At 44.4% G+C, this 60,948-nt stretch overlaps 1 protein-coding gene across 5 annotated transcripts; it reads right to left on the bottom strand.

Annotated features, from left to right (window-relative positions):
• Positions 1-2,985: 2,985 nt before the first annotated feature.
• IL1RL1 (interleukin 1 receptor like 1) lies at positions 2,986-48,320 on the bottom strand. 5 transcript variants are annotated; one of them, XM_050922157.1, is made up of 13 exons: positions 48,222-48,313; positions 44,482-44,654; positions 43,042-43,112; positions 39,989-40,187; positions 39,487-39,661; positions 39,230-39,398; positions 34,061-34,132; positions 33,018-33,150; positions 32,495-32,652; positions 17,106-17,249; positions 13,928-14,086; positions 5,593-5,943; positions 2,986-4,662 (listed from the first exon to the last, which is right to left on the bottom strand). In XM_050922157.1, exons 2-12 carry the CDS (start codon positions 44,547-44,549, stop codon positions 5,597-5,599), a joined length of 1,695 nt encoding a protein of 564 aa, XP_050778114.1. In that variant the 5' UTR covers positions 44,550-44,654; positions 48,222-48,313; the 3' UTR covers positions 2,986-4,662; positions 5,593-5,596. The 5 variants fall into 5 exon arrangements, with proteins under 5 accessions (XP_050778114.1, XP_050778106.1, XP_050778123.1 ...); XM_050922149.1 differs by lacking the exon at positions 2,986-4,662 and having other exon boundaries at positions 4,806-5,943; XM_050922166.1 differs by lacking the exons at positions 2,986-4,662; positions 44,482-44,654 and having other exon boundaries at positions 4,806-5,943; positions 48,222-48,320.
• Between the last annotated feature and the right edge of the window lie 12,628 nt (positions 48,321-60,948).

Here is a 60,948-nt window from a genome sequence, read left to right as displayed (position 1 = left end):
TGCCTGCCACAGCCATTCCAGCCCACTGCCAATACTACAGTGCAAGACATGCATAATGATATGGGTTCTTTCCCCTTGCTTCACGTTTCCTTCCCAGGAGAGAGAGAACGTCATAGGTGCCAACTCCACGTGAGCTCTGGGGCTGGAGCACCTACGGAAAAAAACAGTGGGTGCTCAGCACCCACCAGCCACCCACCAATCAGCTGTTCAGTGGGCCCCATCAATCAGCTCCTCCCTCTTCCCTTCCCAGCACCTACTGTCCACCGCCAATTAGCTGTTCGGTGGCAGGCTGGAGGCAAGGGGGGGGGAAGGTGTGGGGCAGGAAGAGGCAGAGCAAGGGTGGGGCCTTGGGTGGAGTAGGGGTAGGGCCTAGGGTGGAGCACGAGTGAAGCACCTCCAGAGAAAGCTGAAATTTGGCACCTGTGGACAATAGCCCACACAACATGGTTTATGATGCCATTGTCAACCCTCGGACTGAAACCTAAACCCATTATCATTATGCCCACTAAACCACTCGGCCAGTAATAGTGAGAGAGCCTTCAGCATCCTAAGGATTCAGTGGAGGTGTCTCCATCTGTCTGGTGGCACACTGCAGTATAGGCCCAGATGAGTCAATGGAATATTCCTGGCATGCTGCATCTTGCATAATATAGTAGTGCAACACAGAATACCTGCAATGTAGAGGAATTGGGAAGTACCCCTTTAAATAGTTGGGGAGTTATGTAGTGGGCCTCCCTGTCTTCTATTGCAGAAGCTACTAAGTGCTTATGGTATGGAGCAACAATGTATATATGTGTTAAAAACATTTATTTGGAACACAACTGTGCCTATGTGGTTTTGTCGTAGACTTAATGTTGTGTAGAGAGGGAAGCCACATCCTCTATCTATAATGTGGGCAGAAAGGGGGTGTATTAGGGATGTTCTCTGCAAACCACTGCTTATTTTTGTGTTTTAGATTTTTGGGCTGGTGACAGCAATTGCAGCATGTTTGGAGCCCTGTGCCACGGTGCAGGGCCTGCTTGGAAAGATGGGCTGGGATGGGGTCACCCAACCCTGCTCTGACCTTGCATTTACAACTGGGTCATTACCATATAGGAGCAGGACTGTCAGAGCTAGATTGGTTCAATTGACCCAGAGTAGGCTGCTGGGAGGGAGATCAGGGTTACAGAGCTGTTTACAAAGGTGATTGTGTTCCGAAGGGAGGGAATAGACACATGAGGATGTTAGGATGGTGGGTAAGGACTGGTAAAAGAGAAGGGATCAGGTGCATTGGCCTGGCCTGAGAAACACAGGTACACGAGGGCTGAGGAAAGGCATAGATATAGGTTCTTGGTGGGTTACTGGGCTATGGCACATGGCAGGCCAGGATTGGCTTAGAGCCTGTCCATACAGCAAGTTAGCACATGGCATCCTGGGGTGTAAATCTACAGCGCTCCAAGGTGCCACACACTAACTGTCCACGTGGACCTTGCTGCTGAGCACTAAAAGCTCCCTAGCGTGCTTTGCACGTGCTGTTTCAAATCAGAATAGCTCAACACACACTAAGGAATTTTTAGTGTGCAGTATCTGGGTCCACAGGGACAGTTACTGCACAGCCTGCTCGAGTGCTGTAGATTTACAACCCAGCTTGCCATGCTCTAACTCTGCCTATTAACAAATCCTTAGTCTGCGGGAGACGCTGAGCGGTGGTGACAGGCTGGTTCATTGGTGGACTGTGTTGGGGGAAGAATGGGTCAAAGCAGGAGCATGTGCTTGATGCTGAATCTATGCATGGATGGGTGCCCCATCAGGAGAAACACACGACAATAGGTACAAGGTGGTTAGTAGCGTGACTGGGTCTGTGATACCATTCAGAACCTCAGTCTGGCTCTCCTACTTCTTATGCATAGCAGTAATGGCTTGTCACACCCCACACAGCTTATCACAGATCTTACCCTTGGCTGTATTAATACTCCTGATTTTGATCTCACAGTGAGTTCTCATTTACACTGGTGTCAGAGAAGAATCAAGTCCAATGTTCTGAGTACACAGAGAACATAACTGCCTTATAACAGAAAAGCAAACTGACTATAGGAAATATCCACGCTTCAGGACTGCAACATGATTGAAAAAATGTGCCACACACTGAGACAGCCACAGTCACCTGATTAAATGTTCTGTGAAAGTTATTTGCTTTAAATGAGTTTTCACACAATTTTTTTTTCTATTCAAGATTCTTTCTGTCTAAGCAGAAGGGCTAACTTTTAAAACTGGAACGTGAGAACTTAGTTGCAAAACAACTTCTGTCTTAAATAGCAACACATCTTAGACTCATGACCACAGGAAAAAACAGTACTTTGCCTTTAGCCTGTGATATTCGGTTAGTCTATCCTCCCATCTCTGCATCCAGTCATTTCTCAAGTAGGCATTAACTCATGTTAAAGGTCCGCTGCAATATTGCCAGCCCCAGGTGTTCTAAAACCAGGCCCCCAACTCATGACAGTGGCTTAATAATCATGAGATTTTAAACAAATAATAAATTATGGGGTTTTTTTATTTGCCTTCTGCTTTCTGACCCTTTAAGATTCATCTTTTTTGAGCTTTTCTCCATAACCAGGTGGGCTAGAAACTTACTTTTTAAAAATTAATAAATAAAAGCTGAGATTATCACATAAGAAAATGATTCCCCAAGGCCTAGGCTTTAAGAAAGCCAGCAAATATTATGCGGGTTGGTAACATTTTGTTTGAATGGGCCTATAACAAGAGTTAACTTTTTCAACATATGAATGGATCAGGGACATACTTCCCTTTGTATATTAACTCTGCTATAAAAAGTCTCTGGTCAGATGACTACATTATCTTCAAAATGAAAATTTTTCCAAGGCTGAGAAATAGAGACACTATTACCACACAAATGATATTTACCCCTGTTACACTTACCTTCAGCATAGAAAACAGTTCTTATGATGGTCAATTACTGCACAACAGAGTCCACAGTGATGTGAATTAAAGTAAGCTGTAATTTTATGGTACCAAATTTATAGTTTTTACATCATGACAAATATGTGGTATATAGAAAAATACACATCAGAAAATGTGCCTGATTTACCATTGCATTACTGCAGTTTTACTGACATAATTCAAGTGAAATCAGTGGCCAGAGCCATTGATATGCTCTGACTGCTTTGTGCCACTCAGCAATGCCAAGCATCGCAATCATACCAGGGAATCTGGCTCAGTGGAGTTACAACTGTATAGAGCTGGAGTACTGCAGTGGTAAATCAGGCCTTGGGTGTTTAACATGTTTGAACAAAGGGTTTATACACATTAAATACATGTAAGGGATATTCAGCGTAAGTTGTACACAGGTTATGAAACCACCTCAGTTCATGTTAGCAGGTATCCCCAGTGAAACTCTGGCTCCATTGAAATGAATGGGAATTTTACCATTGACCTCAACAGGGTCACTTCTCATTTCTCCATCTCTGCCTTCTGTTGTTGCTTCAGGTGGAGCACACCATTGTGAGATATATCATATCCAGAGATGAGAAGGCACAACTAGTTGCATCACATCCGTATAACTTCCACGCCTTGGAGGCAAACAACCTTTCTTTTGCAAGGGGTATTTTATTCTTTACTAGTGGACCTAGTACCTCAAAAGCTCTGTCTGCTCTCTCAGATCCTCAGGACATGTAAATCAGTGTAGCTCCATTGACTTCAATACACCATTCCAGTTTACACAAGCTGAGAAACTGGGCTGCTGTATTTACTTCTATTAAAAGTGTTTTAAGCTGACTGCAATCTAACACTGACCTCTGTTTAATAATTTCATTCACCCACGAGAGGGTGATCTGACTCCTCTTCATTACAAACAGAAAAACTGATCAGTTCTCAGAGAAGAACATTTCTATTCTATTCCAACACATCTTTCTGAATATTCTAATGAAACACATACTTTGGGATACATATATGACAGATATCTAGGGCAGGATTCTTTATTTGGAAATAGATATTAAAGGAAAGGGAAGGGTAAATTTGCCAGGGATCCAATCAAACAGGCACAAACTCAGAGGAAATCTGATCTGCAACCAGGCTGAATTTGTACATTTTCAGCTAAGACAAATTAATGTCAAACATATTGTCAAATATAGCTGTCAGGGGAAAAATATTCCACCAAGAAATTTCACCGAAATAGCTGAAAATTTAGACAATTTGTCAAACAAACAAACAAAACAAAAAAACCTGAAAACGCATGGTGAATTTTCAAATATCTCTACTTAAAAAAGCAAGTAAACTATTATTTATAAATTGAAACAAGTGTGCTGTCTTTGCAACATTCTGACCATTTAAGAAAATCTGTTCACACAAGGAAACCCTTCTTATCAATACAGAAAAAAAAAATCTGGATTTTCAGGCTCTTCTATGAGGAGCCTTATAACACACATGCTTTTTCAATCACTTGTAAGAATTTCTCTCTTATTTTCTGCATAGCTTGCTCTTTCCCATGTTCACATGCAAAGATACACATAAGAGGCCCCTATCTTCTTGCAAGAGCTGATAGAAGCCATTGCTTGATTTTCAATTAAGCAAACCCACAGATTCTTCTCTGAGTTTTACAAGATCTTACTGGATCAGAATCTGGAATTATTCTTGCAAACTCTCATGAACTAAGAGAAAAGATACCTGAAACAATCAAGCATACAAAATAGCCTATTTTACTTCAGAATCCAATATCAAGCACAGCCACAATATTTAACTATTCGCAATGAATTTTGTTGATTATTTTGAATATGTAGCAATTTTAATTAAAATCATCTTTCTGTAAATTTAGCTTTAAAATTTTAATTTTAAGAAAATGTTTACAGTGCAATGAAAGTACACTGGACTGATATTTTCATTTTTTTTGACATTACAGAGATAATAAATTCACTACCTATATAAAGAATGTATTTTTATTCACATTTCAAATTTTTTATTCCAAGCATTCAAAAATACATAAGCAGCAGCATCTAAAGCATTTCTTAATTATTACTAGTATGTTGTTATAATTTTATTTATAATGACATTTCATTGTGTTATAGGAGCCTCCCAAAACCAGAAGAGTCCCAGTCCCTGAGCTGAAGAGCTTAGAATCATAGAATTTCAGGGTTGGAAGGGACCTCAGGAGGTCATCTAGTCCAACTCCCTGCTCAAAGCAGGACCAATCCCCAGATGGATTTTGCCCCAGATCCCTAAATGGCCCCTCAAGGATTGACCTCACAACTCTGGGTTTTGTAGGCCAGTACTCAATACTGAGCTAACCCTCCCCCCTCTGATCCTGCTATCAGATACATGTCAACGTAGCACCACAAAGATAGTAGGAACCAGTATTAGATATGATATAGTGAGATGATAAGACAAAAAGGAGAATTTAGGGGATGAAGACTGGAGGGACCACCAGTTAGACAATATGATTACTTCACAAAAATGATGGAGTAAGGAAGAGGATTTTAGTTTGTTGCCATTCTTTTAAATTTTATGTAGAGTAAGAAGGATCTATATCCTGATATTTACAGAAAGCAAACCGGAGCAGACAATTCAAACAGACAAAGTAACAGTATTTAAGAAAACTACCTATTTACACTGCATAGTTGAGTTGCGAAGGCTTGTGTCTCAGTGGCATATGATACCTCACAAGTTTCCAGAATTTAGAGTTGGATGCATGTGGGCATTCTTTGTGCTTCTCTTTCCATTTTATGGTACCTTGCTGCTTGATGATGTACCTGAGGGATTCTTGCAAGCCCTCATAGTTCTCAATTGTCTCCATTTCAAGGAGGATCACCTTTATGTTGTTCTGAATGAGGGCATTGTATAAGGCAATCTGATGTTCATAACCAAATTCCTCACACTGAATTAGCTGTGGTGTTAGAATGATTATCAGTCTCCTGCTCTTCTGTATTCTCATTTCTAATGCATTGGCTGCATCTACAATGTGCAAAAAAAAAAATCACAAGATTGTGAGACATTTACAGACTCCTCTTTCTATATATATTTTCATTGAAAATAACCTCTGTCTCACTTTAATCTGAATTAGTCTCTCATTATGAATAGAAGCTGAAAAGCATACAGTATTCAAGGGTTTATTGCAAATGCTCTCTATTTGAAACCTTCATACACTGAGGATTCTTAACTACTGGTGCCCACTATTTAGAGAGCATTTCTAATTTTGGTGCTTTACACAGTTTTGAAAACCTAAGGTAAAATCCAATGGATAACTGAGAATTATATCAGAAGTTCTCAAACTGATCCCCATGGAGAACTGGCTGGCTATATACAGCTCTGAACTGCATAATCAGCTTCTCACATTTCTTTTCAGGAATGCAGACATATGGTACAGTCAGATTAATAGGCTCTCGCTCCTTTGCTACTCACTCCTGGGATTCTGGGAATGATACAAGGATGTTGTGGCACCGGATATGTGATCCATATCTTACCAGTCATTTCTATTCACAACTCTCCACAATCTATGGGAAATTCTCTTTAAAAATAGATGGAACAATATGATTACGAAGAAAGAAAAAAAAATTGGTAAATGATCCAGTACACACACAAATAGAGCCATAATTTCCTTCTAATCTGTGTGTGTAATTTCAGTAGAAGTTGTGTACAGAGTTCAAGAACATGGTGTGGGCTTTTATGACTATTATCAGAATTGGGTTGACAAAATGAACACAGACAAATCCATATGAGTGCAAGAAACATGCTATCTAGTGTGGCAAACTCAGGACACTTAGCTACCAAGCGTGGGGTAGTAATTAGTCCCAGAAGGCTTAACCATGGAGGAATAAGGTTCAGCTGGAACAGGGGTTACCAGGGAAGTAATTAGTTTCAGCTGGCCCCAATGGCTGGAGACCTTTTTAAACCCTCCCTGGCAGGGAAGCAGGGGGGGAGAAGAGAAGTAGAGTAGCTGCCAGCGAGTAGAGGCAGCTGAACTCTAAAAACTTTTCTTGCAAGACAGGTTGCACTCTCCCCAGAAGGAGAGGAAAACAGAACAAGGGCCTGACTGAGAAGGGATTAGCCAGACCCTGCGCGACTGTGAAGGGCTTTTGCTTTGCCCAAGTCTGTGTCTCCAAGGCTGAGGAGGACTGAGCTAGGAGAGGAGAGACAGGTACTTTGCCACACGTGGTGTCAGGAGTAGGATTGTACTAGTGAGTGTGGCTCGGTGGCAAGCCATCACAGGGCAAGATTTTAAAAAAAAAAAAAAGAGAAAAAAAATTTTTTTTTCCTTTGGGAAAAATGGAGGATGTGCTGAAGGCATTGATGCAGGCCACCGCGGCTCAGCAGGAGGCTACCTGAGTACAGGTGGCGGCCCAGAGAGAGTCCGTGCGGGTGCAACAGGAGACCAACCAGCTGCTGATGAGCCAAGCGGCCCAAGATTGAGCCACCCTGACCAAGGTAGTGAACCAGTTGAAGGCCCTGACTACGATGACGCACGCGGCCCAGGGGACCCGACCGCTACGGGCAAGCAACTACTTACAGAAGATGACAACGGATGATGATATAGAGGCGTATCTCCTCGCGTTCGAGAGGACGGCACTGCAGGAGGCCTGGCCCCAAGACCAGTGGGCAGGTCTGCTGGCTCCATTCCTGTGTGGGGAGGCCCAGAAAGCCTACTTCGACATGACTGCAGAAGCAGCTATGGATTACCCTCGGCTGAAGGCGGAAATCCTGGCGAGGGCAGGCGTGACGCCAGCCATAAGGACCCAGCGCTTCCACGAGTGGAAGTACCGGGAGGACAAACCACCGAGGTCCCAGCTATTTGATTTGATACACCTTGCGCGGAAGTGGCTCCGCCCCGAGGCCCGTGGGCCGGAGAAGGTGGTAGAAACCCTGGTATTGGACAGGTACATGAGAGGGTTGCTGCCAGACATACGGGGGTGGGTCCGCCAAAATGATCCCTCCTCTTATGACGATCTAGTTGCTCTCGTGGAGAAGCATTTGGCAGCCCAAGAACTTTCTCCGACCCCCGAGGGAGGAAGGCGCCAGTATCGGAGACCAGCCTCTGCACCGAGGCCCCGGTTTGCCCCAGCTCCAGGCCGGAAAATGGAGGGGAGGCAGGAGGCGGAAGAGCCGCCGGCAGTCCTGGAGAGACGAGAGGACTGGGGAAGAGGCTCAGGGGATAAATCCCAGCAGCCCAAAAAATAGGGGGCTGCCCCGAGGGGGGTACCGCTGTTATGCCTGTGGTGAATTAGGGCATATTGCTGCCCAGTGCCCTAATCTAGGAGAGCCCATGCAGTGTGAACTGGGAGATATAGGGGGACCATGCGAGCTAATAAGTCTAGTTGGGGTTGCGATGGTCCCCCATAGGTACACTAGGCCCGTTAAGCTGAATGGTATAGAGACGACAGCTTTAATAGACTCGGGGAGTGCAGTCACACTGGTCTCAGGGAAGCTGGTCAGGCCGGGCCAACTATCCCAGGCTAAGCGCTCGGGAATATCCTGTGTACATGGGGATATCAGCTATTACCCGACCGTCCCCGTACGCATAGAAGTTCTAGGGAACCCCGCTGAGTTGACAGTGGGAGTCGTCCCAAAACTCCCTTACCCTGTCCTTATCGGACGAGACTTCCCGGGGTTTGATGGCCTACTCCCCGGGGACGAGGGAGAAGGAAAGAAGGACTCTGGGATCCAAAGGGTGGCCCAGATCGGGGACCCTCTCCCCACCTTCCACGAGTTTAGCCAGGATGTGTTCTCCCCACCGGGGAAGTCCAGGAAGAATCGGAGGGAACGGAGGGCGGATAAAAGGAGGGGGACGAGGATCCTGACACGGTACCTGACGCCTACACTAGCAGGAGAAAGAAGGAACTCAACTGACAGTGGGACGGGGTCGGCCAACTACAACCCAATTGTTGGACCGGGTTCCCCAGGCTCTGTCCCTGAGGGGGAGACGGAGATAGACCCCCCCGAAATAGGGCCAATAGGGACCGCGCGCGGGACTTTTGGTCAGGATCAGGCCAATGATCCCATAGACCACAACATTTTTAAGGAAGTAGTCGAGGTAAATGGGGTCCCAGTGGAGGGGAGAACTAAGGGCCCAGGGCCATATTATATGATTAAAAAAGATCTTCTGTATAGAGTAGTCCACATCCAAGAGCAAGTCATCGAACAACTCTTGGTCCCCCGGAAGCATCAAAAAGCGGTAATGGATCTGGCCCACAGTCATCTATTTGGGGCCCACCTAGGGATGGATAAGACCCTTGATCGGATCCTACAGAGGTTTTTTTGGCCTGGTATTTATGCGGCCGTCCAGCGATATTGTTCCTCCTGTCCGGAGTGCCAAATACATGGGCCCAGACCATACTTAAGGGCCCCTCTGGTACCTCTGCCAATTATTGAGGTTCCATTCGAACTAATAGCTATGGACATAGTGGGGCCATTGGAGAAGTCGGCCCGGGGCCATCAATACATCCTGGTAGTACTAGATTACGCCACCCGATACCCCGAGGCCATCCCCCTACGGAATGCCATGTCCAAGACCATAGCCAAAGAGTTAGTCCAGATATTCTCCAGATTAGGGATACCTAAGGAGTTCCTGACGGACCAAGGGACCCCCTTTGTTTCTTAACTGATGACAGACTTGTGTACCATGCTCCACATACGGACCCTCAGAACGTCGGTCTACCACCCCCCAGACCGATGGCCTTGTTGAACGTTTTAATAGGACGTTGAAGAGCCTGTTACGGAAGGTGATTAGCAGTGACGGAAAAGACTGGGATGCCCTGCTACCTTATGTACTGTTTGCCATACGGGAAGTTCCTCGGGCTTCCACTGGATTCTCCCCCTTCGAGCTGTTATATGGTCGACACCCCAGGGGCATACTGGACCTGGCTAAAGAAGACTGGGAAGAGCAGCCGAACCCAGGGAGAAACATTGTGGAACATGTGCTGCAAATGAAAGACCGAATAGCCCAAGTCACCCCTCTTGTGCGCGAACACATGGAGAAGGCCCAAGGGACGCAATGGACGTACTACAATTTCTCAAGCACAGTCCCGGAAGTTCCAGGTGGGGGACCGGGTGATGGTGCTCATACGCACGGCGGATAGCAAGCTCCTGGCCAGATGGCAGGGGCCCTATGAGGTAATCGAAGCCTTAGGAGAAGTTGACTATAAGGTCCGGCAGCCAGGTCACCGGAAGCAGGAGCAGATCTACCATATAAATCTGCTGAAACCTTGGCGGGATAGAGAAGCTCTGGTAGCTGCGCTGGGGGCACCATCCCCTAAAGGCGATCAGCCCAACCTGGTAGGAATATCCCCAGAGCTGACCCCGGAACAACGATCCAAAGTGGTCAGCCTGATCAAACGCAACCAAGATGTGTTCTCAGAAAAGCCAGGCAGGACTACTGAGGTTCACCATCACATCTTCACAGAACCTGGAGTGAAGGTGCACGTTAAGCCATACCGGATCCCGGAGGCCAAGAGAGAAGAGATTACGAAAGAGGTCAGGAAGATGCTGGCCTTAGGAGTCATTGAAGAGTCTCATAGTCAATGGTCTAGTCCAGTGGTTTTAGTGCCAAAGCCAGACGGCAGTATGAGGTTCTGCAATGACTTCTGCAAGCTAAACGAGGTGTCCCGATTTGAAGCCTACCCTTTACCCAGGATAGACGAACTGATTGACAAACTGGGAAAAGCCCGTTTCATGTCTACCCTTGATCTTACTAAGGGCTATTGGCAGATCCCTCTGACTAAAGCCGACAAGGAGAAGACGGCCTTTGCAACCCCAGAAGGACTATATCAGTATACTGTTCTTCCTTTTTGGATTGCATGGGGCCCCCGCTACCTTCCAGCGGCTGATGGACAAACTGTTACGGTCCCATCGGGAGTACTCTGCTGCCTATCTTGATGACGTCATCATATATAGCCCCGACTGGGAGACGCACCTAAGAAAGGTAGAGGCAGTCCTGGATACCCTGAGAAAGGCCGGAGTGACGGCGAATCCCTCCAAATGTTCGATCGGATTAGCTGAGGCCAAATACCTTGGATATATTGTGGGGAGGGGTGTGGTGAGGCCCCAACTCAACAAGCTAGACGCCATACAGAAGTGGCCCCGACCACTCCGGAAAAAACAGGTCCGAGCATTCCTGGGACTCGTGGGGTACTATAGACGTTTCATTCCCCACTTCGCCACCGGGGCATGCCCACTCACGGACCTGACCAAGGCTCGGGGCCCAGATATAGTAAAATGGTCTGCTGAGGCCAAAACCGCTTTTGCAGATCTGCGAACGGCCCTCTGCACAGACCCCGTGCTGATAGCCCCAGACTGGAGGGAGGAGTTTATCCTGCAAACAGATGCCTCTGAAGTAGGGCTGGGGGCGGTGCTCTCACAAATGGTCGGAGATGACGAACACCCCGTCCTCTTCCTCAGTAGAAAGCTCCTGCCTAGGGAACGGAAGTATGCCATAGTGGAAAAGGAATGCTTGGCGGTAAAATGGGCCGTTGAAAGCCTCCGCTACTATCTACTGGGACGGAGGTTTACCCTGGTCACGGACCATGCCCCGTTGCAGTGGATGCACCAAAACAAGGACAAAAATGCAAGAGTAACGAGATGGTTCCTATCGCTTCAACCCTTCCACTTCACGGTACGACACAGGTCGGGAGCCCAACATGGCAATGCGGATGGCTTGTCGAGGGTGCACTGCTTTCCGACCCAAGTAGCCCAACCCCATAGTGTTGAGCAGGGGGGGAGAATATGTGGCAAACTCAGGACACTTAGCTACTGAGCGTGGGGTAGTAATTAGCCCCAGAAGGCTTAACCATGGAGGAATAAGGTTCAGCTGGAATAGGGGTTACCAGGGAGGTAATTAGTTTCAGCTGGCCCCAATGGCTGGAGACCTTTTTAAACCCTCCCTGGCAGGGAAGCAGGGGGGGAGAAGAGAAGTAGAGTAGCTGCCAGCGAGTAGAGGCAGCTGAACTCTAAAAACTTTTCTTGCAAGGCAGGTTGCACTCTCCCCAGAAGGAGAGGAAAACAGAACAAGAGCCTGACTGAGAAGGGATCAGCCAGACCCTGTGCGGCTGTGAAGGGCTTTTGCTTTGCCCAAGCCTGTGTCTCCAAGGCTGAGGAGGACTGAGCTAGGAGAGGAGAGACAGGTACTTTGCCACACTAGTCTGCAAACATATGCAAATCCTAAGGAGACATGCAATAGCTGTGTTTTTATTAACAAAATCACAGCTAAACTACTGTAGATCTGAGAGCTGAAATTTCATTTTGGAACATAGCATTGGTCAAACCAGATTTGACCATTGATTCACAAAGTCCAGGATCCTGCTATTATCAGAGATCAATATTTGACATTTCACAGGAAGACAATATTCCCCTATCATCAGCTGGGGTCATCCAAGTGTGCCCTCAGCTGGGCAAAAATGGACCTATTGGTCCAGTCACAACTATACGTCTCTTCAAGTTCTCCTCAATTACTGCACAGAAACCCTTTTTCTGCTAAATAATCCCACTGCTGGTTTATTTATTAGCATTAGAGATAACTCAATCCATCATCTTTAAAGCAGACTTTTGTCATCTCCTTCTTCTCCACACCTGGTTCTTCAGCCATTCAGTTACCTTTTCTGGGATGCAGTCCTCAGTTTCCTTCCCAACAGTCAACTGGAAATAATATTCTCCAATCACAGGAGAGGTGTACTCTTTCCCCCCTCTCCCATTTCTGTTCTTTTTCTGGCCTCTTCTTGGAGTTCATCTTTCCATACAGCCTTTTAAAAGAGGCTGTGGCACTCCCTATGCATTTGACCAATTATGCAACAGTATACGGTATTTGGATAAATAATTTCTTCTCCATCCCTACAGAAAATGCCTTGTAGAATGAGATTTTATTGCCCTTATTTTATCAATCATATCTATCTAAGATTACCAGCCAACAATTATCCAATCCTTGTTTTAAATCTAGTTGTGGCATTTGACTTTTCCTATGCAATTGTATTCCAGTGATAGAGGGTGCCAATGATGAAGGGACTGAAATCAACTGGAGTCTTACCTCAAAGTTTTCCAAAGGCTAGTGATTACATCAATCATTTATTACATGGCCAATGAGTATTTGATTAGTGATTTATAGCCAGATCCTGCTACCCTACTCATGCAAGTTATCTCTCAGGAAACATCAGTGTGCATACAATCATGAGAAAGAGCAGCAGGATTGAATCCTAAACTGTTACTCTGTGATTTTTCCCTTTTCTGTTTCTTGAAAAGCTGCTCACACTGGATTTAGCTGTGGCTTTGCCACAAGTCCTGCTTCTGAGGCACTGTCCCACAAGCAGACCATGAACCAAATTGTGCCTTTGGGTACGTCTACACTACCGCTGGTAGTATAATTTCTGGTTTGGCTAACAAACCCACATAAGCTTTGATTGAGCTAGAGTGCTAAAAATAGAAGTGTAGCTGCTGTGGCATGAGCACCAGGACAGGTTAGCCAACACAAGTACAATCCCATCCGAGATCCCAGGTATGCACTCCAGGCAGCTCATCCTGCCACCTGTTCAGCCATGGCTACACTGCTATTTTTAGCATGCTAGCTCAATCAGAACTAGTATGAATATGTCTGCCCAAACTGGAATTATACCTCTAGCTCCAATGTAGACACAGCTAAAAGAGTGAAAATCTAGTTCATGGTTCCCCATTTCTTCAGAAAGGTAGTAAATAATTTGTGCCTCTAATCTGCAGATTACTGTCCCTGGCACACTAGCCAGCAAAAGCTACATCCTCTGGCTTTGCCCATGTGCTCCTCACCTGTGCAGGGGGAGAGTAGCAGCTCCACAGAGGCTACTCTCACACACTGCTGCCCACAATGTGAGTAACCTACACAAGAGCATAAAGAGATTCCTTAGTCCCTAGCATGGGCTAATAGCTAGGATCACAAATCGCCCCCAAACCACAAGTCATTCACCGCAAAATAGCTTTTGATCCTTACCTTCCCCAGGCAACATGTCTCGCCCATAAATACACAGTTTATATCCGTGTTTATTTTCTAGAACATCTGGCAAAATCTGGTGAACAAAATATTCCACAAAATTAGCTTCATTAGTGCGATTTTTGGGATAGATAACATATGCATCGTATATCTTCCCATCTGCAAGTTGAAACAAGGGGAAAGCACATTGCTGTTAGTGTGGATGAAAAGTAGTTATTTCAAGAATTAGAAAAGAAAAATTAATCTTTTGAAATGGATTTAATTAGATCTTTCTGTAAAGCAGAAGCTTGTAAATCAACATATGGATGTCTGTAAACTAAAAAAAATGTGCAGCAATATCATTGATGTTTTACCATTATGAGTGTCATGATTTGGGCCCTAGTCCTGCAAACACTGAAGCACGTGTGGAAATTTACCGTGCAAAAGACTGTCTCCCTAAATTCAACAATCCAAGCTAGTCATATAATAAGAATTAAACAAACCAATACACGTCAGCTTGAATCCAATATAATTTTCAGCATTTGTTCCTTCGGTGGCATCATAAGCCAGTAACACAGTGTTTCTCAAACTAGGGTCACCACTTGCATAGGGAAAGCCCCTGGTGGGGCGGGCTGGTTTGTTTACCTGCCCCGTCCGCAGGTCCAGCTGACTGCAGCTCCCACTGGCCGCGGTTCGCTGCTCCAGGCCAACGGGAGCTGCTGGAAGCGGCACGGGCCAAGGAACTTACTGGCCGCCACTTCCAGCAGCTCCCATTGGCCTGCAGCAGCAATCCGTGGCCAGTGGGAGCCGCAATTGGTCAGACCTGCGGACGGGGCAGGTAAACAAACCAGCCCAGCCCACCAGCAACTTTCCCTACACAAGTGGCGACCCCAGTTTGAGAAACACTGCAGTAACATCCTGACATGATGGGACCAGATAGTACATTTGACGTCTTTCTGCTTGTGGAAATTACCCCTCAGTCCCATGATACCTCATGTATCTATGTGAAGGTACTGTTCACTCAAGATATGGTGTCGCAATCACATCCAAGGCCTACTTCAAATTCTCCATTGTCTCCATTATGCCCTTCATCTCCTTCAAATATCTCTCCCTTCATCTCCTTCTCCCCTCTAATCTTAACCATATTTGGTTTGTTGCCATCTCCTCAATCTAACATCTACTTCCCCCCTGGACTGGTCTTTCCTCCTTTGACTTCCTCCTAAACAGGGACTCTGTTTCCTCCATTTTCTTTTTCCATTTTTAAGTCTCCCACCTGTATTTGACTGTAAATGTTAATAAACTCTGTATGGTGCTTTGGGATATAAAGGAAGGTGCCATGCAAAAGAAAAGCGAATTGCCTTAAGTAAAATAAAGTTAGATAAAAAAGAAGGTGCATGCAACAAATGAAGACTTGCCAGAATTAACTCAGAGCATATTAACAGGTTGGTTTTGCACACATTTTCATTATGTTTTGCCATAGAGCAGCAATGACTATATCCTGAAGTTCTTCACTTACATTAGCTGTTAAATAAAATGTGGCTTCTCAAAGAAACCTTTTAAAAAACAGTTACATGTCTATTATTTATGTATGTATTTTTGCTTTGATTTATAAAAGCTGTTCTTCTATTAACAGGTGCCCATTTTATTCTCTGGGCACTCTTACAACAATTAATATTGTTAGCTTTATTTATCATTATCATAAACAGATAAGTAAGAGTTAATAGAACAGAAGTACTTCATATCTCTTTTGCCGGTAAAGGGTTAACAAAATCAGTGAGCCTGGCTGTCACTTGACCAGAGAACCAATCAGGGGACAGGATACTTTCAAATCTTGAGGGAGGGCAGCTTTTGTGTGTGCTGTTAGTGTTTGGTTGTTGTTCACTCTGGGGGCTCAGAGGGACCAGACATGCAACCAGGTTTCTCTCCAATCTCTCCGATACAGGCTCTTATAAGTTCAAAATAGTGAGTACTAGGTAGATAAGGCAAGTTAGGCTTATGTTTGTTTTCTTTATTTGCAAATGTGTATTTGGCTGGAAGGAGTTCAAATGTGTATTTTGCTAAAAGTATTTTAGTTTGTACTTGTATACTTAGGCTTGCAGGGTATTCCCAGTGTCTATAGCTGAAAGACCCTATACCTATTCCATCTTAAATTTACAAAGATAATTTTTACTGTTTTTCTCTCTTTAATTAAAAGTTTCTTGTTTAAGAACCTGATTGTTTTTTTTATTCTGGTGTGAGACCCCAGGGGACGGGGTCTGGATTCACCAGGGAATTGGTGGGGAGAAAGGAGGGAAGGGGGAAAGAGAGGCTAATTTCTCTCTGTGTTAGGATTACTTTCTCTCTCAGGGAGAGTCTGGGAGGGGGAGAGAGAAGGAGTGGGGAAGGTGCATTTTCCTCTCTGTTTAAGATTCAAGGAGTTTGAATCACAGTGATCTTCCAGGGTAACCCAGGGAGGGAAAGTCTGGGAAAGGCAACAGTGAGGGAAAGGGTTTACTTTTCTTGTGTGGAGATCCAGAGGGACTGGGTCTTGGGGGTCCCCGGGCAAGGTTTTGGGGGGACCAGAGTGTACCAGGCACTGGAATTCCTGGTTGGTGGCAGCGCTACAAGTACTAAGCTGGTAATTGAGCTTAGAGGAATTCATGCTGGTACCCCATCTTTTGGACGCGAAGGTTCAGAGTGGGGAATTATACCATGACAATCATATTTGCACTGTCCGTCTAGAGTATTAAACAAGGATTTTCTTTGGGTTGAAAGGCTTTTTTTCATAATACACTAAGAGCACTTACACAGAGCCCATGAGAACAAAGGGCTTTACACAGGGACTGCAGATGGTTAGGGAGCCTATCTAAATCTAACTGATCTCAAAGTTAGTATTTGTACATCAAAATACACTCCTCCATACTAATTTTAGGAAACAGCCTTCATATTTTATAAAGGGCCTGGTTCTCCACTGCCTTGCCAATTAGCTGGCCATTCACACTTGTGCGAAGTGAGCATGCAACACTGCGAGATCAGAATGTTACCACTTTACCTTTATGTTGCCTGGGTATAAATGACTTCACAAGGAGTAACAGAGTGGAGAATCAGGCCCAAAGTACATGGGATGCAATAAACAGTTATGCAATTAAGCCATTTCAGAGCAATTTACCTCTTCCATTTCCCTCCCAATCCCCTTATCTTTTGCATAATTCTTACTCACCATCCTGGGTTTTGTAGGGTTTAAATATCTCCTGACACAGTAGGACAATATCAGTTCGGAAAAACTTGTAAAGTATGAGCAAGAGGGCTATTATAACTAACAAAACCAGAATCCCTATTGTTGTGTAGGTGCTGTGATTATCTCCTGCCAAGGAAAGAAAAAAAAGACAGTATTAGTATTAAAGATGCTAGTAGCTGGGCCGTGTCCTCTGCCTCTCACACAGATCCTGGATAGGATGTTAAGGAGTAAAGGGATTAAAACAGGGGTAGGCAACCTATGGCACGTGTGCGGAAGGCGGCACATGAGCTGATTTCAGTGGCACTCACATTGCCTGGGTCCTAGCCACCAGTCCAGGGACTCTGCATTTTAATTTAATTTTAAATGAAGCTTCTTAAACATTTAAAAAACCTTATTTACTTTACATACAACAATAGTTTAGTTATATATTATAGATTTATTGAAAGAGACCTTCTAAAAACATTAAAATGTCTTACTGGCACATCAAACCTTAAATTAGAGTGAATAAATGAAGACTCGGCTCACCACTTCTGAAAGGTTGCTGACCCCTGGATTAAAAGAACCGCCCACAGTGAGCAGTAGCTGATGCATCCAGAAGACCCCACCTTCAGCTCCATTCCTGGAGATTATGTCAGGGACTGTGTGGTGGGAGTGTTATAGTCACTGCATTAAGGGGGCTTCTCACACTGGCCTGCCTCCCCTATGCCATTTCAGGGCTGGGTGAGGTTTATAAGCCTTTGGCCTGGTCTACACTACGCGTTCAAACTGAATTTAGCAGCGTTAAACCGATTTAACCCTGCACCTGTCCACACAACGAGGCCCTTAATATCAATATAAAGGGCTCTTTAAACCGGTTTCTGTACTCCTCCTCGACGAGAGGAGTAGCGCTGAAATCGGTATTGCCGTGTCGGATTAGGGATAGTGTGGCTGCAAATCGAGGGTATTGGCCTCCGGGCGGTATCCCACAGTGCACCATTGTGACCGCTCTGGAAAGCAATCTGAACTCGAATGCACTGGCTAGGTAGACAGGAAAAGCCCCACGAACTTTTGAATTGCATTTCCTGTTTGCCCATCGTGGAGCTCTGATCAGCATGGGTGGCCATGCAGTCCCAAATCCAAAAAGAGCTCCAGCATGGACCATATGGGAGATACTGGATCTGATCGCTGTATGGGGAGACAAATCTGTTCTATCTGAGCTCCATTACAGAAGACGAAATGCCAAAGCATTTGAAAAAAATCTCCAGGCTATGATACAGAGTCCACAGCACAGTGCTGTGTGACAAGCGTAAAGGAAAGCCAAAGAATCAAATGGACACTCATGGAGGGAGGGAGGGAGGGGGTACTGAGGATTCCAGCTATCCCACAGTCCCCGCAGTCTCCGAAAAGTATTTGCATTCTTGGCTGAGCTCCCAATGCCTGTAGGGTCAAACACATTGCCCAGGGTGGTTCAGGATATATCTCGTTAATTTACTCCCCCTCCCCCACGTGAAAGAAAAGGGGAAAAATTGTTTCTTGAGTTTTTTCAATGTCACCCTATGTCTACTGCATGCTACTGGTAGATGCGGTGCTGCGGCACTGAACAGCAGCATCCTCTCTCCTTCCCTCCCTGGTGACAGACGGTACAGTACAAAAGCCGTCCTCGTCATCATCCCGTGAGTGCTCCTGGCTGGCCTCAGGTGAGGTCGGCCTGGAGTGCCTGGATAAAAATAGGAATGACTCCCGGTTATTCCCTGCAGATGGTACAGAACGGCTGGTAACCATCCTCATCATAGCAACTGGGGGCTGAGCTCCATCAGCCCCCCTGCCCCTTCCTGTCTAAAAAAAAGATTCTGTACTGCCTGGACTATCATAGCAGCAGAATGCTGGGCTCCTCTCCCCGCCACCGTTTAATATCCTGCCTGGACTATCATAGCAGCTGGAGGCTGCCTCCCCCTCATTTTATCTCACTAAAAAGTCAGTGTTTCTTATTCCTGCATTCTTTGTTACTTCATCACACAAATGGGGATACAGAGGCATGGTAGCCCAGCAGGGTTGGGGGAGAAGGGAAGCAACGGGTGGGGTTGTTGCAGGGGCACCCCCTAGAATGGCATGCAGTTCATCATTTCTGCGGGATCTGACATGGAGCGGCTGTGCTCTCTGGTTCTCTGATACACTGGTTCTCCAGTACACTTGCCCCATATTCTAGGCAGGATTGACTCTATTTTTAGATAAAACATAAAGGAAGGAATGACCCGGGAAGTCATTCCCATTTTTGTCTTTGGGCCCCCAGCCGATCTCAGCGAGGCCAGCCAGGAGCACCCAAGATGGTACAAAACGACTGATAACCATGATCTCATCGCCAATTTACAATGACACAGCAGATGGTACAAAACGACTAGTAACCGTCTCTGCTACCTTGCAAAGGCAAATGAATGCTGCTGTGTAGCACTGCAGTACTGCCTCTGTCAGCAGCATCCAGTACACATACGGTGACAGTAACAAAAGGCAAAACGGGCTCCATGATTGCCATGCTATGGCGTCTGCCAGGGCAATCCAGGGAAAAAGGGCGCAAAATGATTGTCCGCCGTTGCTTTCACAGAGGAAGGAATGAGTGACGACATTTACCCAGAATCACCCGCAACACTGTTTTTGTACCATCATGCATTGGGATCTCAACCCAGAATTCCAATGGGCAGAGGAGACTGCGGGAACTATGGGATAGCTACGAGATAGCTACCCAGAGTGCAACGCTCCAGAAATTGACGCTAGCCTCGGTACATGGATGCACACCACCGAATTATTGTGCTTTGTGTGGTCACGTGCACTTGACTTTATACAATCTATTTTACAAAACCTGTTTATGTAAAATCGGAATAATCCTGTAGTGTAGACGTACCCTATATCTTCAAGGTATAAAGCAGCTACTATACTAAGAAGTCCTCCAACATTTGCCCTTTCCCATCAGAGGTGAGATCAGGGAGTGCAGTGATTGTAGCTGCTTTGCAGAGAGGACCTCACTGTCAGCCCCATCCCCCCAGATGACATCAGGGGACATGGGGTAGGGAGTGTGGGAGGAGGAGACAGCAGCTGTGCTAAGAGAGATCCTGCCTTAGATTAATGTATTGTTTGCTATATCTCCTCTCCATACAAGCAGAATAACAATGCTGAGTTGCATCTAGCCAGGGGTTCTCAAACTTCATTGCACCACGGCTCCTTCTGACAACAAAAATTACCACTCAACTCAGGAGGGGGATTGAAGCCTGAGCCTGCCGAAGCCTCACCATCCTGGGTGGGGAGGGGACCAACACCAAAGCCCAAGGACTTCAGCCCCAGGCAGGGGGCCTGTAACCTGAGCCCCACAGGACTGAAGCCGTTGGGTTTGGCTTCAGCCCTGGGCCACAGCAAGTCTAATGGCAGCCCTGGCGACCCCATTAAAATGGAGTAGGGTTGCCAACCCTCCAGGATTGTCCTGGCTTCTCCAGGAATTAAAGATCAATCTTTAATTAAAGATAATGTCATGTGATGAAACCTCCAGTAATTCATCCAACCAGAGTTGGCAACCCTAAAATGCAGTCACAATCCATTGTGGGGTCCCGACCCACAGTTTGAGAACCACTGATCTGTACATTAGCAGTTACTCCTGTGACACAAAATAAGGTGGAAGGAAAATTTCTCCCATGTCACAGTCTCTGTTTTGTTCACCTTTATCAGCCAATGTATGTGAAGCTGTTGAAATAGCTGAAAACATATCTATTGCTAACTTTTTGATGCCACAGCCACTTCTACAATTACATTTTATTGTGATACCTGTAAAAGAAGCTTGAGTCTTTAGAAAAGTAATTGGACTCCTTGGACCAGCTCCTCAACCTGTATAAATGGGTGCAGCTCCACAGACTTCAACTTCCTGGATTTCAGTGAAGTTACACTCATTCATGCCAATCACCCCTTAGCTGTTAAAATGTCTGACTCAAAGACAGAGTGTGAGTTAGCTAAAAACATGCAAATGAAATCTAAGAAATATTAACAACTCTGGAAACTAGAGAACGATGGTACTAGTCACTCATGGGAGGATTAATTAAAGACAATATGTACCTCCATATGAAAACTGATGAATAGATATGAGTTTTGTAAGATTAGTAAGATGTCTGCTTGGGGGTTTCCCCAAGGATCATAAAGCTAGTACAATTCTATGAATAATTTTCAAATTTCTATGGATGACTTCAACCCTTTCAAGCAAATATCTAAACTTTTTAACATGTTCAGTAAATCCATCACATGCTTGAATGATGTTATTTTTACTATCAGGTAGCCATTAAATGTTATTTGCTATGATGAAAAGAAAAGAGGTGATATTTTCTTCTTATATAAAGAGGTTCTAGTATTTCTTGATGTATCAAATGTCACACAGGCCTCCAGAAATAAATTAATGTGTTAACTAGCAGAATTGCTTACTTTGGACTTGGAGGCCTTGATTTTTGGTTCCATCCAAATCACTGGAATAAAGATGGGGAAAACATTTCTTTTTTTATTTTGATTACATTAAAGCTTCTCTTCTTACAGTGGATCAGTGAAGTAGAAGACAAATTGGATACTGAAGATAAGATACTCACCTTGCTGGCTTCCCAAATTTTGATTTTGAATTTATTTATAATACTTCTGGTGTCTGGGAAGATTTTCAGAAGCACCTAAAGTATTTAAATCAGGGGTGGGCAAACTTTTTTGGCCAAGGGCCACATCCGGGTGGGGAAATTGTATGGAGGGCCAGGGCAGGGGGTTGGGGTGCGGGAGGGAGTGCAGGGTGTGGGAGGGGGCTCAGGGCAGGGAGTTGGGGTGCATGGGGGTGCAGTGGGAGCTTAAGGCAGGGGGTTGGGGTGCAGGGTGCAGTGGGAGCTCAGAGCAGGGATTTGGGGTGCACAGGGCTGCAGCAGGGAGCTCAGGGCAGGGGGTCAGGGTGCAGGAGGGTGTGAGGTGCTGGCAGAGGGCTTAGGGCAGGGAGATGGAGGGCGGGGTGCAGAAGAGGTTCAGGTTACGGCCAGGTGCCGCTTACCTAAAGTGGCTCCAGGGTGGCAGTGGGACGCACAGGGGCCCCACACACAGGGACCCCTGGCCCCATGTCACGCCACACAGCTCACCACATCCCTGCACGGCCCCTGGGGTGGGGTGAGCACAGGACTCCATGGGCCATAGTTTGCCCACCCCGATTTAGATGCACAAGCCCCCCTTCTTTACTTTTTTTTTGGAAAATTTCCTGCCTAAAGATAACAGTTCTAATCAGAATTCAGCTATATGAATCTTTGTTCGTTGATTTCAATCACGGGTTATTTACCCCTACTTACACAAAATTTATCTTTCTAACTAAAATCACCTTTCCCTGTGTGGAACTGAAATATAGATATATATTACACATTCATAAATGTTTTAAAATACATTATTAAGGTTAGGCAATGTGAGAATTAAGATTGCCTGTGCAACCTTAATTCAGCCCTTTTGTGCCTAGGCACTATGAGACATTCTTTATTCACATGCACACATCTTATTTTTTCCACATGATCACAGCCTTGTTCTATGCACAGAGTGGGTCTGCTCAAATGATGAGCAGCTATTTTAATATTTGTATTCTCCTCACTATTCAGTGTGTGGCCCGGGGCCTTATTTATTGCACACTAGTCAAACCTGCTCTGAAGAAATTATTAGTTTACTCCTGAACTTTTCTCTGGCAATCATCATTACTGTATTTGAGTGCTTTACAAAACATTAATTCAGAGGTTGGCAACCTTTCAGAAGTGGTGTGCCAAGTCTTCATTTATTCACTCTAATTTAAGGTTTTGCAGGCCAGTAATAAATGTTAACGTTTTTAGAAGTCTCTGTCTATAAGTTTATAATATATAACTAAACTATTGTTGTACAAAAAGGGTTTTTTTAAATGTTTAAGAAGCTTCATTTAAAATTAAATTAAAATTCAGAGCCCCCCAGACCTGTGGCCAGGACCCAGGCAGCGTGAGTGCCACTGAAAATCAGCTTGTGTGCTGCCTTCAGCATATGTGCCATAGGTTGCCTACCCCTGCATTAATTCATTAATTTTTACAACACCTCTCTGAGATGAGGGAGTATTATTCCCATTTTACAGATGTGGAACTGAGGCACAGAGACATTGAGGCCAGAAGTATCCACTAATTTTGGGTGCCACTTTCAGAGTATTTAGCCTTATAAATGTTTATATGTTCAAAGCACAGCTCCCACTGATTTCATTTCCTGCTGAGAGTGCTGAAGGTAAGTACCCAGAAAACAAAGACCACACACTTAATGACTAGCTGTGAAAAGTTTGGTTCACATGACTTGCCTAATGTCACATAGGAACTTTGTGGCAGAATTAACTATGACACTCTCCTTTTTCCTCCTGCAGTCCCCTGCCTCATTCACTACACACCTTCCAACATCTGCAACAATTGAGGCAGGGGTCTCACCAACAACAGTTTCCTTTACTAGATAGAGTAGGTCCAACCTGTGCACTGAAAGAGGCAGGGGTCCTGTAGAAAAAAGCAGTATGTAATCATGTAATTAAAAGCTATGTCATAAAGTACCTGAACAAGGGGGCTGGATTAAGGGTGTGCAGGCAACCTTAATTCTGGCATTTCCTAACTTTTCGGTGCTTGACTTTGCAACCTTAATAATGTTACTTTAACAATTTTCCCGCCTCAGTTGAGGAAAAAGCTGCTCAAGACAACCTGCAGCCCTGGCAAAATTTCAGTGTGCTGCTGTCTTCCTTGTAAGCATAGGGCAACAGATTTGGGCGAGCTGCCTTTCTGTCAGGATAGAAGGGCAGCTGGGCCAAATTTCAGAGAGTGGCACTCTGGCCTGAAGCATGGGGTTGCAAGCCATTCAAATTTGGCCCATCCATGCCGCTGGCATGACAGAGGGGTGGCCAAGCTAAATCAGCCATCCTAGGCAGCTGCCCAGTTTGCCTATAGCTAGAGCAGCCCCTAAGTTCAGCTGCCTGGAACCAGCCCTGGCCCAGCCACAGAAGCCTACAGCTTCGATTGAAGGGAAAGTTCTGCTCAGCCCAATGCTCAAGTATGCCCAGCATGGACTGAATCCATGAGGAATTTAGCTGGAAAGCTCTAGCAAGTCTCTACTGAGCATGTGCAAACTGCAATTTTTTCTGAGGTTTATAACTTGGTCCAGTTTGGGAAGATTGTCACAGGAACAGCAAAAGGCACATCATCCCTGACACAAAGTCCACCGTACACCAAATTTCAGTTTCTTGCTCCAAAGCAGGGGGCATTAGAATTTCTAAAATATAAGGTCACCAAAATTTTCAGCATGGTCAAAACAATGTATTTTATCCTAACCTCATTTTCTGAAGTGGGAAAATCATTTGGGCTGAAATTCCCCCTCACCCCACAAATCAGCCAGAGGGAGAAACCTGGCATGAAATTTCAGCTTAAAGAATGACAGTTATAAGCCAGTGAAATGGAAACCATTGAGCTCCATTAATAATAGGCAGTGCTACCAGACTCATCTTTAACACATCTAACTACTAAACTATTTACTCTTAGATCTTTCCCCCCCACATTGATATCCTCGGGCTTTTTAGGAGTTTTCACATTTAAATATCAAATAATTTGCTTTTCTTAATTGTCATAGAACATTACTGTATTTATCTGTATATTACCATAGTATGTGTAATAGTACCATTACTTAGAGAGGGAGTATTGCAAATACCTCAATACATTTAAGCATTGTGAGTGGTATGTGTCAAGATTTTAAAGGCATGCATTTTTTTTTGTTATTTTAAACCTTAGAATGTTAACCCTCTTTCATGAAAATTAAGTTCAGTCACAAATAAAAAACCCAAGCACAATTATTTGTTTAAATTCTATAAACAAAAAGTATTTTCTTGCTTTCTCTTTCATGAGCCTAAGCCCTTGTGTTACATTTTAAGCTATAGCCAAGGCAAATTTAAGTAAAACCTCTTAGCCTTCTCCAAGGACATTGGGCCATAACTTAGGATCAAAGTCTTTCCTATCTTAGTTAGGCAACATTCTGACTGCACTGAAAAAGGAGTACTAGCTCAGTAAAGATTGAAGATTTGGCCTTTGGTATACAAGTTTCCAGCACAGATATATTTCTGCCAAAATAATAATAATAGAACAGACAGAAATTGTTAAACCACTTTCTAGTTCCAAATATTTTAAAATAGTTTCCAGTGCGATTTATGACCCACCATTTTTTCTATGACTAACATTCACTGGCTAATTTATAACACTGTCAAGTTTTGTTTGTACTTAAATCTGATATCATCTTCATGCAGCAAATTGATCATGTTATATCTAGCCAGTACTAAGTACCTGATTCTTCAAGAAACTTGGCACAGCAGAGTGCCACAGCAGTCAATGGGGCTTCATGTGGGCATGGGATCCATCCACCTAGTGCTCTTTGGAGGACTGAGGCTTAGGGATTTGCTTTCACCCCACCAGACTAATGTACATTTTAAAAAATGATGGAAGAAACGCTGTCATTTCCCAAGGCACATTTACATTTATAGTGTGTTTTGGGGGAGCAAATCTAGCCCCCTGCTTCATGTAGCAGAACTGGATGTACCTCATCTGCATGTTATGGAGTCCTGGCTCTATGGCAGTGCATGGGGGTGGTAGGTAGGAGAAAAATATAGGTAGGCTTTCCCATCCTACTTGCCACCCAGGGATTTATAGGGATCATGAGAATAAATATCTGGCACAGACTGATACAGCGATTAGGCTGATGTAGCCTTCCTGGAGCAGCTCCACAGCCTGGGGCAGATTTGGTAGGCCGCTGGATCTGGATTTGGCTCTGAATTAATTAGCTAAAAGTAAACATTTGAAATGGAAGAGCTTGTTTTATTCCTATTTACAGTTTCGTGGTTTCTCCAGAAGAACATGCGCCAGAGAGAGACAATGTACTATGGGGCCATTTAGAGCAAGAAGGCAACCTAAAAGCATGAGCCCCTGAGAAAAAACATTCAAAAGCCAGAAAAATAAAGGGGCTGAAAGTATGCCATCCTTTGTCCCTATAGGGCTGGGATTTAGAGAAATCTGATATGGTTTCTACACTCTTGATTTTGTTTTTAGGATTCCTACTGGGTACAAGGGACATGAAACAATCAGACATCCAATGGCAACAATCCTTCTCATTAATAACAATACATAAAGGTATCATATAAACAATATTATGTAAGTATATAAAGACTGTTCTGCCCTGAGATCTAAAAAATAGCTAATACAAAAATTGGGCCCTAGCATCCCAGTTCAGCAAATACAGGAGCTTATAAGGAGCTATTGACATCGGTATTTGTGCTGGATATACAAGAACTGTTAAAAAGGTCATAAACTTCCTGTGGTTATGAAGTTTATACGCATTAGACAGAAATCTCCACATTGGGCTTCCTGGAACTATGGGTTCAATTCTCAACAGGGCTGATTCAGCCCCTTGTTCTTCTGGGAGAGATAAACTGAGTTCCGTGCAATTTCTGGGCAGGGTACTTGTGAAGACCTTGTACAAGACGATGTAGATGTTTCTGGTTATGGAATTATTACTTTACTTCATCCTGCTAAAATCAGCACATTAATAGGTTTTTGTTGGTGGTGGGCTTTTTTAAGTAACAGCTAAAAACTGTGGGAACATGGCATTGCTGGCTCTTTACAAAACAACACTAGGAGACAGGAGGTGATAAGAAGACAGAACAGGGGACTGGAGAGGGACAGAATGATGGAAACCAACCGGACAATATTTTATAACAGCTTTTGCCTCTAACTTAGAAAGAGATCCAAGAAGCAAACTTTGGATCCATGTCTGCATTTCACTTCCAAATCTATCTTCCAGAGATAAACCTGAGTGCCAGATTCAGTCCTGAACTTCCCAAGAATTTGAGAAAAAATGAATCTGGTGTTCTGGAAGTAGGCCTGCCCCCACTCAGCATGATTTTGGTGTCTACAGAGGTAATTATTTTCTATAGCAGAAAGTGCACAGAGGAAAAGATTTTTTTTCCACATTATGGACCTATCTGTGATGAGGATGAGAAGACACCAGATCAAGATGAAGGGAGAAATGGAAGATATCACTGAGGGCTGTCTATGATGGTAGAGCCAGAAATGTCTGGGGTGGAACATCTCTGAATGGGCATGAGGGACAGAGAGATGCAAGAGGCAACCAGTCCATGAAGAGACAGGGCAGAATTAAGAGGCATTCAGCCACCCAGTCACTGAACAGGAAGATATACTGAGATTGGCCTAACTGTGGAAGAGGAGCAGGAAAGGGGGATTAAGACATGTGAGGAATGACCTGCCATTGTGGTGCTCAGAGATCAACAATCCATAAACCGATATATAGACCAGATAAAACATCTTTGTGAATTGATCTCAGAAGATACCAGAGATGGCTTGTCTGGGAATGAGGAGAACATAAGAAGGGCCACACTGGGTCAGATCAATGGTCTAGCCCAGTATCCTGTCTTCCGACAGTGGCCAATGCCAGGTGCCTTAAAGGGAATGAACAGAACCTTGCAATCACCAAGTGAGCCAACCCCTGTCATTCACTCCCAGCTTCTGACAGTCAGATACTACCAGAGGGAATCCTGAGGATGTGGTGATCGCCCTCTATGGGTCAAAGGAGAGAGCATCTAGAGGCAGTGGAGAAGCCTGTTGTTCCTATGAAAAGGGGTCAGGAGACATCAGGATCATCTTTTCCATGACCTGGGCTTGAGAGAGGAGGAATCAGAAGATATCAGGGACAAACTATGAATGTGGAGTATGGGATGAGACTTGGTGTTTATATTAGGAATTTTTGGGCCTGTTGATTGCATGAGAAAGGAGTCTTGTGTTTGTGGGGGAAAAGGAAGTAGGAGAGAGTGGGATGGAGGACGGGAGCAATAGCCACATGGGATAAAGAATAGTGTGTATTGGGTGGATTAGAGATGGTGATGGAAGGGGAAGGCTAGCTTGGGAGGAAGAGTCACTCAGAGGAATAGTAGTGGTGGAAGATACAGTGTACGCTGGAAGAGCCATACCACATAAGTAGAGGCAGATGGTAGTGAAGGCGGGGAAAGGGTGGGTAGAGGGGTAGGAGGCAGAGAAGTGGTTGAAGAGACTCTAGAGATTCCCAGGGGCTCCTCATTAAAATTCTGGTACTAAAGTGGAAGGACAGTATGGGCAATTTCCCTGCCAATGAAAGAGTTCACCCCCTTCTGGATACTTCCAAATCATCCCAGATAGAGCTAACTGTATGGTTTTATGTATATAGTGTTGTTGTAGCTGCGTTGGTCCAAGGATATTAGAGACAAGGTGGGTGGGGTAATATGTTTTGCTGGACCAACTTCTGTGTAAGTTCAAAAGATTATCTCTCGCACCAATAGAAGTTGATCACCTTGTCTCTCTTACATGATTTTATGATATTTGTAATACTATTATGTATAGCACCAGCAGTATGCAAGGATCTTTGGTGACATAAGAGGTGTCTGAAAAGCTGATTTATTGTTTTTGGAAGGCACTGGGTTGCACCATGCCCCTGTCATTAAACAAACCAAAAAAGAAAAATCTTTGGGACAGACACCCCAGGCCCTCCTACAGATCTTCACATACACTTCAAATCTACATACATTGTGTATATTCCAAGGGAAGGAAATGCAAATATTTTCACTGAAATAAACTTAATCTAAGCATGTTTGCCAAGAGGTGTCACTTCCTTCTTCAGCAGTGATAATGAGAAAGCACTTCTGTTTTATCTTGGGGTCGGGGGAGCGGCTGGAAGAATAGATTTCCCAGTCCCTCCCCACTCCTGTTTGTGAGCACAACCCTCACACCTTTGTCACCCTTCCACCTACTAATACAAATTAAGGGGGACATTGTATTTAAGGATAGTCTTGTAGTTAAGGCAATTGACTGGGACTCAGGAGATCTGGCCTCAGTTCCAGTTCTGCCACAGATTTCCTGTGTGACTTTGTGCAAGTCACTTAATCCCTTTCTACCTCAGTTCTCTTTTTGTAAAATAGCACTTCTTTCCATCTTGACTGTAAGTTCTCTGAGGCAGGGACTGTCTCTATGTGTTTGTACAGTGCCTAGCACAACGAAGCTCTAATCCTCCACAGAGTCTCTCCACACTCCTGTGATATAAATAATAATTGTGAAAATGTTGGAGGCACATCACTGGCAGAAGGGGACTGCACGGATGGGTGGGAAGAGCCACTAACAATGGCGTAGCAGAGGGCACTGAGAGGCCTGCACAGGGTTCTCAACAGTGGAAGAAAATGATGGAGGAGGATGATATTGAATTTGTTTAAAAGTCTGCTTGTTTCAGGAAAAAACAACAAAGGAGACATTTTGCATGACTTTTATTGCAAGGTTATAATTCATCCGGTACAAAAAATCCCTACTGTATCAATGATTAAATTTAAATGCCAGCTACTGTCATTTCATCATAAATATTGTTGAGCCATGCTAGGAAGGAGAGAAGGCAGCTACAGCAGGGGATACCTGGAGGTGGTACCAGCAGTCAGGAATGACAGAAGTAGGGATCTTGGCTATAGCAGCAATAGACAGAGGGGGACAGACATCACACTCACTGGCAGCAGCAAAGTGGGCACACTCAAGAGCCTTTCATGATCTATTATTGATGACCTATGGATAAAAACAAAATAGGATTTGTCTACAGCAAGGACCAGATACTTAATGATTACATTGCCCAGAATTCAGAGAGACAAAAATTGTTCTTTCACTGAAAATCACATACACAGATAGTCATTGTTTCCTTCATCCAGCTATATATGAACCACAACAAGAGACATATATTACCATACCTAGGGTTAGCAACATTACTGCAGTGGCTGCCCCACTGGCTTTACTTTCCTTTGATTAAAGGTGCACACCCACAAGAGGTCAATTCAGTCCATAGCTTAACTAAACTCACACACAGCAGCATCTCCGAGTAACACTTCCTACCATCTCTGATGGATGATGGCCTTGCCTCAGTTATACAGGGCTTCACCACTGTATGTCTTGGACTACCACAGTGCAATATTTCTGAGCATGAAGCCATCAGCCCTTTGGAAACACCAGTGACACTGAAGTACATCTCCTCAGCAACACGGGATACTGTGATCATATCAAACCTGTTATTTATGCTGCTTCCCATAGATGATCAAGTCAAGGCCAAGGTCCGATCTCCAAGGCACTCAATGACCTGCACTTAGCATATCTATGGGTGTGTCTACACTGCACTCTTCTTCTGGTGGGGTGTAGTGTACATACAGGAGCATTGTAGATGGTGAGGCACAGCTTAGGTGAGTAAAGACAGACCTGAAGGGTGTGGATACGTACCTGAATGCATACTCTGCACAGCTCTCTACTTGTTCAAACCATACCTCCCCAGCTACACTGCTACTTTTAGCTGTGTAGTGCCCACTACCTCCCCACTTCTGGAGCCCGGCCTTCTCCAACCCAGGAAAATACTGCAGCAGTGGGTATGGGGTCCAGCACTGGGGAAAGGCTCCAGCAGTTCCATGCCACATGGAAAGACTACAGGCAGCAGGGAAAGTCTCTGACAGTGCCCTGCTGCCGGAGCCTTTGCCCCACCACAGAGAAATACTCTGGCAGTGGGGAAAGGCTCTGGTGGGGGAAGGTGCCTCACCACAGTGAAAAGCTTTTGTAGTGCCGAGCTGCTAAAGGCTTTTCCCACTGCCTCCCCTGTACCAGAGCCTTTCGCTGACGTATGTAGCTACACACCAGAGTGTGGACATGGTGTGCTTTTCAGTGCGATGTGTAGCTATGCATACTCTACATATCACCACCAGTGATGTGTAATGTAGATGTAGCCTAAAAGACCACCCAAAGCTCTGGAATGGAAACCATAATTAAAAGCTTTGCTTTTCAGGCACAATGGAACTTTCTATTATAAAAGTCAAGCTCACCTGTTCTGGACACAGAACTTTCTTGGGGGCCGGTCTGAGACTGGAACAAACTCCCCCAGGAGCTAAGGACCATCCCAAACCACACTACCTTCTGCTCCAAGTGCATGGTGCACTTCTTCAATCTGCCTTCTTCTCTCACATACACATTTAGTAGCATGTACATGAAAAAAACAACCACCCACAAAGTAGCCCCCTACCAAACCAAACCAAACCACTGCACACACAATTCTCCCTTGGGGATAGAATGCAAGTCACATTGCTTAATTCACTTCTGGAAGGTGTGCAGATACTAGGGTGATGAAGGTGACATAAGAACCTGACTACAATAGAAGAGAGGGAAAGGGCAGTCCCTTGGCTCTGCAAGAACCAGCAGCTCAACCTTCAACTTTTTTTTAAAGATCTTAAAGATTTTGCATTTCCTGACTTTGTCTTGCTCTAGCAGCAATAGTTTCTTTTCAAAAAGCGATAAAAAGAGTATTTGAACATTACTGATAACAGAAACAGAGACTAGTATCAGAGCTATTCCACACACTGATCTGTGACTCAGATCTTGATCCTGGAGTCCTTCTGTGGTGCACAGCAGGCTGCACAGAGCTGTTGAGCTCAGCACATGGGCAAGTGGTTGCTTTTCATAGATTCAAGGAGGGTTAATCTTGCCACAAGGAAAGAGTGATTTGGCAGCAACATCCTCATGAATGCAAAATTGGATCCCCTGCATGTCATTTTGAATCTCTCATTTACACTATACATGCAACACTCCACACTTACACTGAGCAGAATCCTATCCCTCAAAGCAGTGGTTCTCAGCCAGAGGTCCGGGGCCCTCTGGTGGGCCACAAGCAGGTTTCAGGGGGTCCACCAAGCAAGGACAGTGTTAGACTTGCTAGGGTCCAGGGCAGAAAGCCAAAACCCCACTGTGTGGGGCTGAAGTCTGGGGCCCTGAGCCCCACCACCAGGTACTGAAGCAAATCTGAGCAAAGTAGCTTTGTGGGAGGCCCTGTGGCATGGGGCCCCAGGCAGTTGCCCTACTTGCTACCCCCAAATGCCGGCCCCAGCTTTTATATGCAGAAAACCAGCTATTGTGACAAGGGGGCCCTGAGAGTTTTTAGAGCATGTTTGGAGGGGTGGGGGGGTTAGAAGGAAAAAGATTGAGAACCTCTGCCTCCCAGAGCACTAGACTCTGAGGGTGAAATCCTGACCCTGGGAACGTCAACGGGAATTTTGCCAGGATTTTATCCTAAAGCTTCAAGACCAGATCTCCACAAATCCACCAACAAAACTCTCCATATTATATTGTGTGTATATATAGTTGTATAGTATATATATGTTGTATAGTTTGACAATGTGGGGTGGCAGTGGGAGGGATGGTACTTTTTTATTTTACTTTTGCCAGCTGAAACAAACAACCACATGTTTCTGATTCTTCAAACTGTATGAAAATTGAAAGGTACCTTACCCTTACAAGGCACTTTGAGCTGTAATGTCACTGTGAGCACTACATATTCTATTTCATTTAGTGCTACACATGTGAAATTCGACAGAAGATCCTCTTCCATTACTTCCTCAATAGTTAAAATGGACTCTCCATAATATTCCCGATCACGTCTCATAAAACTAGTAGAGAAAGTTGTTACTGTTAGTTGTTAAAGGATAGGCACAGCCAGGGCCAGCTCTAGCAATTTTGCTGCCCCAAGCACGGCGGCACACCGAGGGGAGTGCTCTGCCGCTCGCCGGTCCAACGGCTCCTGTGGACCTCCCGCAGGTGTTTCTGTCGCAGCTGGGTCCCGCGGCTTTGGTGGAACTGCCGCAGGCATGTCTTCAGCAGGTCCACTGGAGCCGCCTGCCGCCCTCCCAGCAACCAGCAGAGCGCCCCCTGCGGCGTGCCACCCCAAGCATGCGCTTGGTGCGCTGTGGCCTGGAGCCGGCCCTGGGCACAGCTTGCAAAATATGAAAATTATTTCACATGATTCTGTGCTTACAATTGACGGTCTTCACGAAACCTTGAAGTATTGAGACATTCAACTTTGATTTCATTAACCTCCCATGTAACATCGGCTATATTTTGCTTTCCAATCCCCAGAAGGGCTCTACAGCTAATGTTCACAGGAGAACCTAAACAAAAGTCAGTGGGATTTTGTAAATAATCCTTGACACAAGCAAAATTCCAAAATAAGTGTTGTACTGACTTGCACCAAAATAATAGAAGATGTGAATTAAAACTGATTTAATTTTTATATAATTAATTTTATATAATTAATTATATCTGTGCAAGTTTGTGTTGACAAAGTCTAAAATAAGGTTAACAAAACTTATACTTCATGGTATAAACTGGTAATGTGCAAGGGAGAGAGAGGAATTCTAACATTCCTGCAAATAGGAAATGATAGATTCATTATAGCAAAGAGTTTAGAATATTTTATTTCTTTACGTAAATTAAGTACTTGCAAAAGGTCTATCTGATGTCCTGGAAAGGTGGATGGATCCCACCTAGAACTAAAGGTCCATCCCCTTAATCAAGGGAGCAGCCACAGGAACTGGGATCAACTAAATCCAGGGGACAAATAATAAATGGTGGGAGCAGGAATAGGAGTGTAGATCATAGGTTTAAAACAAGGGAACCAAATGGGAACACTGAGCAGAGAACCCAGACAGAACCCATTGCTCTGCAGAAAAGGTGCTAAACTGACAACCTGAGAGAATGAAATCCTTTAGCACAGAAGGCAATGCAATCTATCCTCACCCTCTGCCCAATGCAGGCAAACTATGATTAGGAAGCAATATGTCTAGTAGTGAGAAGAGAGCTCAATTTACATGATCTTTCCTTGGCTTCTTTCCTGAGAATGGCCCTGAGAGTGTTAATTAATGCCCAAATAACCCACTAAATGGAAATAACTTTCTGTCACTATGGAAGTCTAGTAACCTCAAGGTAAAGAATTCTATCACTAATTCTGTTATCAATCCCGAGTTAGGCAACCCACTGCGGAATGTAATTTAAAAATTAAGATAAGAAGTCAATACATACCTAACTCCACTTGTATTACAGTATTGTCTGTTGGATATTGAATTTGGGGAGATATAGGTGAAGAAACTTCTTCTGAAATTAAGGCAAAAGGAAAGCACGTATTAGACAGGCTTAGCACATTCTCATTATAGTTTGCCATGCTAATCTTTTAGCACTGCAGAGGCAGAAATGCAAGCTAACACCAGAACACCAGTGGTCCATGTATTTACTAGAATTATGTGACTATGCTCCCATGACAACATACTTTGGAAAATTTGCATATTTGTATTACATGCAAAGGTTGTTCATTAATTTTTGTTTCATTTTTACATCAATATTCATAAATAAGAGGAAAGAAGAAAGAGTATCTTTCAAAAGAATGTTGCTTTAGCTACCTGGTGAAGAAGAAAAATTATCATAGTTATGCGTCATCATGTTTTCTCACTGTTTACATCTTTAAAATCTTTTTTCAAGACAGGATGGGAAATTCCCTCAGGCAGTTGAGCAAAGGACTATCACCCATCACTTCAGCTTGGTAGATTCCTTTTCCTTGACCTCTCAGCAGTGATGGCACTTTTCCTTTGGGGTAGGTGGTAATTCAGATCTCCAGTAATAATGCTACTGACATATTTACAGGCCCACATTTTCCAGTGTGCAGGCACAACCTGTGCACTGCTGCATACCCCTGACTCGAGCTTTTACAGAGTCAGAGTTTAAGGCCAAAGATCATCTAGTCTGACCTCCTGTATACCACAGGCCAACAACACCACCCAGCCACCCCTACACCAAGCCCAATAACCAGAATTAGATCAGCACATTAAGCCCTCAAGCAATGGTGTAGATACAATGATGCATGTGGTGCAGCCATGCTAGGGCCCTTAAGGTTATGGGAGCCCAACCAGCAGAGGCTGCTATACCTTAGGCACCATTGTAGTTATGCCACTGTCTACACCAGGGATCGGCAACCTTTGGCAGGCAGCTCACCAGGGTAAGCCCCTGGCAGTCCGGGCTGGTTTGTTTACCTGCCACATCTGCAGGTTCAGCCAATTATGGCTCACACTGGCCGCGGTTCGCTGTTCCAGGCCAATGGGGGAGGCGGGAAGCTGCGGCCAGCACATCCCTCGTTCCGCGCTGCTTCCCACAGCCCCCATTGGCCTGGAGTGGCGAACTGTGGCCAGTGGGAGCCGCGATCAGCTGAACCTGTGGATGCGGAAGGTAAACAAACCGGCCCGGCCTGCCAGGAGGCTTACCCTGGCGAGCCACATGCCAAAGGTTGTCGATCCCTGGTCTACACATAGGCAGACTAGGCAGCTGTCTACCAGCTGGTAGGGGCTCTAAGCCCCCAGCTGGGTCACTAGAGAAGCATTCCCACCTCCTACCCCTGGGCTCCCCATCCCCAGTGCGGGTAAGATTGAGGATGCAGCCAGAGCTCAGATGCTGAGCAGCTTGGAGCTAATCCTGGTGGCACTGGGAGCACTGCTGAAGCTTCACACCTGCTGCTAAGTGCCCATCCCCAATACAGCCTGCAGCCCAGGCAGAGGCCACGGTGATGGCTACTTCAACAGCAAGGAGTTCAACTGGGAAGGTATGGGAGAGTGGACTGGAGGTTGCTGGGGCCAGGCAGTGGGTGCAGGCTGGGATGGGATGGGGGTGTGGAGGTTCCCACTATGGCTGAGTCGAGTGTCTCCAGGGCAAGGATTTCAGAGGACGGGGCACCCCTGCCCCAGGGGGTGGAGGCTGAGGAGGCTGGGGAAGAGGTTTCAGGGGGGAAATGAGGAGTGAGCCCTGATCAGAATTAATCGTTTTTAACTGTTAGAAAGCGTGTTTCTCCTGACTAGACTACGTTCACTGGTGCACTCCAGCTCCCATGCAATATTTTTACAATGGAAAACCATCGTCAACCTGGTTTGACCAGCCAGCTAAACTGGGTTTCTGGAGTGGCCCTAAAGTAGCTGAAGCATACCAGTGAATCTTGCCCCCTGTGGGATAGGATCAAATCCTATCTGACTAGTGAGTGTATCTTAGAAGTATGTAGAAAATGTTATAGTTATTGGTGGGAGCTGACTTTTTAGCTAGGTCAAGTAACACTTCTATCGTGTGGAAGCAGCTAGACATTAAGGGCCTTACTTAGACAGTAAGGGAAAATGGAGCAGGGATCATGAACTTTGAAAAGTGCTGAAGAGGCAGTTGTTTTAATACTAGGTTTTGGTTTTCTCATTGAATGGCAGCATGGATCCTGGTGTTTGGTCTCTGGGACACAGAGATGACATTTTCAGGAGTGGTCTGTAAATGGTAATAATTCTTGTTTGCATTTAATGCCCAGCTATGTGGTTGGAGAATGCAAAGCAAATGCTATTAGTGTGCAAATCGCCAAGTGTTTCCTTGGCAAAACTGTGGGTTCAGGATTTGGGGCTTAATTCCACATTGCATTCCTCCCCTTTGACAGCAGTATAACAACTCCATTCCTTTAGTTCCAGTAGAGTTGCACCAACTTGAATCTGGAGTAATACAATATTGACTCAAGCTTTTGGGCTTTCTGACTAGTTACATGCCTGCTTTGCGGGTGGTTTGTTCGTTTAAATTTTGGCATATCAAAAGTGAGTTATGTGTGATTTATGTTGATACAATATGTGTATTAATTACTAATGTGGGAAGTCTCAGAATTGTTCTTGCACAGATCTCTGTAGCGGGGTGGACACCCCGCTCCTGCCCAGAGGGGTTAGAACAGCCCTGGAGAGGGCTGCAGCTGGGAAAAGAGAGGTTGATTGGGAAAGCAGACACAACTGTAGCCAGTGTAATCAGGGCCCAGCTGGCCTTTATAAGAGGGTGGTGGGCCAGAAGAGCACACACTCTCTATCTAACCTCTTGAGAGAGAAGGACCTGGCTGTCTGGGAAGCTGAGCAAGGTACTTGAGGTTGAGCAGTGCTGGGGAAGGGCAAAGGGAGTTGGGGAGCTCCAGGCTAGCAAAGGCCCAGGTGGCAGGCCTAGTTAGGGGCCCACAAAGGGTACTAGCAGGGTATCTGAGGTTGAGCAGTGCTGGGGAAGGGCAGAGGGAGCTGGGGAGCTCCATCCCAATAAAACCCCAGGCTGCAGGCCTTGTTAAGGGCCTATATACAAGTACTGGGGTTGCAGAGGTGCAGCCCAAGGTAGGCAAAGGCAGCAGGTCCAATCCTCCCTTGCTGTGATGAGTGGCCTTTACAGACTGCAGTCTGCCCCAGTGAGTGGGGGCTAGCTGATGACTGGCAGTTGCCACTGAGGCGAGGTGGGGATAGAGGGTTGGGGGTTCCCCTGGGATGGGAGCCCCATACAGGGGGTTCTTCTTGGGGTAGAACCCCCAGGAAAAGGGGCACTGGGGGCCGGGAGGCACACGGGGGCCAGTGACAGATGAGACACCGGCCTGCAGAGGGCACTCTGGGCTGGAAGAGTTCATTCCCAGGCTGACCAGCAGGAGGCGCTGCGCCAGTGAGTCTTCACCTCACTACAATCTCCCATTAGCCTCTATTTACTGGTAAAATGTTAGGTTTAAAATATGGATGCTGTATCTTATGGTGACATTACACACAAGAACTACCAAGATGAGATCATCTCTGCAGGGCTCCTGCACTATAAAATTTAGCACTGTACTGCCAGTAAGAATTTTGTACAAATGTGTAAATAATGTGTAGATAACTTGGAAAAATGTGTAGACATAGCATGCATATTGTGTTTGTGTATTTATGGATAAGATGGATCAGTTTTGATTTTCCATGAGGGTAAAAGTAAGCAAAATTTTAGATTTCAAAATTAGGACGGAGTCCCTAATCTATTCTTGCACCAGGACCACCTGGGGCTTTCCTACGCCCTAAAGGATTGTGGGTATGTAGTGAATGTACCTGGAATGGTCCCTCAGAATAGGTTCTAACTACTTATGCTAAATAATCTGTTCTACCTTGCATTTTGCTGAAGCGGGGAGTATCTTTCCCAGACCTGAAGAAGAGCTCTGTGTGGCTCAAAGCTCGTCTCTCTCACCAACAAAAGTCGGTCCAATACAATATATACCTTATCTACCTCGACTCTCTAAATGATTGTGTGTCATAATCAGAAAATACGAGGAACTGAGGTGCACCGGTTCCAGAAACCTCTGCAGTGGCAGGGAATTAGTTAAGTGAAATATGCCCAGATGATCATAGCAAGTGAACCAGGCCTGGTGCTGGAGAAGGAATATGCCAATTTGTGCTGCCATGCTGACCTGGGGGAAAATTCTTTTCAGACCCTATATATGACAATCAGTTAGACCCTGAGCGTGTGAGCAAGATCCACCAGCCAAGCACCGGAGAGAGGAGAGAATGCTTGGTACCATCTCAGAGCACATATTCTCCCTCTCCAGTGTCCCATCCTCAGCTGTGGCCTTCTCTTATGCTTCAGAGGAAGAAGATTAAACACACACACACACACACACACACACACACACACACACACCAAAAAATGCCACATTCCAATGAGGATCAAAAACAACACAAATTCAAAACTTCAAATGTGGCTGCAAAATGGAATTATTGTCCAGTCAGCTCTGTCCTTGACCATGGTTACGACAGGCCCCCTTGATAAGACAGCAATCAAAAGTGTACCCCAAATTCCATTCCTGTCTCATGAGACCCCCACACACTTTCAAAATAATGAAGACTCATTCATCTACTAAACTCATAATGCATCAACAAAACTCAAAATGTTTCCCTCTGTGCCTGTTCATCACCTCAATCTTGTCTGAGCTATCTGTCACATATTCACCAAACAGGAAAGGGGACAGAATGGAACCTTGTGGCACTCCACTGAGGGAACCAAGCAAGCAAGTTCTCACCTCCAGAAATGAGCACAACCAGAATAGCCCCAAGAACAGCAATGTTGTCATCACATCCAAAAGCCAGTGTTATCAGAGGCTGCTGCTGGGAGATTTAATGTGGTCAGAAAACACAATTCAGGGCCAAGGAAGGCAGAGAGATTGGAGATATGAGATGGAGCCCAACCTGGCTCTGTATCTCAATTTTCTCCATCCACAAAAGTCTGTTGTAAGCAGCTAGTCACAACCTTCATCATCAAAGAGCAATGAACTAGTAGATAAACTTTTTCTCTCTAATTATATACACATAATTCACTTTGTAGCAAGGCAGGTAGTGATCCTTATCTTATTAAGCAGCAATATGACCATCTTACCTTTAACTATAAAGGGTCTTGTTGCTGATACATTATATACATTTCCACTGTGTATGTAGGTAAAATGGCAAGTATAATGTCCTTCATCAGTTTTTTGTGGACGTTTAATAAAAAGATACTTCTCTCCCATTGAATATTTTTCACGTGGTCCTTGGAGAGGTTTGCAGTCCTGAAAAATAAGACCCTTTCATCATTTGGCTGTACGTAACTTGAAATAATAATCTGATTTTCATTGATGTTGTTAATGTTTTATTTACCTTATACCACTTGACAATAGTAGCCTTCGCATAATTGTCAATCGTAGGGCAAACGATTCTTCCAGAAGTTAACGTTCCAGTGTCATTTGGATAACGTATCCGACTTGGGAAACAAATACCTTGTTTGTGGGGATACACCATCACACTCACAGTGGACTGTTTTGTATAATTAGAACTTAAAAAAATAATAAATATAAATAGATCAGACACAGAGGGCTGTGGAATATTTCTAAGGATTTGCTAGAAATAACCTACAATTTCTACTGAATGTTATTTTTCCTTTATATATGGGCACATGACACTATATTTCTCTTGCAGTTCAATGTGGGGGAAATGACCACATAAAAATAGCAATTGGTATAGAAAAGATTCAGGGATTCGGATGGATACCATAAAAATAAGTGAGATTATACAGATTGGGATTATAACTATCCATCTAATTAAAACAGACACCTATGCTTATTATAGCCTTAAAACTTGCATTTTTCAATGTTCTGCTTACTATTGTGTAACACAAGTGTAGTTTCCTGAGTCCTCTTTTGATGTTGGCAGAAACCAAAGAAATCGTCCAGAGGAATGTATCCGTCCACCCTCTTCTGCAGGAATGAACTGGTTCGTTTGTGTGATATACCATTTGATGGTCCTATTTTGAGAGTTTTGGGGACACTTTACAATCAAAGCCTCATTTTCCATTGCATTAACTGGAAAAGAAGAAAATAAGAAGTTCCCAATGCTGGCTGGAGAAAAACTACATGGCACAACTGTGGGTAAAATCCTGGTCCCATTAGAGTCAATAGGAGTTTAGACATTGACTTCAAAGGGGACAGAATTTCACCCTGTGAATATCTGACATTTTACATATTTAACAGGAAAAAGCAATAAAGTTTCAGAAGGAGCCAAGCTGTTGTATGATCATTAATGCATCATATCTTGAGACACTCTTTATGGGACAGTATGATGAGGTATAATTTAGACTTGCACACAACTGTACCTGTTTAACTAAAGGTGGAATTTTGAACCAAGTTAGTTAAACTGGTGCAACTTGGGGAGGCAGGCACTCCTATATCAGTTTATACCTGGCTTATGTCAGTTGCACCAGGAGGAAACTAAATTGTTATAAACCAGGTTTAAGGTGAGTAACTACACAGGGAGTTGCATCGGTTTAACTAAATCAGTATTAAGTTGAATTAATGCAATTTTCAGGTGTGGACTAGCTTTTAGTACATAAATGCAAATCCAAAGTGACACACTCTTCTCATTAACATATGAGCATACAGCATACCCATTGCTACAAATGCTTCCCTTCAAGTTCAGATGGCATTTGTGAGTGCAACATGTTTCCCGTGAGCTAGAAAAAGGAATTTAGGCTGGATTTGGTATGAAACTAAATTATCAGAGCACATTATAATGGACAATAGGATTGTTTTATGGTTTTAGTTAATTGATTAGCAGCTCCATGAAGTAACAAACACACAAGGAAACTGATTCTTACTCTCATATTTGAATTATGGAACACTAGTAACAGCAGACTTTCTGGAGTCAGCACAAGGATTAATTTAGCCCCATTTGATTTTTAATTCCTTCTAAATTTTTCTTTCCATGAATGATGTAATAAGCTACTTATAGAACTAATAAGCACTATGTGAGACAGAGAGAAGTCCAGAATTATAGCAGAATCAAATAGTCAAAAGTACGGTCAGGAATTGTTCATCGGAAAATTCAGTGAAATTGAAAATTTTCATGGTAATATATTGGTTTTAAGGTTAAAATCCCTGCTCTGCCTGATTCAGACCAGGGACTTAAACCTGGGTTTCCCGCATCCCAGGTGAGTGCCACCAAGTTCCAGATTCACACTCACTCCTTGGCCCAAGGAATATTTAATTATTTATACAAACTGGAACATCTCTAAGAGGAGCTCTGTTTTTCACAAATAATTTTTGAAAAGTCTCAGTTTTGTTCCAGTGTGGAATGAAGCCACTTGTGAAACTTCAACATTTTTCATGAAATGGAATTCTGGTTTTCCAGTCTGCCCTTATCAAAAATTCAAACTCCATCTTTAAGATTCTTTCTTTCCATATGACATTTATTTGTTTTAGATTATTTCTTGTAATGTTTAATTGTATTAGAAACACAATTGACTATTATGTTTGTTGCTATTGAAATGAGACTATTAATCAATTCAGCGTAGTTGTTTGCTATTTATTTAGTGTGCTGTATACTTTGCAGACAGATACTTTGATATATTATCATCTAGGTGCCTGTAAATACCACATAGGCAGGAGGCTTTAAAGGAAAAAGTTCATACAGGGACCAGTAGAAGAAGGAAGATTGTACACACACCCCATCAGGGATACATGCCAAAAATGCAGAATGCTCTTGAAGTTCCTGGAAAGTAGGAGAAGAAGAAAAGGAAACCAGAAAGACAGAAGAGAGGATACCAGAATCTAGTGGAGAGGTGAAGAGAGGGAGATAGTGGGAGTGAGTAGAGGAGAAATTGGGGAAGCAGGATAAGTTATAAAGGAGCCAAGGGACCCATTGAAGTCAAGGCAGTTTATCTTGGTGCAACTTTAAGCAGAATTTAGCTTTTAAATAAATTGAATTCATTTGTAAATTAGAATTGATATGTAAACCTACAAATATGGAAACCTAGAATTGGAAATGTGTTTTATATAGCTACTTTCGTATTCACGCTGTCTGAGGCAACATGCAATTCAGTGAGTTAGATAGGGGAGATATGTAAGGTCTAAATAATATTACACTGATAGATATTGGCTGTAGAGACAATCCAAGAGCCCCTACTCACATGGTCACATTGAAACAAAAGGGACTACTAACATAAATAAGGGTGGCGGGCCCAGACTAGGAAAGCTTGGCAGTTGTGTTTGCACTTAACCAACATTTCACACAGCAATGTGCATTAAAAAACACCTTTAATGAGAGAGGAAATGTTAGCTAGGGCTCCAGTTTAGCAAATCACTTAACCATATGCTTGACTTCAGTGAAACTTAATCATGTGCTTAGGTGATTTTGTTGAACTGGGGCCTAGAATACCGGTTATCCTTTCATAAAGCACCTTTATCTTCCACCTGCATAGCAACCACAAGCAGACAAAAGAAGCTTAGGCCTTGTCTACACTGGCACTTTACAGCGCTGCAACTTTCTCGCTCAGCGTGTGAAAAAACACCCCCCTGAGCGTTGCAAGTTTCAGCTCTGTAAAGTGGCAGTGTACACAGTGCCCCAGCCATGCTCCCAGTGCTGGTAGCTACTCTCCTCATGGGGGTGGGTTTTTTATAGCGCTGGGAGAGTTCTCTCCGAGCGCTGGTCCCACAACTACACAGCCACATTAAAGCGCTGCCACAGTGAAGACATACCCTTAGTTTAATATCTCAGAGGCAGGCAGTGGTTGATGTATTTCAATAACCTTAAGCAATACTATCTGGGACTAATTATAAACTGTATTTGGTGGCTTAAGCTAAAGCAGCTAGTTTGGTTGTCATTACTTGGTGACATTCAAGCTATTTCTGTACAGTCACATATTTGTAACATGAGACTTACATGATTCTGATGTCATGGAAACTGAAAGGAAAGTAGATAGCAAGATCAATTGCAGAAGGCCCATCACGGTTCTAAATCAAGAAATAAAAAGACAGAGTGAGATTTTGCAGAGTGCTTTCTTACTGCATCCACAGTACTATCGCTGGAGTACAGATAAAGATGCACATCGATTAAAAGATAGTACAGGGGGATGATAAACTGAGTCATACGGGTTGCTGACTGTATAGTATGCTAGTTCTGCAGCTTGATTTATAGCATTTGCCTCATAAGCTCAGGGCCAGTGCAAGGAATTTTTGCGCCCTAGGCGAAACTTCCACCTTGCACCCCCCGCAGCAGCACCCCGCCTCCCCTGCCCTGAGGCACCGCCCCCCGTGTGGTAGCTCTCCCCTGCCCTGAGGCACACACTCCCCTGCACTTCCCCACCACCCGGAGCCATGCAGCCCTCCCCACCCCAGCTCACCTCTGCTCCGTGACCTCCCTGAGCACACCGCTCCCACTCTAATTCTCCTCCCAGGCTTGCGGTGCCAAACAGCTGATTGGCGTTGCAAGCCTGGGAGGCAGGAGAAGTGGAGTAGCGACCGTGCGCTCGGGGAGGAACAGCTGTAAAATAAAAAAAAATAGGAGCACTGCTTTTTGTCACCCCCAAATCTTGGCGCCCTAGGCAACTGCCTAGTTCGCCTTAATGGTAGCACAGGCCTTGCATAAGCTAATATGAGAGTTAGATTATGTTGACTCTGCCATTACAGTGTTAGTTGCTCACAGCAGTGTTCCTAGCCTCTGTTTGCCAGAAGCTGGGAGTGGACAACGGGATGGATCACTTGATGATTACCTGTTCTGTTCATTCCCTCTGAAGCACCTGGCATTGGCCACTGTCAGAAGACAGGATACTGGGCTAGATGGACCTTTGGTCTGACCCATTATGGCTGTTCTTATGTTTATGAAAACATTATTCTTTGTTGCTGATATTTCCTGAGATTGGTCTCTGCTAAAAGGTGAATTTGTTCCAAAATGTTGAGCAAAAGCTGTTTAACAATTCTTGGCTTATCCAAGCATGAAAAATATCTCTGTATTCTAATGAAGGCCAAGATTGCACCCAACCCCATGCACAGATGCATAATAGCGGGTAAGGCATAAGGACCCTCCAACTCTTGTGCTCCTCATGCAGGGTGGTGTCAGCCTCAGCCCTTGCAATCATCTAAGCACAAGAACTGTGCAGTATTAGAGCCATTAATGGCATTAAGGAATCCAAAGAGGAGGTGAAGACACGGCCCAAACAGATGTGCAAGGAAGGGAGTGTAGCAGCAGACATACTACCATTACATACAGTACCAGAAAGTTCCGGAGACTTCACAATGCCTGCTAGAATTCACAATGAGCAGCATGGCTCAGCACTTCCCCATCAAAATACTTTACTGGGGGGAAATGGTGTAATTGGTATACTTTTGTGGAGATTTGCAAATATATCCTTGCCCTAGCTCAAGCTGGACAAGGAGGGCATGGATCAGCATTTACATTGGACTCCCCGTCAGTGCCTGGTCCAGGCTGGGGAATCTGATGGGCGAACCAGTGGACCAAATTCAGTGATGAATCCTGGCCAGGATCTGCCAAAAAATCTGTTTGGGAAAATTTAAAAACTTCATTTCAAAATCAAATTTGTATTTCAATATTTATTTTATATTTTAATCACTTTTTGTGACATATCAGTAATAGTACCATGTAATATGACATGTCACAACAACTTCAAGTTGCATGCATCCGACGAAGTGGGTATTCACCCACGAAAGCTCATGCTCCAATACGTCTGTTAGTCTATAAGGTGCCACAGGACTCTTTGCTGCTTTTACAGATCCAGACTAACATGGCTACCTCTCTGATACTTAACTTCAAGTTATGTCATAATATAATTGGGAAGCCACATCTTGTGTCTGTTGCAGATCAGTTTTCAAGAGAACCTTAATTGGAGTGAATTACAACAATCTAGCTTAGAGATAAGGAAAGCATGAACGATATTGGAAAAGACGTAAGTAACATACTGCACATAAGTTTTTGTGAAACTGCTGGTTCTATGTCCGTAATGCATTTATCCCAATGAAAATGACAATTGTTTTACTACTTACTTTAGAGCTATTTTGTTAAGCAAGTGTAAACCTAAACAAGATGACACAAAATAAAGGTAGCAATCTGCTTTCTAGAACTTTACATATTACCTGGATTAAGAAATTGTCCAAACTCAAGCTCTTTTTCCAATTTCAGAGAGAGAGAGACACAAGAGGGTGATGTGTGTGTGTGTGTACGCGCAAGTAACAAGAGGGTGATATGCCAGCAGGTAGAAGGTAGGGTTTGAATCTTAATGGAAAATCATGAGCACTCACAACTCTCTTAATTTTTGAGAGGTAGCATTGGCCATTTACTAAAAAATCTAAGCTTTCATCTTTAGAGAATGAAGTTTATATCCCTTACCATACGTTCTTGCTTATATAAATTAAGGAACATTTGTCTTGCAAAAATACTGTCTCTGGACACATAATACTGTAACAGAAAAGGATTAACTAGGATCTGGTCAACACTTCAAAGTTTTGCTGCCATAACTATGTTGGGTAGGTGTGTCGGGGGGGAAAAACACTCACCCCAGCCAATATAGCTATACTAGCAAAACTCCTGGTGGAGATGCAGTTATACTGATAGAATAGTGCTTTGCAGACATAGCTAATGTCATTTGGGCAGGTGGTAAAGCTCTGACAGCAAAAGATCTTCTTTAGCCAGCATATACTGCATCTACACTAGGGTGCTTTGCTGACATTACTGTACTGGCAAAGAAAGACTCTGTAGTGCAGACAAGTCCATAGGCTTAATGCACGTCCTTGTTCACATTAAGAGTTTAACTTCAAAGCCTACTTCACACTACCTGAATACCAACAGTATCCAAATCAAAGATAACCAAGCTAGAGTCAACAGGACTGAGAGGGGAGAGAATGCACAACTAGCAGTTGCCCTAATTTGTGCACTGGCCAGGACTTGGAACTGGCAAATCACCTACGTCAGGGGTCCCATGGAACCAGATGTGACAACTAGATTGCAAAGGAGGTTCCTTGTTCCAAGAATATTTCCTGGAGGGGCTTTTGGGTTTATGATCAATTTGCACCAGCAGAGTGGGTGCAAAATAGTCCCATTGCAAGGGCAAATTCCTCCCAAATAATTTTAGCCAGGGTGTTGCTTTTCACTGCATCATATCACTGCATTCTTAAAACTCATTATATGTGCCTTGGCATCAGTTTTTAGCAGGGTCTTGATTCACATACAGCACATGCTGAGTTATAATTAAAGATGTTTTTCAAACACACTTTTTTCAGGAATTTAAAAAAAAAAACTTGATTCTGCTTCCATTTTCCATTGAAGTCAATGGCAAATCTACAAATGACCTCAATAAAAGCTGGATCAGAGATTAGCATTGTCTAGACACACCGCTGGACCTGGCAATATGAACTTTGTTCTCCAATATCTTATATCTTGTGCTATCATTTATGCTCATGCAAAGTGTGAGAACAAAGCAGATGCAAAATGCTGCCATTTTCATTTAGCAGCATGTTACATTCACTGGGCACAAGTGTTTGCACAAAGTGTAAGGTGAGAAGAGTCAGGCCCATGGTTCCAAAACGGCAAGAATGGGCAAATGACTCCTATATCTTGGCTGAGGGACAGAGGCAGCCTGACTTTGGTCCCTCAAACATTTGTGGAATCTCTTAAAATAGTGTGATGTAGGATTCAGGCTATGTGACAGTATTGTATATTTACAGGGGAATATGATTTTTCCACACACACACACTTTTGCAGATATATTTGGAACCTACAATATGTTTAAAGTAAAAACTACCTAACAGTTTCCTCGAAAACCACTTACGCAATAGATTTATTTCCATAATATCCTATCAAAAATGTCAATTTTCTAGATAAAATAGCTTTTCCTGTAATTCTCCAACAGCTTTGCTGCAACTTTCCTTTGACCTTGATAAGATATTCCATGGTCTGAGGGAAGAGAGATAGCTTTATGGGCTCAGTTCTACAAACCTTTACCCATATGAAGGAGACTTTGTATATCCAATGTCTGAACATACAGGAATGCCTTCCAATGTAGCATATTCCTCTGAAAAGACATGTTAAGTGCCAGACCCTGTAAGGTGCCAAGTGGTCTCAGTTGCCTTTGATTTCAAAGGCAGTGAGAGTGCTCAGGATCTAGTTGTGTTATAAAAGAGTAGTTGTCTACCAAAGTAGTTTTGCTCCCTCAAATACAGCTGTGTTAACAAACACAATTTTCAACTGTTTTCCAAACTTGCATATTGGCAATGCATACGGATATTACTTATAATATTGTTTACAAATATGACTAAACACAAAATGCATACACTTCATACTAGCAAAAACTGACAATTAATACTATAGGCCTTTATTCATTCACAATGTTTTATGTCTCTTTGATATAAAATACTAGATGATACCCATAATGTGAAGAAATCTTAGAAGCTTTCATAATGAGCACCCATTCATCTTTCAGATGTTATTTTCACACCTTTATCAATACACAAAGCTTTCACTCTGACAGAAAATGTTGCTTTAAAATAATGAGCAGAGCGTTGGACTTAGAGCTAGGAATAGCTCTCAAGGGAATCAGTACCTTCCACATTAGTCAAAACTTAACCGTATAGTTCAGCAAGCCCAACATTAAACTATTACAGTGTTGGCACAAATGCCATACATATCGTAGTAATGCAGTGTTTTGAAACAGGCAGATACATCAATGTGGAAAATGCAGTGCTGCGAAAGCCAGTTGCACACAAGAAGCATCTATCATATCTTTGAATTGTAAATAAATGTTCAGCTTAGGAAACCGAAAAACAAATGTTAGTTTCAAACTGTACCTCATTTCAAGGGAGGTCATTCATTTTAGTTCCCAGGTTACCTGTACTCCACGCAATCTCGGAGTTCCTCCCTTTTCTTTTACTCAACATTGTTTACATCAGAAATTAAGAAGTATGTAAATGAGATCATACAATAATTCATGCCAAAGGAATGGATCCCACAGAATGTTCAGTTTCCTACATGAATTAATTTGTGTGTGATCTTTATTTTGGCTCTCCATCACACATTGAATTACATTTAAATTATAACATAGAAATTGAACCTACCAGTTGGACAACTCAGAATGGACAGAATCAACAGAATCTGTGTGCCTTGTCCTCTGCATGGATTCCTCTATTACAGCACATGCCAGAGATTAGTAGAACCTTTATAAACTTGCTTCTGCAATTCAAGCCTGTAGGAACGAGATATGTAACCTCATTTCAAGGCACCTCCCACTGCATAAGGCTTATCAGGTAGTAGACACAGAAATTGGTTTGGGAACCAGTGCCTATCAGATGTGGTCTCTGCTCACTAAAAATAAATATACTTCTTAAACAACACTGCATTGGTTATTAATGTGCAACACTTATATCAACTTTTTTAAGCCTTTGGATTGCAATATAATAAGCCTGCTGGCTAATTCCAGTACATCCTTTCCCACAAACATCTGGCAGAAAAGGACAGAGCTGCACTTGGCCAATAAAAGGAATTGTATGATTCACTTTGATTGACAACCAAAAAGAAGTGACATATAAAGAACATTGGGGACCAAAAACATGAACTGAAAGAGGGTGGAGGGAGCACAGAAGAGGAACTTGAGAACCGCTGGCCAGGCAGCAAGGCCAAAGAAATGACCAGAGGAAAAGCTGGAGTAGCAGGAGCAGCTTTTTCAGTGAGAGAAGCAGCCATGAGGTAGCCTACAGCAAAGATGAGAAAGGGGAGCAGCTGTGCAGCCACATGGTTGGGCTAGAAGATTCCGAAGAGGCCCTTGAGCAGCAGTTTCTTCTGCAGGAAAGAGCAGTCTGGACGGTAGCCTGAGGAGCTGGACCAACAGTAACTGAGAGAGCAGGGGACAAGATTTGTGGGAGCAGCTGGAGGATGGAGGTGGGGTGGTGTTATACTATGTTACCCACAGGAGGAGAACCTGCCAAGGAGAAGATGCAGGTCACCAAAGCAGTGAAACAGCAATGAGACAATGCTGAGAGCCCTCTGCATGACTGTTGAGCAGCTTCCAAAATACCAGAACCACACCCAGCGCTGTCAGACCAAGACCCTAGGACTATCTCCCTCTCAAAGGGGGGCAAAGTTGATGGTGCATCTTGGGTAGGAGATCTTACAAACCCTGAGGGAAAAGATACCTTGTACTTTCCTACTGGATTGCCCTCTAAAAGACTTATTCAGGAATTATGCTGTACTTTCTTTCTTACTACCAAACAATCCAACAACACAGGACGTGTATACACCAGAAAGTTTTGACATTGCAGTCACTGTGGAAGTAACACACCATATGTACACTGCCATTATTACACCTGTAACCACCACTGCTGGCATTGTTGCTCTTGCTCTGAACAAGGCTAACCATCACACTGTCCACCCTAGCACTCTGCATCATTGCACTGCTACTACAGACAGTAAGTGCTGGTGTAACAACTACAACTGAACAATTAATCCTCCTAATCCAATCCCACAATGCTTCATCCAACCCTTCAGTGATGACTTTAAAAGTTCAGATCACTGACTCTGTCACTTGTCAAGCTACTCACTAACTGACTGACTACAGGCAGCCCCAAAAGAGCAGCCAAAACAGTGGTCTGCTGGACTCATCTCCGCCTGCCTTCCTCCCGTTATGAAACCATTCCATGTAGGCCCAAGCAGTCTGGAAGGTAGCCTGAGGAGCTGAACCAACAGCAACTGAAAGAGCAAGGGACAAGATTTGTGGCAGCCTCTGAACTAATTCCATGAAGGCCTGAGAGCATTCCAGGTGGTACATAGCTGGGTTCAACTCTACCCATTCTCTTCTACATATCGCCTGACTCCAAATTGTTCCTACTGTAAAACATACATGAAAGTTCATAAGATGTCACAAGAACCTATAAAAATAAATGTTGATGGGAAAAGGTACGAAAAGGAGACAGACAAACTGAGTTAGTCTAACCAAAAAGGCCTACTAAGATAACTCAAGGACTGTGTAGAGCTCATGCTTGGTAAACAAGAGAAGTGTGGGACCAGAAATCAGTGACCCAAAATTGGTGAGTGAGAAAGCTGGCCTAATTGGTGGGCAAAATACAGACAGGATGAGCTATTCTGCCCACCATTCCCTGTGTGGGTCCTTAAAGAAACAGACTTTGGGGAAGAACATTGGCTACTAGAGCAAGCTTCACCATCATAGCTGCCACCTCGACCATCTCCTGGGACCCTGGACCTTCTCCATCTGAATCCTGAGGGATGTTCTGACCTGATCAGGCCAGAGAGAGGGACGTAAATGACTCTACCACCTCTACTGGCTGAATCCCAAACACCACATGAGATGAAAGACTGTTCTCCCCCTACCCCTCCCCACTACCCCTCCCATGTGTCCTTTTCCTTCCCCATCTTATTTCTTCTCTTTCCCGTCTCTCTCCTTTTTCCCTTCTGTCTAATAAGAGTCTGGCTTAGCTGGCCAAGAATATGTATTTTTCAACACCGCTGCAAGCCAGTGACCAGAAACAGGCAACTAAAAGCAAAGCCCTTAACAGCCTGATGCTGGTACAAATGTACCAGATCTTGCAGTGGCTGATAAGACCATGTGCTGTGCCTGTGTTTCTCCAGCAGTGAGACTGCAACTCAGGGCAGGTCTACATTACAGCTGGGATCGATGCTCTGAGATTGATCCACCAGCGGTCGATTTAGCAGGTCTAGTGAAGACCCGCCAAATCGACAGCAGATTGCTCTCCAATCGACTACTGTACTCTACCCATGACAAGAAGAGTAAGGTAAGTTGATGGGAGAGTTTCTCCCATCGACCCACCGTGGTGTAGACCCCACAGTAACTAGACCTAAGGTACATCGAATCCAGTTACGTAGTGTTGGTCAACACCAGAGTCAACACCAGAGACAAAAAAGCTACATTTCTGTCTTTGCTGTTCGTTTCTTTCCCCCTTTGTGTGTGTCTATCTCATTTTGTCTTCTAGGAAACAGAACCAGACTTTAACAGCAGCAATGACTGCTCCAGCCAATTTGTACTCACTTATCTTTACCATGCTATCTAAGAGATTGTCAAATGGGTGGGGTGTCCCCAAAAGGGAGAGGGAACAAGGGCTGTTGTTAAAATGAAAGCCTTATTTAATACTTTACATTTAAAATGTTCTGACAGTTTTTCCTTCTTTTCTGTATCTTTAATAGAAGGTTTAAAAGGATGTTTAATTGTGTGTTTGCCATGGCATTAAGCAGGCTGCATTCTGTGTGCACCAAACCCCAAAACTTATATAAAAGTGTTCAGTGTGGAACAGTGACTAGGTTACATTAACATCTTTGGCCCACATAGTCCATCTTACAGCATGTGTGCCTGCCTTTTTCCTACAAGTCCACGGCTGGGGAATATTGTTTGATCACCAGCTGTTAGTAAATGTTCCTACCCCAGCAATGACCAGGAACATTTCTGTCCATCTCCCTCTGGCTAGAAGAGTACAACCATTTCTTTCTACTATCATCCATGCTTTGTCACCACAAAGCTAGGCTACTGCAATGTACTCTGCATGGGCCTACACCTGTTGTGATGAATTTGCTAAGCAGGTAACTACTATTCCCTCATCAATGCCTTCTCTGCTGGCCTATGACCCTCCAGAGCAGATGCAAAGGGACATCCCCCATCTGGAGCCAATAGGTCATGGGGCAGAAATAATTGCAAAATCCCTGACCTGGGAAGGAGAAGGCAAGGGCTGCCCAGTGAGCTGGCAGCAGAGCAGAGAAGTTGATGGCGTGGGAAGCTGCTTTGAGGAGCTACAGGGCAAGCAGGAGGCCAAGCAGGGGAACAGACTGCAGCAGAAAGCCACAAGTGTAGCATGGCTGCGATGGCTGACACACACAGCCAAATTCAGGACTGTGCAGAACTTGTTGGAAGCAACAGGGACTGGGCAGGGGTCCTGCAGTCACAAGTCAGAGCAAACAGTCAGCAGCTAGCTCAGGCTCCTAAAGGGACTGGAGCCTGAAGAAGGCTATTGCAAACTGCCCTACACACTGGGAATTAGTCTGGGAAGTGGTCAGCATGCTCTGACCAGGTGTTAGACCCAAGAGATGGAACTACTGTCTGGGGATTACTGCAAAGGACAACTGTACACAGACAGAGACTAGATGTCTTTTTTAGACTAGCTGCCATTAGCTATCACTGGCATTGACATGTTACTAGGGACTTTACAAGGGCTGATGCACCACAGCACTGGGCAGATGTATCAGTTACATCAGTGATCAGAAACTGAAGCTCATGGCTCACTTATCAAGCAGGTCATCTTGCTGGGAGAACATGACATCAGTGCTTCATTATCTGCACTGCCTGTTGATTTCTCGGTAGTTTAGGGCATTGGTTTTGGCCTATACAACATTAAATTACTTAGAACCTGTCTATCTTCCCGTCAATCATTGCCATACTACCACAGTGATGGGGGCCTCAGCGCTGGAACATATTATCTACATTGGACTGCAGTAGCCTGAATTTGTTGACCTACAAGGCATAGTTCATGGTCTATTAACTTGGGTCTTATGGAGAGGTATGTGCTAAAGCAGGGGTCGGCAATTCTGGCACATGGCCGGGCCAGTTTGTTTACCTGCTGACTTCCCCATTTTCCCCACTTTAAGTTTTCCAGTTTCCCCCCAGAGTAATACAGTTCTGCCCACTGATGCCTAGAACATTCCCTGACATTTTGGAATTGATTGGAGGTGGCATTTAAAAGTAATTGCATTACAGACAGACAGAGAAATGCCATCAAGTTGAGTGCACGGCCTCACCAGCTGGGTCATTGTATACACATGGTAAATTAGCTGTCTTATAACAATTGAACAACAATTAGCTTTTACTATTTCTGAACTACTGCACTCTAGAGCTGCAGCAGTCTTACTAGTGACAGACTACAAGGTTAGCTCAGCCAGCTCCAGGACATCTTTTGTAGAACAACCCCGTAGTTACATGTTTAACATTAGTGGCATATAACTGACAAACAAATGTGAACCTGCAAACTCCTGCTTGGGGATAGTTCCTTAAGGATGGGATCTGTCATCTAGAATGCAATAAACATTGCAGAAAAGAAATCAAGAAGTCTGGCTGGTTCCTTGTCCACAAAAGCCTTGTCTTACTGTTCCAGGGCTGCCTCCAGAAGGGAGGCTACAAGGCCATAGGTCTGTTGTAAGGCCACAGGCCCAGAGCGGGTGGAAGCAGGACAGTCAAAATGAAAATGAGAGCAGCTACTCTGTCCAGAAGAAACTGGGCCAGCCTGCCGCTGCCATCCCAACAGGTTAGACAGCAAGGAGAAGTGTCGGGAGGTGAGAGTTAGGACCAGGATGGAGTGTCTGTCCTTCCATCCCCGCATAAGGTGTTCTATCATGTTGGCTGATGCCAGATTTGGATTGAATGGGTCCCCATGAAAAAGAGGTGGAGGTGAGACTGAATTCCTAGAGTGGAGAGACCACACATGGAACCTGCACAATGCACGTCAACCGGAGAGAGTCTGAACATGCCACTGAATAAGCACACAAGTACTCACTTCCCTGGCAAGAAAAAGACCCATCAGGAACAAACTGAAGGTAGGAGACCAAGACCATAGAAAGGAGGCTGCTGACTGAAGCCTCTAAAAAATTAAATCAGAGACCATCAAATCTGAAAGACTTTTTTCTATGTGCAGCAGTTTGGACTTCTTTCTGTGAGCCCAATCCTCCAGTGACACCAAAGCCTCCTAGAAGAGTGCCTTGGAGATTGTTCTTGTATCCTACCATGAAGTTTTCCCTAGTTTCCTCTTCTCTTCTTACTAGGAATTATTAATTTAAGTATCTCTTGGGCTGTTTATGCTATTTATGTCTGACCCTCTCACCATGAATTAATTAATCAAGGCTTTTCATACATTGTTTATTTAAAGAAATTCTATAAATAAATAAAGCAAACATTTAAGTGCTACAGATGGGATATATTAAAGATAATGTTCCTGTTAAATGACAGGACTAGCATAAACTTGAATTTCCAGGAACTCGTTCCTCACAAAGCATAATGACTTGTTACTAAGGAGTCTTAGCAGTTCCTTAATGTAGATGACTTACTGGAAATGAATTTTTTTGCTGATCTATGTGTATTAAGGGGCAGGCCCTGATCTGTAAAGTTCCTTTGGTTCTCTTCCTCCACCATTCAGGAGGTTTTAGTAGCAAAACTGAAGAAAATATGGAAGAATGGTTTCATTCCCTGCATTTTATTCAGATATAAAGAAAATGCCCAAATGTTAAGTTATTTAACAAAAATCACCAATTACACATCTAGAAATACTTCGGCCTCTAGAATTAAGCTTGGATTCTTCACAAAGTAGGTTCATTAAAATGTCTAGTGACCATTTTGTTTTGAAGAAAATAACACTTCTACTTTTGCTATATTCACATGGTGGGTTATAAACTGAGTTTGCAGCAGAATTGCTTATGTTGGAAATAGGGCAACACAGTGGCATTTACTATATACAGGTATGTTCTGAGTTTGGTCAGCCACAAGGAATTTTGGGGATGTTCTACAGTCAACCAATACAATCACTAAAAGGAATGTCTCAACGTCACCTCCTTTAGCCTAAATGGGGCCAAGGAACAAAGGCCCTGAGTCCTGGTTCCCACTAAGCTGTGTGCTATGTAAGACCCAGGAACAAAGAGGCAGAGTTGGCTGTTTTATTTGTTGGGGTTTGTGTGTGTGTGCATGTATGTTTTTAATTTAAGTCCTAATCCTTTTTTCAGTGACCATTTTTATTCTCCTGCTTGTACGTGGTGACTGGATTGCCCTGCTAACAAGAGAAAGATCATTCTTCCCCACACTTATGAGCTGAAGGAGGCCCATCAACGCTTGTAATTCGCTCCCTCAAAGGAGAACCTCAGGTTTTAATTTTGAAAGAGTCAGTTTCTGACCCTGTTCCTTGAGCAGGCGGCTTTGGAAATGTAAAACAGCTCAGCTTCTCAACATTCAATGCCCTCTCCAAGGCTGGACTGAGCCAGATGCTGCTCAGTCGGGCAACTGCTGAGCCACAAGTTACACCCATTATTGCTACAGATATTGCAGCTGCTACAAGTGACCACCCATAGGTGCCAACTCTGTTGGTGCTCCAGGGCTGGAGAACACATGGCAGGGGCGACTGTATGTATTTTGGGGTGGCTCTATGCATTTTGCCGACCCAAGCACGGCAGTCAGGTAGCTTTCGGCAGCATGCCTGCGGGGGGTCCGCTGGTAACGCAGGACCGGGAGACCTCTCGCAGGCATGCCACTGAAGCCTCCCTGACTGCTGCCCCCACAGCGACCAGCAGGCCACCCCCACTCCCTGGCTTGCCGCCCCAGGCACGCGCTTGGTGTGCTGGTGCCTGGAGCCACCCCTGACCCATGGAAAAAAAATTAGTGGGTGCTTAGCATCCACCGGCAACCAGCTCCCCCCTTTCAGAGTCTCCTGCCCACTAAAGATCAGCTGTTCTGCGGTGTGCAGGAGGCACTGGGGGGGCGGGAGGAGTGGGGACAGGGCACACTAGGGGGAGGGGGCAGAACTGGATGGGAAGAGGTGGGGCGGGAGTGGGGCAGGGGCAGGAAGAGGTGGTGCAGGATTGAGGGCTTGAGGGAGGGGGTGGGGTGGGTCCTGGGGCCAAGCAGGGGTGGGAAGAGGCAGGACAGGGGTAGGGGCTTGGGGAATGGGGGCAGGGCTGGGGGCGGAGCAGGGGGTTGAGCACCCTCAGCGGCCGGAGAAAGACGGAGCCTGTGCGACTGCCCTTCCTCCATCCTGCACCTGCCTCAGTAGGAGTACAAGGAACGCACCATGTAGTCAAGCTTCTGCTGCACTGAGCGAGTCTTACAATCACTGCATACCCAGTGCCTACCTACCCAACCCCAGCCTGGAGCTTAAAGAGCCAAAGTACTGAGAGAGAGCCTGGATCCCTGTTTTCCTCCTTGCCTCCCATCACCCAGCTAGGCAAATTTGCTTCTCTTCCTGACCCCAGCCCCCCAGGGAAATCTGCCAATAATCAGGAGTTCACCTGCTCACCTAAAGAGCCAAAGGAGATCCAGGTCCCAAATGACCACTCGATCCATCCCATTAAACACCTGCTCAACTACCCCACAGTTGTAAGAATGGCCATACTGGGACAGACAATGGCCCATCTACAGTAGCATGTCTTCCAGCAGTGGCCAGTGTGAGATGCCTCAGAGGGAACGAACAGATCAGGGCAATTATTAAGTGATCCAGCCCCTGTGGTACAGTCCCTAGCTTCTGGCAGTCAGAGGTTAGGGACACACAGACACCTGTCTGCTGACATCTTGCCAACTCCAGGGATTGAAACAAGAATCTCCAGAGCTAAAAAAAACACGAATTTCTACAGTCTGAACTAAGGCTCTAGGCTTGATAGCTGTGGGCTGTAACAGATGCACATCCTCTGCAGATCAGGAACAGAGGGGACATATAACATACATTGACCACTGGGTTACAAAGCATTGCTGGGTTAGGAGAGAAAGAATACAGAATGAATGAGTACAGAATTTTGGGGGGGATAAGAATATGAAACTGATAGATTTTTGAGATGTGGGAATGAATGTGAAATTGATTAATTTTTGGAGGGAAGCATACAGAATCAATGGGGTTTGCGTTAGGGAGAGTATTTACCCAGGAAGCTTCACAGATATTTTAGGCACCCTCTTTAGAATGTTAGTAAAGTATCTCTGCTTCACCTTCTAGTCCTGGACTTTCATATTTCTCTTTCTAGTAATGTTAAAATCTTGTGGTTCCTTCTCTAACTGAAGTGTGGATAACTGTAGATTATCCATCTACTACTCTTTTGCAAATCCAGTTCCAACTTGTGGAGAAAATTCTGCATCGTAGCTGTGTGACTTAATAGCATTGATCAAGTTGTTGTCCATTCAAGATAGCTTTGTTTATTCTGTTTTGTAGCTGCATGTACTTAGTGCAGTACAAGGGTAACAAGAAAACCAGTCACCTTACCTGTGATCAACTGACCAATCAAAGCCAAGCCAATCACTTTGCAGCAAAGATGAGGTTGGCATCCAACTGGGTAATTTGTTTATCAGGGCCAGAGCATTAGTTAAAGTCCCTGGTCTATTTGTGTCCCAGCAACAGATGCTATAAGAAAAATATTTATGCAGGATCCTCAGTGGAGGTTGCTGGGGCAACGTAAGGGGTTTGCAACATCCATAGAAAAGAGGAAGATTATCTGAACTACTGCAGCATAAAAACAGAAATTTCTGCCACCACAAAGCTAGATGAGCAATGTATTTGCAGTCTTCCTCACTTTGACCCTGAACCACATACAATTCCTTATATTGAAAGCCATAAAAGGTAATAGCATTGGTTGCAGAATAAGGCAGGAAGGCTGGATAACATATACTCTAATCACCCTAAAATACTCTAATCATCCTAAATATGAATTGGGGCGACTACATGCTCAGGTGCCCAAACTCCAAACTCCAACACATGCTGATTTTAAGAAAATGGAATCTCAGCTCTTTCTGAAAATCAGGCTCCTTTAAGATGTCTCAAATCAGTCACCCAAACATTGATGCCCCAAAATCCTGTGCCATATTTGAATATCTTTCCCTAAAGTTCTCTGGAAAGTATTTTTTGGTATAACCTAATAATAGTTTAAAATGCTATATCCTGAGAAACATTCCAAACAAAATACCAGTCTGGTTAGTGTTATCCTTCACAACATTGTAGTTGCTCATAGGAATTGCATAATTTCCACAGAATCCTACAGAGACTCTACTGACATAATTAATAATCTATTTACATAACCAGCAACATCCCCCAAGATCAAAAGGTAAGAATATAATCAACCAGAAATTTCAAAACCAAAATATATCCAATATAGCAGAGCAATCTGTACTGTAGCACCCATCTTAACACCATTCCCATCTTAACTCCCTTCCAAGATGGACATACAAGATGGACACACTATACAAGATTCAGGCCTGGGGTGGGAGACCTCCTGTATTTCAGGTTAGGTACAAGCAGCACAGCAATCTCTCCCCCTTACCAATTCCTCTTTGGTTCAGACTGTACCAAATAGCAAGTGGGAGGCAACTGTGCCAAAACTGGCCCAGTACTGTCACGTAGCCTCTAGTCCCCACAAACTCTACAGTACATTACACTACACACACTTTCAGAACCTCTCAGGAATAGGACACACAAAAAAAAAAATAGCCATTCCCCTTATTTCTCATAACCTATCTCCAAGAAAAAGCGATGGAATATCTCAGATCAGCCAGTTATTTCTGCTCTCCAGCACTCTCCAAGTTCCTAGTCTCTGACAGGCTGTATTTTGGCTTTCCGCAGCCTCTGCTCTAGCCTCTGGTAGCTACAAGGGGCCATTGGGGGAAATGGGGGATGTTGGCTAGGAGAGGAGGACAGTTGAATTGCACATTATCAGAGAGCTGGGATGACATCCTGGCCCCACTGAAGTCAATGCCAAAATGCCCATTGACTTCAGTGGGGCCAGGATTTCACTCCCTATAGCTTGCACTTCCAGTATGGAGGCAGCTGCACCCCCTGATGAGCATCATGTGTACATCCTAATGGCGGACATCTATGTGATGAATCTGGGGAAGTCCATCAGACTGATTCATCTCTGGAGGCTTAACAAGACTGGATGACTTTCTAACAGACATGCTCTGGCCCAGGCAGAAATCATAGGCCTATGGTCTGTGTTATGCAGGAGGTCAGACTAAATGATCATAATGGTTCTTTCTGGTCTTAAAATCTGAGTCTATGAACTGTGCATGGAGGTGGGGAAGGTATTTAATTTATAAGCTCTCTGGGACAGGCACCATCTTTTTGTTATATATTTGTACAGTTCTTAGCACAGTTGGGCTGGGGCCTCTAGATACCACCACAATACGAATAAATAATGAGATATGGAGGATGCAGAAAATAACAGTGGCATGCAAACAGGATTAAGCAGCCAAGTCCTGGCTGATTCCTCACCAGGGGTGCCAGAACGGGGGGATCAGTAAGTCATAGTCTTTTTATCTCCCTTAAGGGTGAGCGATGGGGAGCGGGGGGGACAGAAGGGCAGAGAGGAGCAAGCAGCAGGCAGGCCCTTGCGGGAATGAGGCGGAGTGGGGAGCGGGGCCTCAAGGGAGGGTTGGGGGGGTGTAGGGCCATGGTCTGAGTGCTGGTGGCTCCAGGCCCCACCCCCACCCTACCCCTTTTAGTGAGCTTCCAGTACTCTTGCTCCTTGCCCCCACTTAATCCTGCACATCACATTCCAACTATGAGCCTGGGAACTTACATTCATGACACTGCTGGATAGTACACAGCATGGATTTAACAGAGAGAGATTTTATGGCTCATTACGACAATTTGTAACACACCCGACTGCCTGCTAACCTTTAACTGACCTCTACATTTTAAATGGTCTCCTGCAGCACATGTGAATGCCTAACAATCTGTCCACCTTGTATTTAGCTTAGACACTGTGGTTAGCTAACCTTACCTTCTCCAGCCCTGAAGAATAGCTCTGCAAAGCTCAAAAGCTTCTCCCTTCCACCACCAGAAATTGGTCCAATAAAAGATATTACCTTACCCACCTTGTCTCCTTAAGTTATTTTTATTAGTTGTGATTTTCAAACACTCAGCCATAACTCCAGTCTTCCACTTCTTCATGTACAACTAGCACGTTACAGATTTTACACCTATCTCTCTAGGAAATATCTTAATCCAGGGTGTAGTGTTGAGAGGGCCTGTGAGGAATTGAGTCCATGCTGCACCATAGCTGGTTTTGTGTTGGAGTTTGTTGTTGTTGAGCTCTGTTGAGATCCATCTGGATGTTAAGGTTGCTTTAATTGATTGTCTGTTAATTTTAGTGTTGGCATTGAAAAGAAACACACTTGTGCAACCTGAACTCTCAGGTAACCATTTTTTTTTCCTGTGGGTAGGAATAACATTTTAAATGCCATTTTTCTGTTGACATTGAAAAAAATCTGAGTTCAGCATCTTGGGGAGGAACTAGTGGTTCTTACAGCAAGAAGGGAGTGGAAGTGTGGAAAGGGATATGGCAAAATGGTAAGACATTTAAAGGTCACATTTATAAAGATCAATGATCATTTCTTAATGTTTTTTTGTGAACATAAGGCTTTTCTATAACTCTTAAAAGTTATTTATTCAGTCTCAGATTTTGTGCATTTTACCAGCCTTTGCTAGTGGCATGTACCTATTGGGTTCCGGGAAGTGGGCAGGCAGAAGCCCGCCCACTGCTTAAGGATCCCCCCACTCTAGCCTAAGGGGAGGATCTACAGGACCTCAAAACCCAACTGAGTTTGGGGGACAACTAATAAAAGAACAGGACAGGAGTGCGGTCAGAGAGTCAAAAGAAGGGAGCCTGATGGGGACACCGAGCAGAGAACTCCGGACAGCACCTCGAGCATCAAGGGAGCCAGTGGACCCCACCCAGAGGAACTCTGCCTGGATACGTGAATGGACAGAGGATCAGAAACAAGCCCCACAGTCACAGGAGTCTCCATTGGCCAACCTCTTCTCCCTGGTTTTGTAGATGGCCGTTTTAGCCAGGGCTAGGAGGAGGTTGACCAGGAGGTCCCGTGACTTTGTGGGGCCGTGGATAGGGAGTGCATAGAGAAGGAGGTGAGGGGAAAAGTGCAGCCAGAAACACAACAGTATATTCTTGAGGCGCCGGTATAGGGGCTGCAACCTGGCGCATTCTAAGTAAATGTGTGCCAGGGTCTCCCTCACGCCGCAGAAGGGGCAGATGTATGGGACAGGGATAAACCATGCCAAATACACACCTGTGCTCACGGCC

The sequence above is a fragment of the Gopherus flavomarginatus genome, chromosome 1, assembly GCF_025201925.1.
Source record: "Gopherus flavomarginatus isolate rGopFla2 chromosome 1, rGopFla2.mat.asm, whole genome shotgun sequence".
NCBI classification, from domain to species: Eukaryota; Metazoa; Chordata; order Testudines; family Testudinidae; genus Gopherus; species Gopherus flavomarginatus.
Note: the sequence above shows the minus strand (reverse complement) of the source record. Positions and strands in the feature narration are given on the sequence as shown.

Bases quoted from the DNA above. Each gene is read 5' to 3' on its own strand.
- IL1RL1 (XM_050922157.1), bottom strand. From the start codon at position 44,549: ATGCTGATCCATGCCCTCCTTGTCCAGCTTGAGCTAGGGCAAGGATAT. The intron at 39,399-39,486 runs GTAAATAAAACA...CTTATTTTTCAG, and splicing joins CTATTGTCAAGTGGTATAAG to GACTGCAAACCTCTCCAAGG. The intron at 34,133-39,229 runs GTAAGATGGTCA...CCTTAATTTCAG, and splicing joins AAGACCCTTTATAGTTAAAG to AAGAAGTTTCTTCACCTATA.